Source organism: Lolium rigidum, chromosome 4, assembly GCF_022539505.1.
Source record: "Lolium rigidum isolate FL_2022 chromosome 4, APGP_CSIRO_Lrig_0.1, whole genome shotgun sequence".
NCBI classification, from domain to species: Eukaryota; Viridiplantae; Streptophyta; class Magnoliopsida; order Poales; family Poaceae; genus Lolium; species Lolium rigidum.
The window spans coordinates 175367828-175424700 of NC_061511.1; the positions used below are offsets into that span (position 1 = coordinate 175367828).

Sequence of the window (56873 nt, forward strand, 5' to 3'; positions counted from 1 at the left end):
CCGTGATCAAGATGGACGGAAGAATATGAGAAGAAATACGTGAGCTGGCCTATACCAAGTTGGGCTTAATTGCCCGTGTATCCGTAACATATTAGATCAGATCTTAGCTTGTAGTTAGACCTTACTCGTGCACGGTTTGGTGCACGCCCACATTAGGAAAGTCCCCCGGACTATAAATATGTAATTAGGTTTATGGAATAAACAACAACCAACGTTTCCAACCACAAACAAATTCCTCGGCGCACGTCAACCCCTTCGTCTCGAGGGTTTCTACCGGTAGACTGATGCCGCCTAGATCGCATCTGCGGATCAGGTGCCAGAATGCCTATCACGTTGTTCATGCGCGTTCGTACCGAAGCCTTTTTGATGGCGAGCAACGTAGTTATCTTAGATGTGTTAGGGGTTAGCATTGTTCTTCGACTACATGCTTTCGCTATGCAACCCTTGCACCTAGCCGGAGCACTATCTTAGGTGAAGTGCAATCGCTTGGATCATAATTTAGTGGATTCGATCCTACGGTTGCCTGCTTCATCAAGGATTAGTTCAACATCCGCAGAATAGTTAGGCCTTTACAAAGGGGCTGAGGATCCAAGCCGCTGTGTAGGGTGGCGTTGCTAGTTCCTTGAAAGGATGTTCCGGGATCAACCTCGTGTTGGTTTTTAGGCCCGTTCTAGGATCGGCTTACGGTCACCGTGCGAGCTGAGCCGAGGCCCAATCGTGAGTAGGATGATCCGACATGCGGTGAAAACCCTTAACTCGTCAGAGATCTAATCGGGCTTTGTCTCTGATCAAGTAGGACCACCATATATTCCTGAATTGCCTGGACCATAAGTGGATCAGCTTTTTGAGCCGATTCACAGATAACCCGAGAGCGATCGAGGCTCAGATTAATGTTTACGCAGGTGCCCGCAGGAAACGGTTATGCATCATCCACACCTTCCGACTGTGCATAGGCCGTGGCACTCTTCCTTGTGATAAACATCGGACGTGCGACTGTGAGGTGTGCTTTGCGTCGTCGCCTGAGGGACTGCCGCCCGGCAGGCCCTTAGTTGTTCCCATTTCTCACCGTGCTGCCCTTGCCTTCTCGCCGAGGCACGCCAGGAGGTTGATTCCTTAAAGGATGAACTCGAGGGGCTGAAGAGGAGGCTGAAGGACGAGGAAACATCCAGGCTTGCTGTCGAAGCTCGGATGATCGACAAGGATGATCTTCTTTGCCAGTCCACTTTGGCCTTGCTCAGTAATTCCCTTCTGGCTTTCTTTTTGATTTTTTGCTTTATTGAATCAGTTTCTAATTAGTGAACTCCTCCTTCTTCGTTCCTTGCAGAGGCTGCCGACATCCCTGCCGAGGTTCTGGACAAACTCCCGAACAATTCTCCGGCAAATGCTTTGTCGCTAACCCTCGAGTCCCACAAGCTTGTTCAGGACCTTCTTCAGAAGGGTAAGGGAGCCATGGCGAGGATGCATTCGATGATCTTTCCCAAGATTGATCAGAACAAGACCTTGGGGCAGCTGGTCGATGCTTTTGCCATCAACACGAAGGAGGTCATCGAGGTATTCAAACGTACTTCGTGCACCTACGGTGCCCTCCTAGCTTTTTAGCTTATGATGGGTCATGGTTTCAAAGCCAATATTGAAGAAATGTCCAAAGAACTGCCGAAAGACCAAGATGGGCGACTTGTTGACTTGGGTGCCTTTAAGATCTCAGCGCTTAAGTGTGCTCGCCAGCTTCTTGAGTTAGTCTCGGAAAAGAAATCGTCCATTGGACCAAGCCTGTCAAACCAAACCCAAGCCCCTTGATTTCATTTTTGTAATCTTGCTCAGTTGAAACAATTTCCTGTCATAAGACTTCTGTGATTGTAACAAATTCCGTACTAGCAATGTTGCCAGTATCCTCTTGTTATAACACTTTTATTTGCATGCTCCCGATGGGAGTAAATTCCAGAGTTGAACCCATATAATCCATCATGCCTTTTAATAACTTTTTGCAGGTTTTTCCCGTGCCTTCGTTTGCAGATGATTCTTCGGGTGCTTGTTCTGAGAATAATCGACTCCAACGCATGAAAGATCAAATTGCTCAAATGGAAAAGGATATGCGCAATACTTATGCCTTGGCTGCTATTATCAGGAAGAAGAACTAACTTGCGGTTGACGCAGAACGCTATGCTCTTGCTGAGTTGCATAGAGCCACCGAAAGTTTGAACTGTAAGCGCCCTTGTCCTTTTGCTCCTTATTCTTCCTAAAAGGTATCTTCTCATCTTTCTTCGTTTCTCTTTCTAGTCATAGCTCTGAACACAGCTGAGGAGAACAAGCATATTCATGAGCGCGTGACTGCATTGGCTCAACTATCATCTTTGGATGAGGTTTTCTGGAAAGATCAATCAAAGGCTTCCACTGTCGCGAAGTTCCAAGATCGAGTCCAGCAGGTCCACCGTTTCTTCGACAAATGCTATAAAGGACTGAGAATAATCTGGAAGATGATGTTTCCTTTGAACGGGATCCCTCCCACATTGTTGACTTTAATGTCAGAATTCAGTAATACCAGGAAGATCCGAAGCTTGGTTCGAGCACAACTTATCGCAGGAGCTAAAGCTGCGTTTGCCCTTGTTCTTGTACATCATCCCTCAGCAGACTTGATGGCAACTACCAATGCTGTAGGCGAATTAGGGCCGCTTTACCCGAAGGTGGAGCTTCCCGCTGCCATCGTTATCGAAAGGCTTGAAGAAGCCTCAACGGCAGCCGAAGAAATAGAGGCTCCACAGGAGTAGTCCAAAAATATGCCCCTATTGTAAGGAGAATGCCCCCGATACTTGCTGCATCCGAATGTTTAGGGCTAAGCTAATTTATCGGCAGGTGTATATATATGTACCTCCTTTGTGGTAATGCCGTTGGCAAATTTTGAAGGAGTAAATCTTAATTACTCGTTTTTCGTATGTTTGTCGGTAGCAAATTATTTGAGTTATCAGCTCATGTTGCGGGTCTTGCTAAACCCGTTGTATGTGCAACTTTGCTTTCAACCGATGTGTGACTTGACAGCAGCTCCCGAATAAATCGGTGGAACTAGATCTGCCGATGACTACGTCGCTCTTTAATACTTCTGTAGTTTAAAGTACCGAACGTGGGTCATTTTCGTGCATGTTTCATGATCCTTGTTATCTGCGGCACTTTTTGAGGCATCTATAGCGAAGGAAAAAGAGCAAGATCCCCATTGATTTTGCATCATAGCACTCGTAATTTCAGAGGCTTTTTTAGAGTGCAATCTCTGGGCGTGTTTCCAATTAAACCGATGTTTGCTATAGTATACGAACAAAGTTCCTGATGATGTAGTTCGGCTGTCCCGAATTACTGCAATATTTCAGAGAAACAAAACTTGAGTCTTCATTAATAAAGTAAGCAAAAAACTAAAGGGCTAAGAAGAGCCCTGCTGAAAAGAGAAAAAACTAAATATAATGCTACCCATCCTTTTAAACAAGAGGAGGGTTCTTCTTATCTTCGAGCTCGTCCGACGTGCCGGTGGCTTTGGAAGCATCACTGGTTTCATCAGGAGTTCTTGCGGCGATTGCCGGAGTTTTGTTTTCTTCAATAATGGTCTTGCCGTCAGCTGCCGAGGTTTTTACTATCGAAGCTTCCACAGCGAGATCGGCTGGTTTCTTCTTCATTTTCTTGACGCGTTCATCTTCCTTACTATCGAGTGCTGGCGATTTTGAAGGGAAGTCGTCGGTTTCCTGTTTTAGCCCGAACTTGGCAGCAATCCTCTGAAACTCGCGATCACAATTATCTGAGCATGAAAAACTTCCATAGACTGTGATGTTTGTTCCATTGTTCCCAGGCATCTTCAGCTTGAGGTACGCGTAATGCGGCACAACCATGAACTTGGCATATGCTGATCTCCCGAGTATAGCGTGGTACTGTGATTCCCAGTTTACTACTTCAAACTCGATCTTTTCCTTCCTGAAGTTGTCGGGTTTTCCAAAGACAACGTTCAAGTAAAATTTGCCAAGAGAGTACGCCGGTAAGGTGGGGAGAATCCCGTGGAAACAAGTATTTGTTTCTTCTAGCATCCTCATCGTAATTCCCATGCTTTTGATTGTGTCGAGGAATATCAGGTTTAATCCGCTTCCACCGTCCATCAAGACTTTGCTCATCTTAAACCATCCAATTTGCGCCTCAACTAGTACGGCAGCGTGCCCTGGCTTTGGAATTGTCATCGGGTGATCTGCTCTGCTGAACATAATGCTCTGAGATGACCAGTCGATATATTCAGGAATATTAGCCATAATGCTTTCTGCCAGGTTGATTTCTTGGGTGAGTTTCTTCATCTCACTTCTCGAAACACCGGTTCTGTGAATCATACTCATTTGTCCACGTGGTGGCGGAAAAGACTCGTTAGAGTTGTGGGGCTGGACCTGCTGAACCTGGTGCTGAGGTGGCGGTGGTGGTGGGATTGGTTGCTGCTGCTGCTGGATGAGCTTCTGCATCTCGATGAAGTGTCGACAGTCTCTGAGCAGGTGGCTTGATTTCTTCTTGTTGTCTTTAGAATCGATGTACGCGTGCAAGTAGCAAGGAGCGTTTATCTGCTCAGCGAAGGGTAACTCGGGGGTCCTCTGAGGTCGTGGTTTGTAGTTGCCGTGGTTCCGAGAATTGTTCCGATTGCCGTCATGTCGATCGTCTTGCCTGTCGTCGTACCGATCATCTCGTCGATCAGAATATCCTGCAGCTACCAAGTTGCTATCGTCGTAATTGCGGTCTTTCCTTTTCTTACGATGATCTCTTCGACCACCCGAATCATGCCTCGGCTGATCGTCGTTTTCGTCGTCACTGCGTGGTCGTGGCCTTCGCACGTTGTCTTCGCCATCGGCCCAGCTGTTGGCAATTTCCATTAGCTTGGTTATGGTCTTCGGCTTTTTGCGTCCAAGCTCCTCTATGTAGGTTTCACGTCGAATGCCATCGCTAAAGGCATCGATTGCTTTGTCGACGGAAACATCTTCGGCAGCGTTCAGGAGTTTAGTGAACCTCCCAATGTATGCACGCATCGATTCCTTCGGCTTCTGCTGACAGTGCCGTAATTCGTCGATCCCGACAGACCTCTTGTATGTTGCTTGGAAGTTTGTGACGAAAGCGTCTACCAGATCATCCCAAGACTTGATGGAACCCTTCGGCATGCCTCTCAACCAGGCGCGGGCCGAATCCTTTAGATAAAGTTGCAAGCACTGCATTGTTGCTATCTGATTTCCTTTGTGTAGGATCACAATCTGCAAGTAATCATCTATCCAGGACCTCGGCTCCTGCTGCCCATCATACTTAGCTGCGTCAGTAGGAGTAGGTTTGAACCTTTTGGGCGGCATTGTCTCACGGATCTTGTAACTTAAACAGTCAGCTCCCCTCATCTCGCCACCGTACTCCTGGCTTTCTTCTGAGGCGTCACTATCGTACTCCTCCCTTGCGGCTCGCCGTCGCCTGGCTTTATCGATTCTACTCTGGGTGATTTCGTCTCGGGCGTCCCTTGAACGGTGCTTCGAGCCGCTGGCTTGGAGCGTGGACTTTTCCTTTCGTGGAACTAGACTGTCTCCCAGGATTGCAAGGCTTTCCAAAGCGCCCCGGTGAGCTTGGGCCATAGAACCTTCGGGTCGTTGGTTGATAAGGTATGTTGCGAGGTTGGCGGTTGCTCCCTCAACTATTTTTGGCCTTAACATACCCGCAGTGTCCATAGTCATGAAGGACTTGGATAAGTTTGACGTTATTTCTCTAGCATCGTCCTCCGAAAGTCGGGATAGCCTTGATCGATGCCTCCCTACACCTTGGCTGCTTCGAGACGCACTTCCTCGTGAGCCCATCCGTCGTTCACTAAATTGATCTGCTGCTAATAGATGTCTTTCGAGGGTGGCCTGCTCGTTCGATAGTCGCTCCCAATTTTTCTCCAAGATAGAGCGATAGGCATTGAGGGTTCCAACCGAAGTTCCAACGGGAAGCGGTGTGTTATTAAGTACTGTTGCCCGGGCTGCTGCCCATTCTTCCTCCGTGATGGTGTAATCGTTGTTGTTGTTACTGGCGCTGTTTTCAAAGTTATATCGTCTACTTGAGCGAGGGGTGTGATCTCCTCCTCCCCCGTTTCCCGCGTTTCCTGCGTTATTGGCAGCATAGACTTGATGACGCGCTGCTTTCCAGGTGGCCTCCTTGACAACGCTATCGACACTGTCCTCTCCCGACGAATACCTGGCACTGCAGATGAACGGTGTGTCACTCGATCCCAACCCGTGCCCGGTGTCGCAGTTCAGGCAGTAGTACGAGGTCATCTCCGATGATACAGGGTTATCGGATCCAACCGACATCTAAGACATCGATCGAGGGGTCGATGGTGGAGACGAATTCGTCGAGTCTGTCAGGCCAGCCGAAAGATCGATTGACGATGACATGATCGATCCTGCGGCCGGTGGGGGCGATTTCCTTGCTGATCTGGGGATGAACGGCTCCAGTAAACGAAGGACTCCCTTCGCATTGACGTTGCAGTGGACGCTCCCGAACGTCATATCCATATTTCCTTGCAGACCCGAGAAAGTCGAACGGGAAGAGTCGCTGTGCGGGGTGAACTCGTAGGAGCCGAATCGGATCCGGCTCCCCAAACTTGGTGATGCTGACGGCATCGACGAAGCCGCCGACGACATGGCTGGATCTGCCGATGACGGATCTTGTGCCAACAGGCTTCCCACAGACGGCGCCAATTGTCGAGGGTACTCCTCGGCAATGGCCTCCGTTTGGGGCTTAGGGTAGACGGAATCCTGTAGGCTGACACGAGACATCGGTTATCAAACAAGCGGGGGAAGCGATTTAACCAGGTTCGGGGCCCTCGATGAGGTAAAACCCTTACGTCCTGCCTATTTGATCTTGACTATGAAAATATCGGATTACAATGGGGCGCCGAAGATCTCGGCTGTGATCTCGTCGAGAGGCTAAGTTCTACGGAGATCTAGCTCTGGACTTATGGTGGCTAAAATTGCTAAGATTGCGTGTGTCCTCGGCAGCCCTTCTTCTGGCCATTATATATGGAGCCAGGTCTCAAAAAGATCTGTCCGGGTACGACTAGGTTACAAAGGGTCCTAGTTCTAGACTTTCCTTGTTTTCTCCGTCTCTTCATCTTGTTCTTCAAGGAATCCTCTTCGGCACCGACGTAGTGGCCCACCTTGCCACCGAGCGCTTTGATGGGACTCCAGTTGGGCCGTATAGGATAGGACAATAACGGTTACCCGAAGGGTAATACCCACGTCAACGTTGCTAATATTCAAAGCGGTGCAACATACACACATTACATATAAAAACTTCGAAAATATAAACAAATTTACATATAAAAATTTAAACTACTTCTTCTTTGATGGCCCCGCCTCGTCGTCCTCACGGCGGCGCTTCCTCTGACGCATCGGAGGAACTTGTGTCCTCGTCGTCGACGGAGCTCACCGGCGCCTTCCGCTTTGCTTTCGCCCGGGCCGCCGCCTCCTCGGCCTCTTCCTCCTCCTCGGCCTCCTCCTCCTCCTCCTCGGCCTCCTCGGCCTCCTCGGCCTCCAATTCCTCGCCGCTGTCCGACGGCGGGGAATCATCGCCGCTGTTGGGCGTCCGGACTCTGTCCCACCAATGGCGCCATCCTGCAGGCTTGCCCTCGCTGGAGGTGTCTGATGGAAGCCCGGAGAGGTCGCTCATCGTGAAGCTTGGATGAATGGCGGCCAGTTGAAGATCCGAAAGCGTCTACATACGGGTCTTATTGAGCGCGGATGAATGGCGACACAGATATCGAAAAGACCGACGGTTGCTCTTCCGCAGAGTTCGCGCTCAATTCCGCAGGTTCGCGCGTAGATCAACGCGGTTGCCAATGCGACGGTTCCACTTCCCGGCAACTGCATCATCCCTAGGTAGGTGGCGGTTGAGCGTCCGTCCGTGAGTCGCTGACGCGTCGGTCCCGTCACACCTCGCCTCGCATTTCGTTGTGTCCGACGTTTCCGGAGCGTCCCCTATGTAGCGGGGACGAGCTCGGGATGCTAAACACCGTATCAAGGGCGCCGGACAAAAAAACGCTTTGTGGGATGCGGCTAGAAATGTTTTTTTATCCAACGTGCCCCAAATCTCTTTAAAGGACGGTTTGGAAAACACGAACGGGGAGATGCTCTAACAAACATGCCCGTATCCAAGGGGAGGAGCGTCGATCGTCGCCGTGGAGACTGAATCATGAATGATGCAAAGTGCCGTCGGGTTAACAAAAGTGAAAGCGTGAAGCGTGTCGCGTCCAGCCATCGAGCACGCGCGCGACGCGACACGACAGCGGCGGACCCGGCCGATCGATGGGGGACGCAAAAGCTTGGCGGCCGGCCTCTATCCGCCTCGGATCCGCGGACGCTTGCTGCCACGGTCGTTCGTCTTCTTCTTCTCCGGAGAGGCGCGGCGAGCTTCGAATCCGATCGTTTTTATGGGCGACAGCAACACTGTTATCGCGCTATATATTCCTCTACCTGTTCCGTGTCACGTCGCGTCAATGTTTTGTCGCTGGGTCCAGTGCGTGGATGATGGCGCGCCCATCGAACCATCGACCGATAGTGTTTTTACAGTGGACCACCACGGTATGGTCTCTCAAGTCAAGAGTGGAGAATGCTGCCTTAAAAACTATAGTGTTTTGGAGAGCTGTGGCTGTACAAGAATTTCAGAACGTTAACCCGACCTCCGTCGACATGTGCGTTGTCCCAAGATATTTACCTGTACAATATATACTTTCACCTGGTGACGTACAAGTGTACTCGACAATCGACAGATGACTTCATTTTTTTCCGTTTTGAGGACTCTGGGCGGGGGACTTCTTTTTCGCGGGAAACTCGGTGGGGGGCTAATGCAACGACGGCCCAATGGGCCGAAAGAGAGATCAGTGCAATATCTCACGTACTTAGTTATATGGCTTGAATGCGCTGACCAAGCCCGTCTATTTGGCTGGGTCGTGCCGGCCAGTAGCCGAAAATCTATTTCCCGCTCATCAGCGGGTGTTACCATGCGCCGCCCGCGCGCGGGTGTTTATTGAGTCGGCCCATTTTGTTCGTTCGTTCCGCCGTCCTTCCTGCACGCTCGCAAGTATTCCGGTTTTGGGGCGGATTTTTCTGGTGCTTTTTCTTAGGTTTTCGCTTTTTCTTGTTTCTTTTATTATTTGAACATTTTTTATTTGAATAATTTTTAAATCTGTGCAGTTTTCAAAGTTGAATATTTTTTTAACCTTGAGCAGATTTCAAATTTGAGCAAATTTAAAATTTATGTACATTTTAATTTAAGAAAATTTTAAACTTCGAGCGAATTTCAATTTTCGAGAAAACTTCAAATTTCGAGCAAATTTCAAATTTCAGCAAATTTCGAATTTTGAGCAAATTTTGGATTTGTATAATTACTTCAAATTTGAACTTTTCAACTTTGAACATTTTTTATAATTTGAAATTTTGTAAATCTATTTTTTTAAAAAAAATCAATAGAAAAAGGCGAAGAAGACCTTTCTTGGACGGCTGGGCCGGCCCAACACGGAGGCGTGCGTGTGGGGGGGACCCTGCGTGCGTGCGCTACTCCCGCAGGCACGCAGGCGGGGTATAGGGAAACCCCTCTTGAGAAAACTGGGCTTCTGCAAATCTGAACTTTAATAATTTAGGGCACACCTTTTGGCAGTGGCAGCAAACTACATGAACAATGGAGCGGTAATCCCTATTTGCTGCCCAGCTGCGAGGCGTATTACGACCGGCACGCTAACGGTGCGATTCGGGCCGCGGCCCATCAACACGCAGGGCTTCGTTTTTTCGCTTTTCTGTTTTTTTAATTTGAGCAATATTCAAATTTGAACAAATTTCCTTTTTATGTTATTTATTTTTCGGTTTTCTTTTTTCTTCAAATTTGAGTAAATTTTGAATTTGAGAAAATTTCCCTTTTCTGTTATTTTATTTTTCGGTTTTTCGGTTTTTTCAAATTTGTGCAATTTTCGAATTTGAGAAAATTCAAATTTGAACAAAATTTCAAATTTGTACTTTATGTAGGTTTTTTCTAATCTAGAAAACTATTCGAAAATAATGAAAAAAAAACTATAGAAAGAAGCGCTTACATGGGCTGGCCCAGCAAGGAGGCTCGCTCCCGCTAACGAGCGGGGAATATGGCGACCCGAATGGAGCCCATATATCTTACCCAACACACTGGGCAGATTGGGCTCGGCTCGTACGTTTATTCCGAATGGGCCAGTCCATTATGATACGTGTTTCTTTTGTACTTGATGGCTCCGGTTTTATTTCGACTTTTCCTATCTTTCAGAGATTTGGAAAATGTTTAAATTTTAATAACTTCAGATTTAAAAATCTTCAAAATTTAAAAAGTTCAGATTTTAAGACATTTAGATTTTAAAAATATTCAAAGTTCAAAATTTCAAATATGAGAAAGTTCAAATTTAGAAAAAGTATGCTTTTGAAAAAGTTCACAAAAAACGGCCGCACCAAAACACCACTTGGAAAAACAAGAACACTAGAATGAGACCAAAGAAACCCAATAAAGAACTAGAAAACTTTCACCAAAGGAACCGGACCACCGTTGAGCACCCGGGTGAGCATGAGGATATATAGTATTTCCCGGGAATGAACCCGCTCGAAAAATTGAGAAAACAGAAAATAATAAAGCTACGGGAATGGACTGTATTACCTCTTTTCTTTCCACATACAACTACACTCATCTTTTCTTATGGCATCATTATGTCTTTTGCCTTATTTTTATCCTTCTTCCGTAGTGTTGTAGCCCCGTCAGGACATCCCTCTTCTCTTAGAACATATGCAGGCTTGTTTGGCAACACTTCACTCTATCAAAATCCGTCGCTCCGCTCCATGCGTGAAGCGCTCTCCAGTCGAACGCCTGGTCGAAGCACCGTTCGACTGGCACCACTCTGTGCGAGCATGGGCTTCCAACCCATTCAAACCAAATAGAGCCCGTTTAGGTGCAAACAAGCTAAAAGATCGAGATGTCACGTAGAGGTGGGAGGGGAATAGGCGTTTTGTAATATCCCAGTATTTGGGGTTACAAAAATAGAGGAAACAGATGTGTGTATTGCATTCATGCATAGAAAATCTGGGGAATTTTCGCGCTTTAAAGTAAAACAGTCACAGTAACTGAAGTTTCACTTCACCTTGATGGAATTGAAGTAGATCATCAAGTCAAGTGCTATAAACCTCAATGTGACCTTTGCTAAAACCTTGTTTTGGGTAGAGATGATTTGATCTAAGGGGTTAGATCAAATGGAACTAAAAACATCACAACAACACTTTAATCAATGATCAATTGCTTGATCTTATAAAATATCATAACATGGTGTTCCATGCCATAACATATGAATATCTATTTAACTACAAATCAAGTAACAATAAAATGAAGAAACTATTCTTGACTTCTTTTTTCCATGTCTTTAACAAATAAATATTCCTACCATGAACCTCATGGTATTTCTTGAACCAAACTTTTGAATTTAACACCAACACAAGCTTATCATTAAACCCTAGAGATGGGAGAGGTTATACCCATCAAAGAGATAAGAAACAAACTCTAAATTATTAACACTTCAAAAGTTGAGCAACTACCTTGAGATATAATTGAATTCACTTCAAAACTTATTACCAAATATGGTAAAACACAAGGACCTAAGTGCATAAAAGCCACACATTCTAATTTTAATCATAACTTATTAAATATGTGGTATATCACAAAACTAAATTCGTTTACATTACGAATTATAGTTCAAACTATTTGAATAAAATAAACTATGAGTATTTTGAAACTCATATGATCATGCCTTGGTGAAATCAAGCATAACCATTCAAAATTGGAGTATAATCCTTGTCTTTAACATTTTTATCCCAATTACAATATAAATACAATCACATATGATATAGTGACTCAACCACAAGCATAAAATCATTCACAAGATATTTAGTAACAAAAGTCACTTGGCTATTCAAAAACAAATCACATGAGAGGATAATACCCATGCCACATAGGATGAAAATATCTACATAGATTGAATCCTAAGTTATGACACCTCATGCTTAAAGGATTGCTATGGATGAGATCATGACAACCAAGCACCTTACTCATCAAATCAAAACAAGAGTCACCCACCTATGTGTCATGATACTAGAGTATGCCCAAGCCTATAAAAGGAACCCTCTACTTCATCCATTTCATCATCTTGCACCATGATGCAAGAAAACCAACACATTGAGCCACTCCATAAAATAGATAGGATCAAGATGAAGCAGCTAGGAGGTGGAGGCATGCCACAAGATGCAGGTTTATCAGAATTCCTGAAGAACAAGCTACAAAAGATAGCAAGGTAGAATTCTTAGGAAGACCACATATTTAGATAATCACATCATCATTACTTGAGTAGAACCCTAGATTATAATCCAAGTCCTTGTGGAGTGAGATGGGTGATTGGTATAAACCTATCCAAATACTTCTAGTGATACTTTGAGAAGCCATGCCATGGATGATCATCACCATTGGGTAATGATCATAAACCCTAAGAAGTTAAGTAATTAAGGAACTACTAACAATAAGTTGATCATAATAATTCCATGGTCATGCTTAGGATAAATAGGAGAATAAGCCATAAGTTTAACCTAGTATAATAAGCATATATTATCAATCACATGAAATCATAGTGAGACTACTAAGTGAGCAACCCTAGATTATTCTCCACATCTTAAGTAGTGAAACACATGAAGTACATCAATACCTTGCCTAGCCAAGCCTTGTGAGAACCTTAACAATACTTTGAGGTAAATATCCTCTTATTAGTGCGGAGACTAAACCTAGCAAATTCAATATGGTGTCAATCCATATCTATAACCTAGGCCTATACCTAAACCCTAGTTTGTGCATCACTTGGGTGATCACAACTAAAACCTAAGCCACATTTAAGTTCCAACCCATGTGTCATTAGGTAAATAGCATTTGAACCCTAAATTTGCACATTAATTAAATCATATTCTTCAATTCTTAAACATAAGAAAAACCTTGTGCTACATTATATAATTAAAACCATATGTGTAGTGATCAACCATTTATCTTTGTAACCAAGATAAACCATGATGGAAGATTCTTTCAAAGATAATGATAAGACTAACCTTAATAAGGGGGTTATCATAAAAATTATAAAACCCTAATACCTTGGTGCTCACATAAAATCATGTGCAAGTGACCAATTCCCCAAATGGACACCAAGTCCTAACACAACCTCTGAAACACTTTAAGTTGAAAGTATCAACTCCAATACTTCCAAACAGATTTGATTCACAAGAAAAATGGAAATTAAAATGAGAGCATAAAATCATGCTTAATTAAAATTGCAATAAAGGTTCATATATATTAAATGCTCATTCAAAAAAATTCAGTAATACAATGATCTTCTTATTAGTCCTCATGAAATTCCAATTGTCAAATACCTGCAAAATAAAAAAGAGTTAAACTATGAATTCAAATCTGAATTCAAAATAGAATTATAAAACAGAAAATAAAAGAGAAATAAAAAAGGACTTACCTGGACCTCACCTGGCCGAGCAGCCCAGCACCACGGCCCACTAGCAGCCATCAGCACCAGCCCAGCACAACCCAACAGGAGGTCCATACCGTTTCGTGCTTTAAAATTCGTGTACGGAGACGTTGTCTCCGTCTTCCTCGCATGGACGCTACGAGACGCCGTGGCCGACTTCGCCGGCCACGTCCTCATTGCCGATAAGCACGAGCTGGACGCAAGTGTCGTCCCAGAACCCTAGCGCATGGCCGTGGAGTCCGCAGCCAGTCGGACCATCAAGATTCGGGCACCGAAAACCCTAGCCGCATCTCCACCGTATCCTGGCCGCTCATAGCCGACGACTCGTCGTCGTTCCAGACCACCTCGAGGCCTATAAAAGCACCAGAATGACCGCAGTGCCATCCTTGTTCACCTCCGCCCAACCAATGTCTCTCAGTCCCTCTCTATTCACCGCACACCATCACGCTCTGTCGCCGGTGTCGGAGAAGAAGCCGACGATAGGAGCTGCCCCAGACTCCGGCAGGTGGTCCTGGAGGTGCGCCTCAACATGTACAACGTCTGGTAGAAGCCCAGCATCAAGGGGAGGTCGGAGCCAGGTCAATTTAGTCGTTCCCTTTCTCAGGTCATCCTCGGTATTCGCGAAATCGAGCTCGCCACCGTCGCCAATCCTCCTCGTCGAGCATCCTATCAACTCCAGGGTGAGTGCGCGCTCAGAGACCTTTTAATTGTGCATTTTCATCAACCGTAGCATGTGATTCGAGATTCCGCCGGAGTTGCTCCGCCGCGGGCTTGCTCTCCGGTGATGCTCCGGTGCTCGTTTTGGAAAACCACCACCACCATCGTATTCACCACGTCGAGGGGGTTCGGAAACAATGAATCGTGCATCCTGGGTGGCCTCAAACCGGCGACACCGCCACTGACTGCCCGCCGGCGTTAAGCCAACGGGGAGAGGTGACGTGGCCGTGGCCTTCTGTGCATTTGACCTGGTCCACGCCTTCGTGGCTGCGGACGTGGATCTTGGGCCCACCAGTCATTGACTATGGGTAAGATCTGTCCGGGTAGGTTTAGTGATTTTAGTTTAATTCAAATTCCGTAAAAATACTGAAACTTTGTAATTAAATCGAAAATTCATTTTAACTCATAAAAATATAAATGAGATATCAAAATTCTTATAAAATAAAAATCTATCCAATAAAAATATAATATGAAAATTTTATTTTCAATAAAAAAATTAGTTATTTAATACTTGTTATTTAAGCCTTTAGTTCTAATTACAAATTCAATTAAAATTCAATAATTAGGAACAACTTATAAATGTAGTAAAAACCATTAAGTAAATAAAGGAAACACTAAAACCAATATTCTTTATTTGTTATCTTATTAAATCCTTATTAGGAGGATTTAAAACTCTAATTAATAACAAAAATAATAAAATGCCAAATATAATATTATTTCAAAGTTACTAATAACTTCAACTATAATGAAGTTATTACCTTAAGAACTATATGGTAGATTAGGAAACCCTAATTCCATTATACATAAAATAGTAGTTCATAATTTTATGTGGATTCCTAAAACCCTAATGCCATTAGGAACCTTAACTCCATTAATTCATATGAACACTAATTTGCCACTAACCTATACCCTAGGTTATAGTATGTGATCATAACATTTTCTGTTCATTCATAGGTTAATATTAAGCAACTCAATGCCTGTTCATATTCACATAGAATATAGGAACCCTGTCACTAATAATTTGGCATCCTATGTATACATAACCATAAAACCAAGATGATCAAATAGGAACACCTAAGCCTAAACCCTAGTTCCTATTCCCAAGACAATCATACCTATTTAGCATCACACCATTGTGATGAACTCCAATACCAACTATGCCAAATATTGTGCATTACCTAACCATACTACACTAAAACCTATTAGTATTAGATACTCATGAACCATAATATCCAGGAGCCAACTAAGCCCTATTTAAGTGGATCCCATAGTAAAACCTAGATCACCTCAATCCTAATTGATATACTTCTTATTACTTAAGAAGTATGTTCTTCAAAAGTTATTCTTTTGAAGAAAATAGGGAGAAGCCATCAACCCTGCCTAATGGAACCTATAAACCCTAGCTAGCTATCACCAATATGATATGCCAACCATAATAGTAACCATGTATAATTAATTACTCAAGATGCTTATGCCTAACTAAAACCAGATAATCTCTAGATATTGATGAATCCAACATAGTTGAGAACCATCTAATACTTACTCAAAAAACTACTTGAAACCATAGTAAACCATAGAATCCCGCAATCCTAATTATCATACTTGTTCTTCATTACAGAACATGTTCTTCAAAAGTTATGCTTTTGAAGTATATGATAATTAATCATTAACCATGCCATCTGGTACCAAAAGCAACAACTGTTCATTACATGTTAAGATATATCAAATCTTATTGTTGTGTGCTATTATAATTATTGTTATGATGTATTGCATTACTTGTTTGTGATACCAAGTAATCAACCTTAATAAGAACCTTGCTTGTGAAGCACTCTAAAAGTGCAACACACTCTAAACAAATAATTTCAACTCACTAATCCTAAATCATCGAGGTTAGGTCACGCTTAGAGTGATTGCATCTCATACTTATGCAGTATTGCATCCTTGCCAATCTTTTAAACATCGTCCTTACCGGGCGATGATGCTATTTCGGAATTTGGAGTTATTGCGTATCGAAGAACTTGTCTACATAATCTTGCAGTCAAGAAAGGCAAGTTCATCGCTTCCTCATGTCATTTGAGTATTTTTACCAAATTACTTGCAAAGTACTCTACTTATCACTCTTGCATAAAAAGCAAAAGTACTATTTTCATAACTATGAATATGACTATATGGTGGGCAATGGAACCATGGTATGTGTTGATATGGTGGAGGTTCCATTTCAATGGGTTTATATCCATCTAGGATTAAACAACAAATGTCGTTCAGTGATTCTTGTGCCGTAAAACACGTGTTAACCATAAGATCTGGAGTGGGACGGAGTAGTCAATTGTATTTCCACCTCTCGTACATCAACGGATGCGCTTACCGTAGACACTTGATCTCGAGGGACAAGCGGTGGGGTGGGGATCCCATTCTAATTCCCCATGGTAATGCGGTCTATGATGGGTTGCATTGGCCGGCGAAGGACCATGGTTGCGACCTGGTAGTTTTCGAGGTCAGAAGATATCCAAGTGATATAGCCCGGCGAGGATCCAAGGTCGGATTTGCAACAAAGGGTGGGTGTGCGAGGTAGCGGAGGAATATGATTGGCTAAGACCTTATACCGGGCCTCACACCAAAGGAAGTGTGGACGAGAACATGACTCGGTTGGCACCAAGGTTAAGATCTCTTATGGGTAAAGCAACACACCTCTCGCAGAGTGTAATGAATCGTGACTCGTCACTCCCTGTTCCGGATATGGAATCGCGAACGCCGCCGGAAAGGAACTCCATGAAGTTCTAGTAAACCTGTGAAGGCCGACTGGACATATTTCTTCTGAAGAAAAGCAACCTTTTGAAGAAATGGTTATGAAAACTTGCATTGGTATTAGACTTTCTGGTCTAATGCTGTAGCTAGTGCATCAAACACATCTTTCCTATAATGAACTTGTTGAGTACGCTCGTACTCATCCCACTCTGAAATCCCCTGCTTAGATATGGAGGCATCGAAGGAGGATCTACCGTGCAACTCGAAGACCGAGGAGTCAACAACTACTTCAAGGAACAGGACCCTGACAGAAGAGTCAAACACTATATCCAACAAGGAGAAAACCTAGATTAGCAATAGAAAGGAACTAGCTTCCTAAACCTAGCTCCTAATTAGCTAGAATATCTTCATAGCCTCTATAACTAGTCTAAACCTCTACAAGTAGAGTTAGTGATAAGACTAGACTACGAGTCGTTCTTCTGGAATTTATTTGCAGTTTTACCTCATTGTAAATTAGGAGGCTGTGTGGATCTTTTGTAAACAGTCAATGTTGTAATTCTATAGACATGCCTTGGACCCGCATATGTTTCTGTTGTACCACTCTGAGCGATGTAATACTAGTGGAACGGTGTTTCATTGGTGTTATGTCAGACTTGCATACTACACCATGCAGTGGTATGCCGGATCACCACACGTTTTTAAAACTATTACGGATTTGGCTTCAAAAAATACGGAAATAAACTATTCTCATGCCAGTTTTTACACCTCGTAGCATCCATGAAATTTGTTGCACGCTGCCTTATGATGTTCCACTGGTGAGACATGACCAACTCGTTGCAGATCATGTGGATAGTGGCGTAGTCACCGAAGTTTTTCCTCTCATTGAATTGATCGTAGATGCGCTTGTAATACTTGCCGGCAGATTGATTGGTGTCGTTGATAGGGCAGAAGCTCACCGCCTTCCATGCATCCATGAGGCACTCGTCCTCCAAGGACTTCCACTTCGGCTCATGGATGCCGCCAGTCTTCTTCTTCTACTGAGAAAATACAAGTTGCCAGGGGCCATGCCATAATCTTCAGGGCAACTTCAAATCTAGTTGCGCTGAGGCACTAAAATCACCACGTTCGGGGCCCTACTTCGTTGGCGTGTATAGACAAAATAGTACCCCTTTGGTTCCATAATTGTTATCTTAGTTTTATTTTTAAAATTTGAACTAGAACCACAACAACATGGAACAGAGCAAGCACTCCCTACATTATATTACTCCTTCCGATCCATATTATTTGATGCTAAGATATATCTATATTAACATCAAATAATATAAACAGAGAAAGTATTATAATTCTGGAAGCGCATGGAGCAAGGAAAAATGGAAGGATAAAATAGGCAGCTTGCTCGCTCGCCCGGCCGTGTCGGTCGCTGGTAGGAGAGATATATGATCCGACCGTGACAAGTGGAGTGAACGCGACAGGTTACCAAAGCATGTCACGCACACCACATCCATGCCCGCATGATCCAACCGATCGATCGATTGAGTTCTCGTGAGATAAATACTCAGTTTTGTTTGCTTAGCCACATCCCGTGTACGACGTCCACGTGAGTGCGCACATGCACGGTCGGCCGGCGCCGCGCGGCGGTGCAAGTTAACGCGTCAGGTCGATCGGTCGATCGAGCTAGCTGCATTTATAGCGAGCTAGCAGAAACAGTAACAGTCGTTCCGTATGTTATCGAATTGCATCGATCGATCGGGCGGGGGCACCGACAGATGGATGATTGGGTGTCAGCAAGGCTGGCAGATCAAGGCAACCGAGCGTCTCCTCTGTGGGATGGATCGAGTACTGCCACTGTCAGTGATCAGTGGCTACTGCTACTGCTAGCTTAAGCTAGCCACCAGGTTAATTACATACATGCTGGATTCCCCTAAATCTACTCCTCTGTAGCGTGGTCACGGGCGGGGGCCAGTATATTCGGCCCCTGCTTCATGCCAAAGACTTTTTTCGTCGACACCACGCAAGAGAGCAGTGCGTGCCAAAACCCGTTTTCCCATCTAACCAGAAAACTACACAAGCTACTTTTGCTGGGTATGTGGCGCCTCACCACCTATATGGCAAACCCTAGCTATACCCTTCGGTTCAGTTTAACAGGCGGCAAGTACAGTAGTTTATTTTTTTATTTAACCAACGAAATATGGATTATACTTCCTCTGTTATAAAATAAGTGTCGCAATATCTAAAAAAACAGGACACTTATTTTAAAATGGAGATAGTATATATCAGAAAAATATCATTAGATTCATACTGATATTGAAAAGAGGTTTTCAATGATACTATCTCCATCCCAAGACTTAAGGCCTATTTTTTTTCCCAGAAAGTTAAACGAAGTAAAGTTTGATTAAAATTTTAGAAGAATATATGAACAAATATGATTTATTGTAGGTACCATATGAAAATATATTTCATTATCTATCTAATGATATTGATTTTGTACTTTTCATGTTAATGATTTTTGATAAAACTTAGTCAAACTTAACATAGTTTGACTTTCTAAAAAAATATAGGCTTTAAGCCTTGGGATGGAGGTAGTATATTTTTTATGATATGAACGTATTTCATATTTTCTTAACCAATGCTTAATTTTTCTTTTCATCTTAAACTAAACATGTTAAAATGAACCGAACAGAGTGCGGACTAGCACCGATTTTGTTGTCTACTCCCTCTGATCTGAAAAAATTGACGCAGAGCCAAGGCACCGCAAGGTTATAACTAGCTAGGTAAGTGCCACGTCGATTAAATACGACTCGAGGTAGTATATGTGTGTAATTAAACTTTATTAACAGCTGACAGCTGAGCTAACGAGTCAGGTATATAATTCCAAAAAACGTTGTACTGGTCGATCGGTTAGTGAGGCAGTCGTCGTGGGTGGTGGTGCACTCACTCACTCACTCACTCGCTCGCTCCACTACCGAGCTGACTGATTAAATGCGATCCGCCAAACCCATCTTGTAATGCGACGCTAACAGCCAGCTAAAGCCTGTATCAAATTGTACCATGCTGTACGACCAGTCAAACTAAGAAAGGCATTCCTACTCGGCTCGGTAGATTGCAGTGTGCGTACGCGCGTTGATCCTCAGCTAGCCAAGCGTACATGAGCCGTGTGCGGGGTCCACTTTGTCAGTTCATAATGAACTTAACCAGAGGGAGTATTTTAATTTGCAATTAGGACACATAAACAGTCAACACTAGTCTTGCTAGATGTAGATGAACCCTAGCGCCGCCGCTAGCCCACCCCGTTAGCTCTCTCTTGCCGCTGCCACTGGCCTAAGCCGCGGTGGCGGCGGGCCTACTACCGAAGGGTGGCGGGATGTTCTTCTATTGGGGGAGGCCACCTCGTGTGGGGCGGTGGAGGCCAAGGGGCGGTAGTTTCTGGGGCGGAGGGTTGGTGGACTGTGAGGCCGGCTGCTGGTGTGCGTGCGTCAGCGGGCGACATCGGCGGCGCTCGTTGCTTCTACCCCCGCATCGCTTCTGCGGTTCCCTCCAAGATCACTCGACCATGTCTCCTCGTAACCTGTCAGTTCCCATGATGGCTTTACGTGTGGGCTTTGTGAGGCCTAGGCGCGCCGTCACAAGGTCATGGTCTGCTCGTATGGCCCAAGGATGGTGCCTCCTGCTTCCTGATCCGCCACGATGTGTGCCTCTCATGCGGATCCATCACCATGCATCACCGACGTTGTAGAAGGTTATGTGCTAGGGTATTTGGTGATTGTCAACCGCAAATTGTCGCCACCTTGGAAACACCGGCACCTCCACGACCCCCGATTCCAAGGTGTTGACGTGAGGATTCAAGGCGGTTGTGCTCGAAGATTGATTATGCCCCGAACGTATTATATCGCACACTTGTTTTGAGTCGAGATCGCCTACTATCGGTGATTGTCCCGGAAAGTACTTGAAATGGATGGTGAGAATACGACGATGTGTTACTCATTGGGTGCATACGGTTGGCGGAATCGTGCATGTGATGAATGTGAGCAAGACGATTGGCAAATTGCAGTAGCTCAGCAAGTGGGGGCGGCGTTTCGTTCTTGGTGGTGCTCTTGGGCTTCGCGACTCAATTTCCGGGTGAAAACCCTAGGTTTGGTATTCATTGGTTGTATCTTGTTGAAGGCATTGCCTGGGGACCAGGCCTCTCCAGGTGAAAACCCATGATCTGATCTTTGCGGTTAAATAGAGTGAAGATTGTGCGTGTGCGTCGTTACCTTTTTGAAGGCTTCGCTTTGAAAACCTTTGCACACGGACTTGGCGGTGGTTCGTTCATGAAACTTCTGGATATTTAATTGTTGCGGAGGCAAGATGTATGTGGTATCTTTTTTAATATTAATTAATATATTTCAAACATGACAGTGTGGAGTATCTTAAATTATTGGCAGGGAGAGGTTAATTTGGTGGGTTTGGGTTGGCCGAGTCGGGGGCGTTTCCAATTAACCCGTGATGAATCCATCCATGGATCGATCTGGCCTCCCACTTGAGTGTAGGGTTTAGTTGCTAACGGAACGAGAAGAAGATGGTGATGGGAGTGGGCGCGCGCCTAACCATCGGGTCTTTAAAACTGCTGTGCCCGGCCTACACAACAGTCAGCAGATATACTGCCTCAATTGCCTGGCCAATCACAAAGAGCTCCTAGAAATTCTTGTTTGTTAAAATCTGGTCGTTTTTTTTATTTGGGATTTTATACCGAGAAAGAAGATCTGATCTACTAATGGAGAAGTAACGTATCTCTTCTTGGCGTGCTGCCGAGCCGACACACATCGCTGCCTACCTATATATCCAATCCATCCATCTCCAAAACCTCTCATCAACCTGCTCTGCTCCTCTGTCGCTTGGCCTATTCGGCTTGGTTCCCGGCTCGGCTCGAAAAAGGTAAGGTTTTGTGTTCCAGTTCATCGTCATCACGTATTCTTGGGTTTTAGTTACGTATCTGGTCCGGAGATTACGCGTTTGTTGCTATAGTTCGTTTCCAATTCTTTCTCCTTAACAAACGAAACCAAATCCAATCTAATCTGCAGGGCAGGGCAGGGCGGAGCAGAGGAGAACGATGAAGTACAGCAAGGAGGACAAGCCCGAGAGGGCGGGCGGCGGCGGCGCCGGGTCGAGGGCCGTGCCGGTGGCGCTCGTGTTCCTCTTCCTCTGCGGCTTCTCCTTCTACCTCGGCGGCATCTACAGCACCGGCCGCACCTTCACCTTGTTCGACCCCGCCGCCACCGCCGCCACCACGCGCACCCTGCGCGTTCCTCTTTCCACGAAACAAGAAGAATCCACCGCCATCGCCATTGCCAACAGCAGCGAGGAGGAAGAGGTGGAGTTCCCGGAGTGCCCCGCCGACTTCCAGGACTACACCCCCTGCACGGACCCCAAGCGGTGGCGGAGGTACGGCAACTACCGGCTCAGCTTCATGGAGCGCCACTGCCCGCCGCCGCCGGACCGCGCCGTCTGCCTCGTGCCGCCGCCGGCGGGCTACAAGCCGCCCATCCGCTGGCCCAAGAGCAAGGACCAGTGCTGGTACCGCAACGTGCCCTACGACTGGATCAACAGCCAGAAGTCCAACCAGCACTGGCTCCGCAAGGAGGGCGACCGCTTCGCCTTCCCGGGCGGCGGCACCATGTTCCCCAACGGCGTCGGCGCCTACGTGGACCTCATGGCCGACCTCGTCCCCGGCATGAAGGACGGCACCGTGCGCACCGCGCTCGACACTGGCTGCGGCGTCGCCAGCTGGGGCGGCGACCTGCTGGCGCGGGGCATCCTGACGGTGTCGCTGGCGCCCAGGGACAACCACGAGGCGCAGGTGCAGTTCGCGCTGGAGCGCGGCATCCCGGCCATCCTCGGCATCATCTCCACGCAGCGCCTGCCCATCCCGTCCGGCTCCATGGACATGGCGCACTGCTCCCGGTGCCTCATCCCGTGGACCGAGTTCGGCGGGCTCTACCTCATGGAGATCCAGCGGGTGCTCCGCCCCGGCGGCTTCTGGGTGCTCTCCGGCCCGCCCATCAACTACGAGAACCGCTGGCACGGATGGAACACCACCGTCGAGGCGCAGAAGGGCGACTTCGACAGGCTCAAGAAGATGCTCGCCGGCATGTGCTTCAGGCTCTACGCCAAGAAGGGCGACATCGCCGTCTGGCAGAAGCCCCTGGATGGCGCATCCTGCTACGACAAGCTCACGCCGGTCACCTCGCCGGCGAAGTGCGACGACAGCGTTGACCCGGATGCCGCGTGGTACGTGCCCATGCGCTCCTGCGTCACCGCGCCCAGCGCTAAGTCCCGCGCCGCCGCCAAGCAGCTGCCCAAGTGGCCGCAGAGGCTTGGGTACATCGCGCAGGACCGCGTCTCCGCCGTCCCCGGCGGCAGCGGCAGCGCCATGAAGCACGACGACGCCAAGTGGAAGGCCGCCGCCAAGCACTACAAGGCGGTGCTGCCGGCGCTGGGCAGCGACAAGGTGAGGAACATCATGGACATGAACACAGTCTACGGAGGCTTCGCCGCCAGCCTCGTCAAGGACCCCGTCTGGGTCATGAACGTCGTCTCCTCATACGGACCCAACTCCCTCGGCGTCGTCTACGACAGAGGACTCATCGGCACCAACCACGACTGGTACGTTTCTCTGTTTCTTCCACTACATCAAAATTGGAACTACTATATGATCTGCTAAAACTGAGCATGCCGATTTAACTGAATTCCATTTCTAGGTGCGAGGCCTTCTCTACTTACCCTCGGACGTACGATCTGATGCATGCTGATGGCCTGTTCACAGCAGAATCGCACAGGTATGTACTGCAAAAATCTCTCTTGAGGGCAAACAATTCAACTTCAGATCTCCCAGTTCGAACTTACTGATGATTGGCATTATCACAGATGCGAGATGAAGTTCGTGCTCCTTGAGATGGACCGTGTCCTTCGTCCAACAGGCTATGCCATCATCCGGGACAATCCCTACTTCCTCGACAAGGTGGCCACCATCGCCAAGGGGATGAGATGGACCTGCGACAGGCACGACACCGAGAACAAGGAGAACGAGAAGGAGAAGCTCCTCATCTGCCACAAGAAGCTATGGTCAGCAAAGAGCACACAGTGAGTTAATCATGATCCCAATGGAAGGCAAATGGCGTTTCATCATGATCAAAGCAAGACATAGAACGTGGTCGACATTTTGATACAACAAGGGGGTTCATAGTCATCAAATCAAAATAAATTAAATGAGCGATATATATAGCCAATAGTTAGCTGTTAATCATACATTAATTCTTTTTCTTTGGGGAGGTAAAGTTTGGTGAGGCAACTGTAAGTTATCCAAACACTATATATGCATGTCTGCGATTGTAATCAAGCTGGATAGCTACATAGTATATTATTTGTTCAAAACATTTATGGAGTACCAAATGATAGTGATGTATTCATTCCTTTCCCCAGAACAGCAATGAGTTTGTTGTGTGTTGCTGTCAGTCTGGTGTGGTGCAATCAATCAGCCCACAATCTCCCTATTTCCGATTTGTCCACCTTGTACACTGATGCTACTATGTTCCAGGGCAAATTTACATGCACAGCTCTGCAATATGCACAGCACACTCGATTTGGTTACAGTACAGATGCCAGTTGATGGAGCAAGATGCCTTTTACACATAATTCACCCTTTACCAGAGGACTAACCGACGACCACGAGTAGCCTTCTCCATGCTTGCCTCCATGGCTACCATCTCCTTCGGCCCGCCTTCCTGAGTTCTTCCACTGCTTCCAGTCCCATTTGGTTCATATATTCATACAGGAGGATCCAACATGCACAGCACGCTCGATGCCAGTTGGTGGAGCAAGAAGCCTTACATGATTCACCCTTTACAAGAGGACTACTGATTACCACCAATAGCCTTCTCGGTGTTTGGCTACCATCTTCTTCGCTCGCCTTCCTAGACTTCCTCTACTGCTTCCGCTCCCATTTGCCTTCTCGTCTACCGTCTCGCTCTCTCCGCTCTACAACAGGCCTTGATGACCTGCTGCTGCCAGATCGTGTCCCATGCCTCATGCCTGACCCTGGCCCATCAAATTCTGGATCTCCCATGCTGCTAGTATCACCACCGGAATCTCTACTTCCCTCTGCATTGTCCTCGTAGCCATCGCTTCCACGGTCGCGAGATTGCAGTATTGTAGGAAACGATGGTCTTGATGCGCCCACCACGACTGTCGGTTGACCCTCATGGCCTTGGCTGCGGCTTCCATCATGCTGTGGACTTCTAACGTTGTCCCTTTCACGGTATCTTTCCCTGGTCCGACTGCACAATGTTGCAATCAGCAAGCATATACCAATCACACAAATGTGTTCTCAAAAAAAAATCCACAAATGTTTCAAGAGATAATAAGAACGGTACAAGCGATACTAAAAAATCAACCTGTTGGGGTTGGCCGAGAACTCCCGTCTTGATGAACGCCCTAGCTCAACTTGCTCCAACTCTCGTTGAAGCTCTCTCTGCAAAAGTCAATCAGCGTTTCATGCAACAGGAAAAACCCGCATAAGTCCATGTGAATTGGTTTTTCTTTTTCATGCTATAATTATTCTTTTTGGCTTGATGGATCATGGATTGGTGGCAAATATCTGTTACAGCACCGATAAGAAATCAAAGTTTCAAAGAGTAAACTTGCCACGTATACCTGAGTTTGTTTCTCTCTTTCCATCTCGAGGTTATATTGGAGTTCTCTAGACTTAGCACGCTCAAGATCCAGCTGTCGCTGCCTTTCAATGTCACGCTCCATCTCAATAGTTCTTTCCCTGCAAAGATAATACGACAAGAAAATAGGAGCAGTCACTTGTATCGTTTTTTACATATCAAACAAAGAGGTAACAGCTCCAAACCTATCAAGCGCTTGCATAAGCTCCATTTCCCTAGAGCTTGTCTCTTCCAAGTACTTTTCACGAGTTCGTCTGATAAGTAGCTTCTTCTGCCGGCGTGCTATAATTTCGTCTCTGAGCCTGGATCGTTCCCTGTAACAGTAAATACGTATTGGATGAATATAAGTAATTCTAACAGTACATTCAACGCTTCTTAATTGAAAATAAACTGCTGCAAGAAAATGATACTAGCAAAGGCTTCTATGAAGCTTCATGTTCAAATAGGATCTAGAACTTTAATACTCCTTGTTAAGTGACCCTTCATGCCTCCACTGAAAACAATAACTGGTGTCATTTAGCTCCTAATGATCCATATATTGTTAGGAAGACACATAAGAACATAACACCACTGTTTTTACCATGATGAGTCTAATCTTCATGTGGAAAAATGAAAGGTGGCATTATAAGGGAAAAAAAACTACACCAGCACCCACACACTAGGTGATAAGTATTTCGTGACCAGAGGAAGTAACTGCCAAGAGCTTGAGGAATGGAGTACATTTGGAAGGACCAGGTGTAAAATGGGATATGTTAACTTACAGGGACTGTATATCTGCACGGATCTGCTGAAGCCGTTTATTAACTTCACTACCATCCTTATAATCTGTAAATGTAATCTCATTACTGCATATCAAAGGAACAATATTAATGATAATAGTCCTTAATAGTCATTGAACTTACAGGATGATACATCAGGAACCACAATATCCTGGGGATATCCAACAAATTTTGGAACTGATTTCTCCTTTTCAATAAGCTCCAACTCAATCTCAGCTTCTTCAAGTTCCTTGGGGTTGTAATCAATTAAGTGTCAGAATAAGATATTGAAAACATGGTGGCCAGAAATCCTTGTATCTCTAACCTGATATTCCTGATCAGAGCTGATTGAGAAGAACTCAAAGTATGACTCAACAGAACTCAAAGAGGACAAAACCTATCAGAAAGGATTCACAAAAGCGGGTTACCAGCACTGACAGGAGCACAAAATTAACACCATATGGCTACAGAAACTTTTTTTGTAAAAAGAGAGGAACATAGATATAAGCATGCCAGTGCTGCATTATTGCATTCTTGCTTGCAGGCACTTTGGTTTGCTTGAATATGAACAGGAATTCCAGAACATTGAAAATTAATAGTAATTGTTGTTAGTGCATAGTATTACAAAGATTCAACAACCAAGAATTCTAAAGGGAAACGTAATTTGCTCAAACCACAACTAGATTTTTGCTAACTATTACTTGCTTATGTTGTTAAGTACAAATGTGCAAGCACACTCATCATAAATGTGAACTTGATTCGATTTTAGAACTGAAAGAGTGATTGATAGCATATGCTTAAGCAAGAAAGAAGAAACATAATAAAGATGCAAAATAAGCATTTGAAAATGAATCGTATGAAGATTGTAACCTGAAGAATTGATTCACGGATGCCCTTATAATCAGTATTGACTGGTTTTGTAGTAGATCCTACGAGAAGTTCTTTTACAACCTAAAGGAGGATACACAGAGTCACGACCCAGTATTCAAAACATGCACAAAATTATATAAGAAGTTCGTTAGCGATGTCCCTAGGGTGGCAAAAACCTCCATTCCAAGTACATATTTCTTAGCTGACAGAGGGGGAGGGGAGGGGAGGGAGAGACCATTTTAGCATCAGATTCATTTCTTAGCTGACATAGAGCTTGGCAGAGATCTTTCTCGACGTCACCAAAACCTCCTAGTAAGACAACAGAAGATAGTAAATACAGTGCGTGAATACTCAGCTGTTAAGGTTGAAGCCCCCATAAGTGCATAAGTACAGCATAAATGCAGGTAATTGAGAAGCATGAATTTACCAGTTACTGCTGCTTGCATGTTTTCCAATTTCCTCCAAACACAATCAGGTATTAAAGCGATATCTTCAGAAGAAGAATAAACACATGCCTTCGAAAGCAACAGCAAGGACATTCGTGTCAAATAACCCTCTTCTATTACATAGGAAAGCTGCCCCACACCATTCAGGATGCTGTTACTTGATGCAAAAAATGACCGCAGATGATCTCTATCAACAAATGGAACATATTCAGTAAGCAAAGCCATCGCATGCTTCCTTAAAATCATTGAAGAGTCATAGAGAGCCAATGCTGTTATCCTATTCCATGTATGAGTAACCAGATGGGATGTCACTGTTGAACCAGATGCAAGCATATGTTGATCAAAAGAAGGATATTGCAAAGTGACTTCAGCAGTACTCGCCAAGTTAGTAATCCTCCCAAGTTGCTGCAATGCAATAGAGCGTTGTTCTGGTTCAGCGTGACTCAACATTGTACAGAAGAGATTAATCAATGAGGTTTCACTATTCTTGAGGTCTTCAATTCCATCCGAAACCAATAGAGATAACCACTTCTCTGTCTGTAGTCTCCAAGATATCCTAGGTGCATGAGAGCAAAGGTGCTCGATTGCAGAACATGTGGCACTAAGAACAGTACCCCAAGCAAGAACATTAGGCAATTTAATCATATAGTCAAGCATAGTGGATGCCACCTGCCAGCACTGCTTTTCCTGATTTTCTAAAATGATTTCTGCAAGACCTTCAAGAGCACTCTCCCAGTGTTTTTGTGCAATCTCCACCTCTTGTCTGGTGCTACTAGAAATTGCATTTCCTTGAGTAACAGATCTTAGGCATTTCGCATAGAGCAAACATTTTGCAAGCGATAAAGACAGCCTACAGGCCAACTGGTGGTGACATTTCCAACTACCTTCGATGGATGGGATAAGGTGTGAAATGAGTTTCTCCAGGGCATCACAAAAGTCTATGATGCAACCAGCAGGTGGAGCATCAACACCCTTAGAGTTTTCTGCATCGTCTGCAGACGTCACTAGCACCTGCTCTGCACTATCTTGCACATTCTTCTCAAGTTGCATCATGGCATCCCCACTTAAGGAGTGTGCAGAACCTCCAGACTTGTTTCTCATAGAAAGGATGCTGATACCAAGTAACTCAATATTCTGAACTAGTATAGTTACACAACCATCAATAAGTGTATGGAAGCCTTGAAGATAACTACACAAAAGTGATGGCGGGTCTGAGCTGATACAGTCTACCAATTCTAACAAGGAGCCCAATATCTCAATCCTCCTCTTAAAGGACAGATCAGGAATCAGAGACCCCAGAATAAAGATCAGCAACGGAACCTGAATCTTATCACCAGCTGCATCCTCTGAATGTTTACAACACCGGATAATTTCAAACAGTTCTTCAAAACAAATCAACTCAAAATCACTGCAGTCAGTTATCTGGCCCATCACCTTTTCATCACCAGTTCCCTTCCTTAAGAAGTAATATATGAGTGGCTTCATCAGACACAGCACAGAGTCAAGGAAGGCTACATCAGTATAAGAAGCTCTACAAAGTGAAACAAGAATGTGCACTACCCTTGGCATTTCAGGAACAATAGCCTCCAAGTGCTCAGCAACAACTGACTCAAGTAGATAGAAAACAACAGCCTTAACATTAGCAGCAATATTTCCTCTCAAACAACTAACTTCGTTAGCAAGTATGAGATGCTCCTTAATGCTTTCAAGGTAAGGCCACAAGCACATCTCAGAAAACCAACAAAGAATATCTTGTACTGCGCTTTTGGGGAGACATTTTAACTGCAGCCCTACAGCTTCCAAAATGCTCTCTCCAAATGTGTGGAATAACCTGCTCATGCTTGGAAAGAAGAAATGCAGTTCAGGAAGTAAGATCTGAAACAGTTTGTTCGCGCTTGGTTGATCTGAAAATGAAGTTTCCTGCTTAAGAAGCAAGTATTTGTTGCAATCAGATTGCTCAATGTTAGCAGACTTGACCTTCTGAGTTGCAACTCCATCCATCAAACAAAGCTCATCAGTGAAAATTGACAGCAAAGATGTAAGCTGTGAGAAATCAGAAGCAAGAAACAGTTTTCCATTTAAATATTCCTTGGCATAACGTGACACTGCCATCCATCCAAGAAACCGAGCAAGTGGGCTAGACAACTTGGAGAATTCTGATATCTTATGCATCCATGCTGATGGAGGAACCAAGCTTCTAAAACGAAAACCATCTTTTCTAATGCTGACGAGTTCTCTAGTATTATCACTACCAGATGAAGCCAGAACCAGCTTCTGGAGAAGTGCCCAACGTCTCTGTAGACCATGCAATTTTACCTTATCCAATTTTTTATCCCCTGCATTAACAGAACTGTAAAGACACGTAAGCTGTCTGTTGAGGTTTTCAGCAGATTTCAATATGATATCAATCACATTATCTGGTGGACAAAATAGATCAGTTGCTGAGTGCAACAAGAACAACAAGCTATCAAGAAGAATTTCATTAGATGAGTGCCCCTTCCTTTGAAATTGCTTCATAATAAAGTGACAAAGCAGAGCTTGGTTCTTCCTGACCAAAGTTACAGCATCAACAATGTATGTAGCTTCTGGTGAAATTTCTATAGCATGGTTGTCATCTTCAGCATCATTTGGATAAATTTCCCCATCGGGTATCTTTTTCTGGTATTCAGAGTCAAATCTTGCAGCTTGCAGGAGTAGATCTAGGACGGCTCTATCCCGTTTGTTCTCCAAACTGTTGGCTGCTACTATATCTAAATCTTTCACACGCAAACCTTTCAAGTCAAAGGAAGCATTCCCTTGTCTCAACTCTGAATGAGCAAGTTCAATTCGATCCAGAGGCTCTGAATTAAGCCTTAAATCAAGGAGAAAGAATGGATTAACATAGCATTCTGCAGCTAATATCAAAGCATCAATTCCGGCATTATGCCCCTCAATTGTTGGTTCTTGTTGCATGCACAGATTCTGTGCTAAGCGGCGAAATTCTAGAGCTCTTAATTCACACTCCTTGTGGTTCAACAGTTGTAGATAATCAGCCTGGACATCATTGTAATCAGAAGCAACAGTATTATCCAGCTGCAAAAGGCAAGGAGGTAATTTTGTATTGTTTTTTCTGCCCTCAGGAATGTTCTGGTCCAAAATTGTAGTTACTTTATTATGGCCTTGTCGCAAAGTATTTCTCAACTCAGATTGCTTCAGTTCTTCCGGAGCAAATAAGGAATTGCACTGCTCAAAACATTCTACCCTCACGGTGTCAGATGCATCTCGCCCTTCAACATCTTCAGGGTTGCAGGAATGTGTTGCTGGAGAATTTGACACAGTCAAAGCTGCTTGATCAACCTCAGACATTGAACTTTTGCAGAGGTCAACGTCCGGTGGGAGTGGCATATGAGGATCCAAGATAGAAAGAAGTACACTGCGAGTGGAAGTTTTGATTCAGTGTATTTATTAGCATACATAGCAACCATAAATAGGCCTAGTGATGAATTTTACTCTATACATTTTCACGCCCAGTCAAATCTTTGAAAAGGTAGTGTCAATGCACAAGTTTGTCCTCAACTTCTACCATGGCTCATTTTGGCCCCTCAATTCTTGGAAAGGGCCAATTAGTCAATTTACTTCCAGAAATGGTTCGACTGACACTACAACGCGAGTTGGTAAGACATGTGTACTCTAAGTTGGCCAACTTGGGTGTCAACTCAGTTCATTGCCTCTTTTAAACCACATCAAGAGTTTAAAATGCAATTTGGCATCAGTTCATTTAAACCGACACAAATTCCATATAAAAGCCAAATTTATGCATTAGCCAAATAGATATTGTTGCTAAAAAATAGGAACATGAATGTGTGACAGTGAGTTGTGACTAGAGGGAGTAACTATTACTCCCTTACTCCCGCCATTCACTATTATAAGATGTTTAAGGTTCACTCATTTCTGTCAGTATATAGTCCACATTGAAATATCTAAAACATCTTATAATAGTGAACGGAGGGAGTATAATATAGATAATAAAAAGAGCATTTGGTACTCATCAATGAGCATAGGTTATTACTCATTGTAGTCGTAAACTTATGCTAGACCTGCAAGTACATATTGCTTACTGACCTTGGGGCAACATCACCTCGCCGCCATTCAAGTTCCAAAGATGGGAGTACAGCAGGACTCTTTGCAGCTGTACGAATAATGTTTAAGGCAATATTGCAAGATTTTTCCTGTTTATCCAGGTAGGCAGCAGAGACACCACCAAATGATAGTGTGTCTTTCATGACACTCATAGCATGATCAATATAAGGATCTATCATCTCCAGAATGAAAAGTAATTTATGCTTAAATTCCTGAAATATGGAAGTTTACAGGATGCATGTTCAGGAAGCAGTAAAACAATCACTGTAAAAAAATCAGGAAAGGAAAGATGAGTTTACTCTGTATTCTGTGAGAACATCATCCATATTCCCAGATAATGCCAATACAACATACTTCAGGGCTGCACGAGAACGGGCAAGAGATTGCCCAACTCCCTGACAAACATCATACAGAAATCAAATCGTTTGATTGCCACATGGATATGGTTAACAACAACAACATCAAAGCCTTTTTCCCAAGTAAGTTGGGGTAGGCTAATGGATATGGTTAACAGTAAGAAATTTAACAAAACCAATCATTGATGTTGATTCAGGATGGTGCAAATTAAAATATTATAGCCATGACGAGGCTGTAACACTATCAACTCTGCTTGAATAACTGGGTGTTTCATCTTAAAACTTAAATACAGGAAAGCAAGTCACGCTAGCTCCAGATAATAGTGCAACCTTCAAGGGTAGAAACCCAAAATGAGATAAACTTAAACTGAAGCATTACTTTGTTTATTTGTTATGTATCGGTGCAAAATTGTAGGTCCTATAGATAGGATACAAAATATGCCAGATTACATACATTAAAGGATATGTTAGTTTCCCACCACTGCTCTTGTGGAGCAAGTTTCCAACACACACATACCTGGATAACATCTAAGAGATCTTCCAGAAGTTCAACTGCAAGATCTACCTGTTTCATGAGTACATAAAGTCATAAAAGAGTAACAAATAATAGAAAATCATAACTGTGGACAAAATCATAGAGACCTTTGTTGTGATCATGGGCACCCAAGGTGATAATGGTCCCCTGCACAAATCAAGCAAAACACATGCTGCTTTTGCCTAGCAGTGAAAATAAGAGAAGTGTCAACAAATTTCTGAATAAAATAAGTACTTCTACGTAAGAGAGTTCAGAGTTGCAGAACAAACATGTGATGACATGCATGATGAAAGATAACCAGCACAGCCTCTGAGAAGAGGATGAAAAGCTGATGTTGATACTGACATTGTCACAATCTGCAACCACAAAGTCATTGAGAAATGGTAAGTGATGCCTGCCACTAATGCATGAAGAAGATAATAAACTGTAACAATTGAAGGTACCAGGGAAAGAGCACTATGAACATCTGGATGGTTCCATTGGCTAAAACAATCATCAATATGTTCGGTAGGGCCATAACTGAATGGAGGACGAAGAGCTACAGAAAATACACAGAAGAACAAAATCATATTATCAGATTCCACAATGGCGTGCATGTCATATACTGATGCCCTGGCAGGTAGACCTGTCCCAATGTTTTCTTCTATCTTAGAAGGAGTGATGTTCGTAACCAAGAGGTCACATGATGAAATCCAGGAATACGCAGACAGACTAACGTTTTATTGGACTGAGGACTGAACAGATAGTATCTAGCCACAAGACACGGGTATCACACTGATTTTACTAGCAACTGGCCATGTAGGACTCACATCTTTTAGTCTGGAATAACATGTGATTGTGGTGGGAAGGTGTGGGTTATTCGGTAGAAAAAGTTCTTCTTCATTTATATTTCTGCTCATTTTCATTTAAGATTAGCAAAAGAAGCTAAGAAAGCATCATCATATAAGGCCACCCATTCCATACCTGGAAGAAGAGCTTGAACAAGTGGCAAGACGGACCACATGTCTGAAGTAACTTCAGCAAGCTTGCAACCTAGCTGAGGCTACAAGTACAATCAAGAAAATAAAAAACCATCCTTTTAGAATAAAACAGAAACTACATACATGGAACTTGAAAGATCTAAGGCTAAGAAAATATGACAAAGATAACCTGTGATGCGGCTGCATAAAGTAAGTGAAGAATGCCTTCTTCAACAGCAGAAATATCCAAAATATTCAGAAAAGAGACATCGAAGTGGTCTTCTGATAAAGAAAATTCTTCTCCAAACAAACTTGCGTAGTTTGTACAAAATAATAGGCTAGAAGCATCACTTTTAGGAATTTCATCATTGACTTGACTTGAAAGTATGCTACCATTAGGTATCGGCTCATCAATGAACGGTTCAGGCTCCAAAAGTTTTTGCAGCACCCTTGATGCCTTGGTTCAAGAAGCAAATACTCAGAAAATCTCCCAACAGGAAAAACTACATTACCAAAAGAAACAAAAGATCTGGCCAAAGAACATACTCGGTGGCAAACAATTCCAAGGGTTTTGTCTTTGTGTGCTTTCCTTAAGAGCAGTATAGCAGTTTCAGATCGAAATGCCAGCATACATGAAGCAGACTGAACAGAAGATGGACTCCGTGATCTCCTAGGTTGTGCCTGTACGAAAATAAAGAATTCAAAACATTAAAATCAAGACGAATCAATAATTTGTTTCTATGCTCCCCGAGAAAAATACATCCTGACACAAAATGTGGTTAGAAATCATTTACTAGTGATTAACCACCTCAATTTCCCTTGTTGGTTTTAGTGGAGATTTCCTTTGAATGACACAGAGATGCACTCCATGGAATAAAACAAAGAGATGAATATCATACATGATAACTGACAAACATTTTTGTTAAATACAACTTATAAGTTTCAATTCCAGGGAAAACTAATATAAGTTACTATTTTAAAATATTCAGGCTATCAAACTCCATAACAATCGAAGCAGAGGAATCAGAATTCTATTATGGTATTTTAGTTGGATGGTTTACCAGAAGAGATATCCTTGTGTTAAAGCCGAGTGACCGAGCAGACAGTAGGACCACAGATACATAGATCCTGATGTGAAATGGTACCTTGCCACTTTGCCAGCACTAAACAGGACCACATTTTCCAAACTACAACATTCGAACATATCTTACATTTTAAATATTTTAAACCATCAAGAAACCAGATACAATCAGAAACTATTCAGTTATTTTTTCTAAACATAAAATGGCCACATATGGAATAAAATAGGCTGTCTGTTTAGCAGTTCTGGTCATAAACCAGTCACACAGCGAGAAATATTCCTGTTCTTGTGCTGTTACAAGCAACCAACAAACTGATTGGATGCCAGTACTCGGCGTTTTGTGACCCTGGCATGACCAATGAGAAGTTTGTGTAATGTCACATCAAAAATTAATGGAAGATCCCGGATAATAGTGACCTAACTAACTTCTGTGAATTGAACTAGTCAAGCTGCCTACAGGACATTTGTATCTCATGTGTGCTTTTAGCAGTTGCCAGAATGCAACCATAAAAACCATCTACCTCAACTACGTCAAAGATACAAGAAAATAAACATTGCAAGTATTTCTTAGTTCCTATTGGTCAAGGTTAGCTCCAATCTACAGTGGACATTGGATATGCCTTATGTGGTCTTTTCAGAACTCGGAGAGGGGCTAGGTGGGTGTACAGTTAGTCAGTAATAAGCACTATGGATACTTGAACTTCATTCAAAAACAGATGCGCAGACGTTGTATGATTTATTGCTATAAACATTTTACAAAACTGAGAAGCTATGTATTACTGAGTGCAATTGCAGCACCATTTCAGCATATATCATAGTTCTTGCTCTAGCAAAACTATGATAGCACATCGCAACATCTAGAGAAAAAGATGGACAGAAGTGTGCGGAAAGAAAATTTACATGCCTCGAAGTTTGAGGAAATGGCTGGAGTAGAAGCCAGGCTAGTCTTTAGGATATCTGAATCACCTGAGCTAATCAATGTTTTTGTAGCATCCCTGTAAATTCAGAGCAATGTGTCAATCAGATGAAGCTGCTCGCACATAGGTGGGTGCGTGCACAGCAGAGCCCATGCACATATTGTATGCAAACTATAGGTGAAGACAGGCAAGTAAGCATGTATAAGAAATGGGCCACACCTTTCATTTATAAGTTGAAGGATTGGGTAAAATGGGCCAGCAAGCAGAGCCAAAAAACGAACACTGCTCTCTGGGGTGTCTGCGAAGCTATTAAGGTCAGCCTGCGGTGCGAAGAGCAGCCAGGGAGCCGGTTAACAGGGACAATATGCACCCATAGGGGAAATCGCATAATACTAGCTAGCCAAGGAGCAGGACAGATTTTACCTCAATCTGGGGAAGAAAGGGCGGCAGCCTGCTTGCAATGTCTTTGAGTAACTAGATTCGATTTGCATCAGAAATAACTAATTAGTGTGGACACAAGTTAGCAATACAAAAAAAACAGGAAGTAAAGCAGGAGAACACACATACTGCATAGTACCTGGAGATGCATATTGTGGGAAGTATGAGATTGTTTCTGAGACGAAGAGATTAGTGGTGACAGGTAGTTGACAAGAGGTTGGAATTCAGGTTCCAGGCCAGGCACGGGGATTCCGGTGAGCTGGATGAAGTAGATGGCAATGGGGCTGCCGCGCAGGCAAGAGATGCGGACGTAGCGGCAAGGGGTGTGGTTGGCCGGGTAGACCATGTCGCGCTTGGGAGCTTCGCCGCGCGGGCGGACCTTGACGAAGGCCTCGGGCTTGAAGCGCAGCCCGGCGGTGACCTCCCATTCGAGGACGGACTTGTTGTAGACGCGGATGTGGGAGACGAGGCACGGCTCGTTGAGCTCGAGGAGGATCCACTCCTTGGTGTTGGTGGCGGTGGACCAGTGGGAGCGGAGGTCGGCCTCCAGCACGCTAGCCGCCTTCTGCCCCGCCGACTCGCGGGAGCACGCCTTCACCCGGAAGCCCAGAGGCACGCCGCCGTCGCTCCACTCGTCCCCCCTCCCGTCCCTCTCCCTCTCCCTCTCCGGCGCCGCCTCCATACCTCCCCTTCGCCGCGACCGCGATTGGCTTACTGCTACTCTCTCTGTCGCAGCAGCACACAAGGGGAGGGGGAGGTTGAAGACGACGGAATGGGGTATTCGATGGGCTGAGAGCACAAGAATACTCATACCATTTCGGCCCATTAACCACTACAGATTTTTCTGACAGTTTTTTATTTTGCAATCATTAGCGGGCCTGCTATTTGGTGGTCCCTCGTGCCAGTGGTCACTTTTCTGACAAGCCCCCTTGTCGTTTTGTTGTCACAAGGAGGAGGAGGCCGTCGTATAGGAGGAAGAAGTAGACGATGCCACACCTCTTCTCTAGATCTGTCGTCGGTTCATGCTGCCTCGTTGCTCCACCCTCCTTGAATCACCTCATATCTCAACCCGTCATTGCCCTAGGTCATCCTTATAAGGATCATGCGCCCATTCTTCTCTAGCCTGCCCCCTCCCCCAAACCCTAAGTATAAGAGGAAGGAGGTGGCGCTAGGTGATAAAAAAATTGTGCGTTAAAAAGGAGAGAGGGAAACGCAAGGACCATTTAGCTAAAGGCTTGCTAGGTCTTGCAACACCCCCTATCGGACCATGTAAGGGAAAACATATGTAGCCCACGAATAATGTTGGTATGGAAAGAGTTGGAAGCCACACTCGTTGCCTCTAGATATGTTCACATTCTAGCATGGCCACGGTGGTAGTTGGAACAGACCTAGCTAATCTAGGATTGGTAAAGGACAAGTAGGTGAAGTTTAGGTTGGGGATATGTCTTGGCACGGGCTTAGACGGACTATATATATGTAGTTCATAAAGGGAGATGAAAACGACCATGACGACAATCGAGTATAAGACTAGAGGCATCAAGCTTCATTGCACTGGGGAAACCCTAATGGTGTTTGCACCCATGGATGTTTACATGTTGGAGGAGCTTTTACCTTCAACCATGAACATCCACTAGTGTGACGTTGATAAGAACCATGATCATCAGAAGACTCCACTCGCTAGTCTCCTACGAATTGATCGTTTGTCCACACATAAATTCGAAGAGATGCCCATTTGATTGCCCATAGGAAAATGTAGGTTTCTTTGCTAGGGCTTGGAGTGGATGAAATTTGCCTACGAAATTTAGTACATAAGAATTTTAAGAAAAAAAACCTATGGTTTAGAATACTATGAAACAATAAAATAAGTAGAGAAGTTGATGTACAGCTCAGCCACTCAGGTTCATGTCTTCATATAACCAAATATATGGTTCTTATTATTTTGTTAAAAAATCGTTGTCGGGACTTCCCCTTCCGTATTTCTTTCAAATAAATACTGAGAATTAGAATTAGAATTAGAATCCTTCCAAAATAATTTAAAATCCATAAAATCAAAGAGGCCCTTAAGTCCGGATTTGAAATAGGGGTCAACTATTCGTCGCTCCAGAAATTCCGGAAAAAAAATGATTTTAGTTCTACGACGTATCATTATATGTGCTAATTTTTGTCTGTTTAGTTTGTTCGCGAATGGGTGCACCTGCACGCCTAGTACGGCGATACCGCATGTCCCGGGGGCCCTATTTTGGCCAGATGGCAATTGAACGAAGTCAAAAAATCCCACGGAGCCGCGTGGCGTCATTTTATATGTCATAGTAACTTTCCGTTTGTCAAAATTGGGATACGGCAATTATTTTGAAATACCCTTCACGAAAAGGGCTATCACATCCGGAATTCTATGGATTTCAGGGGAAATGAGGTGGGAAATGGTCTCGGCATGATATAGTTTGCGGTAACGAGGTCATATTTGGCACGTGTGTGGGCCCTAGTATGGGAAGCAAGATCCCGGACGCGGATTTCTAATCCAACCCACGGGGGACCATTTTTTCATTTTTGGCGTGTGTGAAAGCCATGAAACCTCGAACATTATAGCTTATTTCTAAGAAGGTTTGTTTAGGTATTTGAAATATTCCATTTTTGATATTTTTCTATGATAGATCTTGTTTTTCTACAAAATTTGATATATTATACTTATTTTTCTCAATTAGAATGATTTAGTTATGATTTTTTGAAGATTATCGTGGAGAAATAGAAAAAAAGCTATGCCGATGGTGTAACCGTCGGCACAGGTCTGTAGTGAAAAAAAAAAAGAAAAAATGTTGTGCCGATGGCCAGACTGGTCCTGTGCCAACAACCAGAATTGTGTTGACGGTGGTCGTCGGCACCTCCGGCCTGTACCGACGGCCAGTTTAACGCCGACGGCCATCCTTGTCGCCGCACTTCAGAGGCTCCTGTGCCGACGACCCCGATATTTGACCGTCGGCACATACGGCGGCCATCAGCACATATGTGCTCTCCCGTAGTGTGAACACTATGATGTGTTTATAACTTTTGTGTATTTCAGGGATTCTTTATTGTTCGTTTTTATTTACATATTTGGACCATGGTGTTATCTTTACTTGATGAGTATTATCAAATTGTTGGTATCATTTTTTCTTTTGTGATTTTCTCTTATCAGTCACTAAGATGGGGCCACTAGCTCATACCTTCCATACCGTAGTATTGACAACAAACTGCACCCGGACGCCTTTGTGTTAGCCATGAATATGATCTCTCAAACAGAATACCAGAGCACACCTTCCTTAATCTTCAAGAATCAATTGAACACGTATTCACTCCCGTTCATTTGTCGTGGAAACATAATAATTACATAATTGGGCATTACAATATGAACACCTAAAACACACGCAAAAGAAGCGACCATCAATTCCTGTAATCACGTATGCACACCAGAAGAATTGAAGAAACCAAGTTATACAGAAAAAGAATTGAAGAAGCCAAGTTATATGCATCCGGTATTACCACAACACCCACCAGCAAGAACGGATCGAGAATATACAGAGGAAGCACAGTCGGAATGTAGTGCAGCCAGGCTCATATGTAGGTCTGCTTGGAGAGCTTGAAACCCGAGATGAGGGCAGAGAGCGCGAGGCAGACGAAGGCGAAGAAGGCCATGCTGATGGAGGCGGCGGAGGAGTCGGTGAAGACGTTGTCCGCGCCCTCGCGCATGCGGTTCGTGATCGGGACGGCGGCAGACAGCGCGGACATCAGAAGGTACGCCGTCACCTGCACGACGGAGGCAGGGTTAAGAATTCTTCAGATTGTGTGTGGTATTCACTTCGAGAGGAAGATAATTGCGTAGGAAATTAGGAGCTCCACGATGCCGATCTATCGACATGTGTGTCTGTCACCCTACCATTGGTCCGATCTGCTTACAATGTAACGAACGCTGATCACATCAAACATGACAGTATCATCTTCAGAAGGATGACGTTTTGTGTGCTCAGGATTGTCGCAAAATTCAATCGACGAACGGAGGCATGGAAGTATAGACAGAAATAGCTAGAGTACTTAATTACTTCAAACAAGATCCAACAAGGCAACAAATGCGTGTTGACTTGAGCTAGTAGTATTTCTTCTGATTAGGTAAGGTATGAAGTGGAAGTGCCGTGTGGAGGTACTGTATTTAGGTCTTGTGCGAGTACAATCAATTAGCTACAGAAATGGATTAAAACTCCAGCACATAACAGCTTGCGCGATAATGCAAATAGGGATTCCAGCACATGGAAGCTGTAATAGTTTCCTGACGACGAGCTACGCACCACAGATCTTTTCTCATTCACAAAAATCAACACTTCATTAACCCTCGGCGAGGAATATACTCTGATAAGGATGCAGAATTCTCTAGTAGAAACCAAAATTCTTGCAAGTATCTTTTGCTTGCTTTCCCTATCGTGCACGTAATCGTGATTATCCTGTAATCTCATTGGAGGCAACCGGGCAATCTTAATGATGACACTTGTCATTTTGTCAAGACAAATGCCAGTGCGGCAACAGCAAGATAAGCCAGAAGTACGCTAAGGTTGCTTTTCTGACCTGATCTCCGGCGAAGTCGACGAGCAGGCCGACCTTGCCCTGTAGGTCCTGGCCGCCGTTGAGCCGGACGCCGTGCCGCACCAGCTGCAGCGTGGTGTAGACGAACGCCAGCAGCCCGACGGCGACGATGTACCTGATGATCGAGCCAGGCACCGACGCGTACGCACCAAACGTTAGTTGATTATAATTAACACAACGCTCGCACGCCACGCAACCACCGCAAAGCGTCGATCAGGCAAAGCATTTCGCTCGCGGCGCGGGAAATGGACCGGCGGGGAGGCGCACCGTACCTGTACTCCTCGTAGCGGTCGAACTGCTTCCAGTCGCCGTGCTCGTTGCAGACCATGATGAGGAAGGCGAGCAGGGAGAACGCCCACGCCGCCGCGCGCAGCGCCGACCCGGACTTGTCCAGGAGGTCCTGCCGCCGCCAGCGCCCGACGATGGCGCCCACCGCGCCTCCTCCGCCTGAGGCGCCGGCGTCACCTCCACCCGACACGCCGGCCTTCTCCACGTCCGCGGCGGCGGGGGCGTCCGCGGTGGCGCCGCTCATGGCGTACGTGCTGTGCTGGTCGGAACGTCGAACGTAGGCGAGCGAGGTTTCTTGGGATTTGGAGTGGAGATATGGGATGGAATTGGTTCAGTTGAGTTCAGTTGGATTGGTTAATCGATCGGTTTGGTGCCTACTGCCAAGGTGTTATACAGCGAGGCGAGGCGAGGCAACTAGGCGAGCAGTGCGCGCCATTTTGGGCCGGCAAAGGATCTTCTGCACCACCGTGTGAGCCAGGTTATGTTAAGAAAATGCAACTGGATCTGACTAACAGCACCAGCTTACCTTGAGGTATAAATTTCTCATCTAAACGACAGCCATACGCATATAAAATGTTGCCGTGTCCGAAGAGATAAAGAAGTCATACTGTGTTGGCTACAGCTTCATCTAAAAAAAGATCTTTTGCTGATTTCATCTAAAAAAACATCACTCTGAAATTTCTGATTCATATTATTTTGTTCAGTCTGTCTGTCATATCTTTTGTTTAGTTTTGAGTCTCCAATGCCTGTATCGCATGCTACATTTTTTTTTTGAAACCAGGCAAAAGCTTTGCCTTTCATTGATATAGGAGAAAAGAGATGGCCCGTTTATGAGGAAAACTGGCCGAAAAACCGTTACAACACGACACCACACGCCAGCCCTGAGGCTGCGCTCCACACGGGTCGACGACCAACCAGGTCGATACCACACCTCAACGCAACAAGCGGAGGCGAAAAGACCGGAGCCACCGCTCCAACTACCACACCGACCCCGAGGCCGCGTCCCACCTGGCCGAAGACGAACCCGCCTCCACCGAAACCGCCAAAACACTCCACAAACCCCTCTGACCAGCGGACATCCAAAGCGAGGCCCCAAGAGGCAAAGCGACACAAGAGCGCCGCCCTCGCCTGATCCCGTGAGGGATCTAGGGTTTCCCCCGGAGAGCCCGGGCGGAGATCAAGAGACACCCGCTTCGACGACGCCTTCAAGAAGGAAGCGGCGCCCACGGGCGTCACCGTCGTCGGTCCTGGTCGGCCGTCAAGACAAAGCTTTCGCCCAGCAAAGCGTCCCAAGAAAACTCGCGCATGTCCAAAAGAGGACCGGCACAGACCAGCAACTGCAACCGCCGGGTCGCGAACCCCGGAGCAACGCGCCTGTAGCCAACGTAGCATCGCCGAAGAACACCGTGGGCACCGCCGGAACGCCACATAGAGGGGACGCCGACCAACACCAACATGGGGCCCGAAGACGAACGCCGAAGCCCGCAGACAAGAACTCCCAGGTCCAACCGCCACGCCACCCACGCGGCCACCGCAGTCGCCACACTGCCGAGGAAACCGAGGCCAACGTCCCGTCGCGCCCCTCATCGAGCTCCTCCTCCCAGGGACATGCCGCGCCCGCCCTGGCCTCCACACGCCGGCGACGGCACTCCAACCACCGCGCCGCACGGCCCCAACACGCAACCACGCCGCCAACGCAGACCTCCCGCAGCAACCTCGTGGCCAACACCGAAGCCGCCGCCGCGCAGCCCTCCCGGCCCAGGGCCCTCGCCGTGGCCGCCGCCGCTGCCCGGGGGATGCGACCACCCAGCTGCTGCAGCAAGCCGCAGCACCACCACGACCAGGGGGGCCTGCGCCGGCCAACCGCCACGCCGCCACGGCCAGCCCGACCTAGATCTGGCCCGGCCGCCCACGACCGCCGGAGCTCCACGCGCCGCCAGCGGCTAGAAGAGCCACCGCGCCCGCCTAGCAGCCACGCCCGCAGCACACCGGCGAGCTCCACCGCACGCCGCTGCGCCCGCCGCCCTGAGCCGCGCCCGAGCGAGCTCCTTCTCGCCAGGGACGCGGGAGGGGGAAGAAGCGCCCCGCCACCACCTTCCTCGGGGAGCGCGCGGCTTTGCCGGCCCCCCTCCGGCGGCGGCGAGGCAAGGAAGGGAGGAGGTGGGGGGCTAAGCGGCGGCAGCTAGGGTTTGCCCCTCGGCCGCCAGACGAGGGCGACACGAGGGGTCGGGGGGGGGGGAGGATCCTTTTCAGTTGATCCGCATGCTACATTTCCATCATGCATCCCTATAGATGTCAAGATTGAAGAGGGTGCGAGTTATTGTGGTGCTAGAAATGTTGGTGGGTCAACCTTGTTGGTCAAAATCTTTGCTGGTATATTGTTCAGTCTCAACCAGAGATACATAATCTCAAGATATAAACTAGAACTAGCTAGATTGATGTGCTTGATCGCCTCCAAGATTTGTTTGGCCGCAAAAGATCGTCCTCTCAAGGTCATGCCCCCACACCGATCCAACGTCCAACAACGGCCCATCGCCAGCTAAAACACAAATTAACGCCCTGCCGTTTCAGGAAATCTGCTACGTAATCATTATCAGACGTCCCATCATGTGCTTCCAAGGCTTCCAGCTCTACGCCGATGTTGATTACTAGTGCATTACCAGTCCTACAAGCAAGAACAGCACAAGAAGCACCATTACTATGCTGGGTCTTATTCGGGGTCCAAAACCCAGCCGCGCAAGACAACTCTTTGCTTAGTCGCTTCTCCTCCAATCAAAGACAGAACCCTCCAACACACCAGTTACCTTTCATTACCCACGCATGGTGTCAAAGACTCAATTTCGGTTAGGTACTCACTCCTTTCATAATTTTTTATCGTGATTTTAGTTTAAATTAGAATTAAAAGTACGACAAAAGTTACACAGTGAAGGAGTAATAATTAGGAGCACACACAATGCCCTTTGAGTTGTCTACATGTAACGGTAAATATCATAACCGTTTTCTGACTCGGATATGCGTAAGACATTTGTTTTGTTGTTGTCGGTGGCTGACGCAAGAATACATTTGAGGTGTGGCGGAGTCGATAAATGAGAAAATGCAAGACCTTGTTAAATACCTCAGCAAATGAAAATTATGTGAAGTGCAATTTCAGTCGACAATAACAAGATCTGTTTCAAATCCAAAGTGCAATTTCAATTCCAAAATTTCTTTCACTATAATTGCCTTTCTCTTCGATGCCATCTTTGTACTCACCCTAGTTGCCTCGACGGTCGCGGTATTGCCTTGCCAGGCCGGAGGCCTCGGATCTCAGCTCATTGGCGGTTGTGGTGCCTAGCAGTCTCTCCTCGAAGCACCATCTCAAGAGCACGATCAAGAGGTTTCCGGGATTTCAGAATTTGGCAGTTGCTAGCCGGCCAGATCATATATATATTACGCGTATTTGTGCCTATGCGCGGAGACTGAAGTCTAAATTGTCACGCACAACCGAGGCGATTCATTTGCTAGTCTCCTTCGTTCGTCGAGTTGTCGCTTCATCTTTGCTAATTCTCGTTTCTGGCGATGGAGCAAGTACTGGTACGCCAGAAGCTCTTCTCGGTTTGTTGCCGCTGTCATGGGGACACCCTGCTCATGGCTTGCCTCGCCTTGTCCAAACCAGCTCCCGAGATCCGAACTTGCACTTGGTTTCGACCACGTGCATCGCCGGTCCCGTTGCGGTTAGCGTCGCCTTCGTCTTCCTGATCATCTTCTCGTTCCTGATTGCCTCTGGGTGCGGCCCGGCTCTTGCTACCTTGGGTGAGGTTGAGGTTTACGAAGGGTTGCCGGTGGAGTTGAATTCCTCTGAATCTTCCCTAGATGCACCCTCGATGATCGCATATACTTGATGACGTGCTAGGTGCAAGATATTAGTAGAAACATCCGACGACGTGGGCTTAGCCCAGTGGTTTGGGTCGCAGTGGCGCACCCTAACGACCGGAGTTCGATTCCTGTCAGGGACGAATTTCGGAATTGTCGCGCCAAGTCCCGCTTCTCTATATCAAAAAAGTGTCTAGTTCCTCCTAGACACGGTTTCATTATTAGTAGAAACATCCAGGTGCAAGTTGACTTCCCTGATCTCGGATTCCATGTTGCCGTATAGTTCATGGTTGACGATGTCTCTAGAGTCCACATCTTGGAGTGCTAGATCCGATGACGATTCGCTTTCATCGTCAAAGGAGACACCGTCGAGTAGATAGGCGAGACCCCCCCAACTTGTAGCAGAGTTATGGTTGTCCGTGATGTTGGTCGGCGAGTTTACCTCGCTTGATGAGCCGACAGAGGATGTCGATGTTGTATTGTTGTTGTTGGTGCTGAACTTGCAGCCGAGGACCCGGACAAATCGGATCCTATATGCGAGTTGTGCCCCTCGACCGAACGCGGAAGTTGAAACTTCTGATCATCAGATCCATCCCCTAGTCAAGATTGTCGAAGACCGGGAGAAGGATGAGTGCGTGTGGAAGAAAGTCAATGGAGCCGAACCAGATCTAGCCATCGATGATTGTCAAGTTATTGCTTGGTGAAGCCGAAAAAGCATCTGAATCCATGAATCCAATACCCAGATTTCCCATAGATGGCGCCAATTGACCGGAGTTAACCTCAGCGATGTTCGTCCATATGGAATTAGGGTTTCGGGGAAAGAGGTGCATTGGTGGTTTCATGGGCTGGTCAGACAAACAAGGTAGTCCAACAATGCATTGACTGTAAGGCAAAGTCATCGTAATACTAGAACAAATTTAGGGTTACAACAATTGCTTCGATATCTCCCCCGTTGACTCCTCCTAGCCTTTATATAGGAGGCTAGGTATCATAGTTTAGTTCGGGTCGATTTACAAGTAATCATACAAGGCTATGTTTTGGTCGGCTCCTAGATGGGCCTTTTCTTATTCGACACACTTAGTTCCCGGGATTCGAATGCTTCCAGTCTTCTAGCTTCATGGGCTTCTTCCCATGGTATACCCATGTCAACCGTGGTTTCAAGACTTTGGTCATGCTTTTGCATGGTTGTTACAAACATACTTTGTTGGGGTTTCGTTGATTACATCAATGGAACCAGGGATGGCAGATCCCGGTTGATCTACAAAATGACATGGCTAGACCCGACCACCCTCGAACTTTGGGATTTGATATTGATCAACTGAATGGTTCAATTGGAGCGAAGGTAAAGGACTTACATGGTACTTCTTTAGCGGCAAAGTAACAACAAAATTGATTATGTAATCCATGCAGATATGACTGAAGCGATAGCTCCGCGGCAAGCTCTTTTACTTGCCATGGCACTGTGATGTGGTTAGTTCTAACAACATGGAGGTCATTGACGCGATGAAGGCGGGATGACACTCGCTAAGCCCTTCTGCTTCTCTCGTGTCATCTTCGAGCACTCTGACCTCGGGAAGCAAACAAGGTTGCACATCAATTAGCTAGCTAGGCACGTAGAGCACCTACGAGTGGTTGGTTTGATACCCCTCCTCAATGTTTAGTTCAAATCCTTTTAGATGATATAACTCTCATTGCTAGCTGATAAAACTCGCTTGAAGTTTAAAGTAAAATAAAATAACACTAGCAGAATATACGCCGCCTCTTCCCTCCAAAACCTAGTAGCTGCAGCAAGTAGTGCAAAACAGAGGAGAACCACTGGATAGGTTTTATGTGGTAGATTGACTAAGTTGGATTCTGATATTGCAAAATCTAAGTTAAGAGGAGCCGACTCTATTGTACATGTGTGCCACTGCTTTATCTTTTGCTAGATTGCATGCATTGAAGGTCTAAACCTTTCTACCGAGATTGTTAGGGGAAGAGTTATAAGTGAGATTTTGAAACCGATACTCAAACCTAAGGCTGAAGTATACTCTGAATTCTTTTTATACTAAGTACCGCCAGCTAGCACCTAGCAGCAATGCATACAGACTACAGAGCAGGTCAACAACACAAGCATGCAAGCAGTTTGATCGTAAGCAGTGCTCACCATTTATTGAATTGTACACGCATTCAACAATTGAGCTCACCAGCAAATCATGAGTAATTCTGTTCAAGTATCTGGTGCAATAATTAACCACCAGCAAATCAGACCTGCAACTTGAAATTTAGATATTTCTGAATATTGCATTCATCGAGACATGTCTGCTATCTGGTCGCAGCTATGGTTAGCTGATGTATTGTGATCGTCGCCCATCACATGGTACCATCGCACTGGCATTTTTTCTGAAGCTCCGCCACTGCCCAGCTATGTTACGTTGTTTTGTGTGATATAGGTAAAACTTGGATGTAACAACTTTGGGTATGTCAGAAAACTATGAATCAGGTAAACATTGACATAAATCGACATCCATACGGTCAAAGCTCGAACTAACTCTAAAATACAATGAAATTAAATGATATTCAGCTTCTTCCTAAGCGTGCTGATGGGGCAGCCCAGACTAACCTGATTTTTCAGGTCAGTATCTTAATTCTACATAATCCAATCCGAAAATTCTATGTTGGCAAACATCTGAATTATCAAGAAACTAAAACAAATTGATCTTAGACATTCGATAAGTCGGCAAGAGAACCTAATAGATATCTAATATGCAGTCTAATCTCTCCTTGATTCCAATAGGCACATTATGTCTCAGAGTTCACTTGAACAGGACTTATGTTTTGAAGTTGCTGCTACCTTTTTCAGAATTAAGCGCAAAAACAAAAATTATCACCAAGATACCTTACATAGTTGCATGGTTCCTAGCTAACATAAATGTTTGGCCTTCAGGTAGTCGATAATGTAGACGTACCGAATCAGCTAAAGAGAGCGAAAGGAACATAATTCGATTCAAACCCTAGTATATTTTCACCACGGCATGGTGCACATGATTCAAGCGTCAAACTTCTGGTGTTGAGAGCAAGCACAAACGCTTCTGGATCGAACAAGCTCATCTTGGCGAGGATGTAAACGGTATGGTCATCATTCAGGCTCAGGGTGGGGCCACCGCTCATAAGTTTCTCCAATTTGAGCTTATTGTCCTCATTCACCATCTCAGGCAGCAGATGCCGGAAACTCGGGTCGGTGACCACAATGTCGGACGTATCAAACGTGAGGCCCTCATTCCAAACATCTGAAGAGATGGATCTGGTCCATATGGTAGCCATCCAACCTTCATCGTCTCGTCGCTTCACGTTGAAGACGGGACCTCTGTGATACTTGAGCTCGATGAACTTGATCACACCATTGTATATAGTCATATGTCGAAACGGCCGGATGTTGATTTCTGCTATATAGTCCAAGTAGAACTTGTTGAGTGGCACCGGGACGAAACGGATAGTAGGATTCATATCCAGCACATTGCATAGAACAGCCCCCGTCCAGAGATTAATCCAGCCTATCAGCCCAGATCCTGCATATACCACGCTTGTGGCATCATATGTTGCTACCAACTTATTCCTGGTGTCCTCCGTTTCTTCCTCGGCAATGCAGGCCACCTGAGCGGACCACGCTCTCGTGTCGGAGCGGTATATGTGCAGAGTGTAGTGGTTTTGATCCTGGAGCATGAAGTGATCTATGTCGGGAAACACCACGGCAAAGTCGTCGCTGCCGTCGCAGACGGGCAAGACGGCAACCATGTTCAGCTGATAATCAGTTGGGTAAGGCCTGGGCAGAAGGTGGAGGGATGGAGGACCTCCGCCTGTCCTATAAACGAAATAGTCATTGCACATAGAGAAGGGGATATCCAGAAGTGCTAAACCTCCCGACGCAGCGACAATAAAAGGCTCTTCTGCCCAAGGACTATCGTGGCCCCGGACGAAGCAGTGCGAGAGGGCTGGCGGGTCGCTGATTTGGAAGGACACCTCGAAGGAGAGGCCCTGGCTACTCTCGGTTCTAGCAGAATTTTGGTTTTGATGACAGTCACCGATACAAGTCGGATGCAAGAGGATCTCGGGACTGCGGACACGCAGGGGCACGGTGGAATAGCGGGAGGGCGGTGACGAAGAAGACATGGATGTGAAGGGGGCAGGCGCCGAGGAAGAAGACGGATCGGGAGGCGGCGGTGGGCGGAAGAGATTGGGAATTAGGGGTTCGGCCAGATGATGGCTTTCGAGTCGATCTTGTTACGGCCAAAGGAGGGTTATGTTCGGTTTTTGTTTTGTTTGCGGAAGTGCTGCGCGAAGGACGTTGTGTGTCCGAGCGATGTACGGCAGAGCATCCTACGGCCGCGCCCGACGATGGCGCCCACCGCGCCTCCTCCGCCTGAGGCGCCGGCGTCACCTCCACCCGACACGCCGGCCTTCTCCACGTCGGCGGCGGCGGGGGCGTCCGCGGTGGCGCCGCTCATGGCGTCGTGCTGTGCTGGCCGGAAGTCGGAACGTACGTACGCGAGCGAGGTTTCTTGGGATTTGGAGTGGAGATACGGGATGGAATTGGTTCAGAGCATCTCCAGTCGCGTCCCCCAAACCGTCCCCCAAAGGGATTTGGGGCGCGCCGGACAAAAAAAAACGTTCCAGCCGCGTCCCCCAAAGCCCTTTTTTGTCCGGCGCGCCCCGATACGGTGTCCGGCGCCCCGAGCCCGTTCCCGTCCCACAGGGGACGCACCGGGGACGCCGGACACAACGAAAGCGAGGCCAACCGACGCGGGCCCGACCCGTCGGCGGCACGAGGAAAAGTTCGTCTCACACTCCGCCAAATCCCGCCGCTCCCGCCAAATCGCGCCTATACCGCCGCGCACGGGCCTCCCAAAACATATCCTGCCGCCGATTCATTTCTCCTATCCCGCCGATTTCTTTCTCCCTCCCGCCGTGCACCGCCGCCGCCGCTACCCTCTCCCCATTCCATGGCGCCGCCGACAGCCCCCAAAAAGATGGCGAAGAAAGCGGCCAAGAAGCCGCCGGGCAATGCGACGATAGGGGCGAAAGCGCCGTTCGCGAAGCCGCGGAAGGCGCCGGCTGCGAAGAAGAAGCCTGAAGGCATGACCGAAGATGAATGGCAGCAAGATTGCTGCGCCGGAAGCTATCGACGGCGGAGCGGAAAGGACGGAGGGCGGCGGAGCCGGAGAAGAAGGCTGCGGCGGCGCGCCGGCACCGCCGCATAATCGCCGGGTGTATCGCCGCCACCAACGCGAGCCCATATAGTACGAACGTGCCGGTGTACGTTCCGGGAGTCTTCTCTCCGTCGCAAGCCGCCTTCTACAACGACGGCCCCTCCGCCACTCCCGGGTGCGTGACGCCTAACTTGTCGCCGCACTACCGAGGATGCGCTGCCGCACGGCGGCTTCAACCCCAACAACCTCTACTCCCGGCGTACGAGCAACGCGAGCCGGGACCCGGTCCGGACGGCGGCCCTTTCACCGGCCGCAGGGGTCCGCTCGAATACGACGGCGCCGGTGCTGAGGAGGACGACGGGGTTGAGGAGGAGGACGACGAGGAAGAGGACGGGGTGGAGGACGACGAGGAGGACGACGTTGAGGACGAAGAGGGCGGCGAGGAAGAGGGCGGCGAGGAAGAGGACGACGAGGGTGCCGGTGACGATGATCTCGTGGAGGTAGACGCGGACGGCGTGAGGACGAAGAAGAAGAAGAAGAAGGCGTCGGGCACACGAGGCCCGAAGTGGACGGTTCCGGAAGATCTTTGTCCGTGCGAGTCGTGGGCGACGGTGAGCCATGACTCCATCATCGGCGCCAACCAAAAAGGCGGGAAGTATTGGGCGAGGATCAAGGCCGAGTTCGATGAGCGCAAGCTGATCAACAGCGACTACCGGAAAGTGCCAATGAAGAGGAGCCGAGAAGGCAATGTCGACGCGATGGGCCATCATCCAGGCGTCGGTGAACTCCTTCCATGGGTACCATCACGACTTAGAGACCAGAGGCGACAGCGGCGCCGACGTCGGCCAACTGGTACGACTGTTTCTTCCATAATCCGTAGCGCCCACATTGTGTTCGATGAAATGACTCTGCTTTCTTTGGTTAGTTTGATCGGGCTATGGAATTGTACGCCAAGTACTCGGATGGTCACAAGCCGTTCGCGCTGACGCATTGCTATGGCAAGCTCAAAGTGAATGAGAAATGGAAGTTGACGCGCCTGTCGTTGTCCAAGGGGAAGGACGCCATTGATCTGGACGCGTCGCTGGCAACGTCGGCAGGGCGTCCTCGCGGCAACAAGGCTGCCAAGGCCGCCTTGGCCGACGCTGCGTCGTCTGAGAAGACGCAGGCGTCGATCACGAAATGCCTCGCCGACGTCTCCTCGACCTTTATCTCCCGCGACAAGAAGGCCGACCAAAGGTGGGCCGAGCTGCTCAAGAGGCAAGAGGAGAAGCTGGAGCTCAAGAAACGCAGGGACGACATGTCCCTGCCGAGAACGTCGACGAGAGGGAATGTCTCCCCGGACGCGAGCGGCGCACAACTTCTTCAAAGGCCAGATCCTCGACGACATCGAAGCCAAAATGGCGGCGGCGGACGCGGCGGCCCTGGCAGCGGCATCGGCATCGGCGGCAGCGGCAGCGCAGCAAGAGCAGGCTGACGCGTCTTCTCATCGCTACACCTGCGTCGGCCTCCGCGTCGGCGACGGAGCGGACGCACCATGCACAGGAACAGGCAGATCGCGACGAGGTCGTCGTGCTCGACGGGCCTGCGTCGACTCAGGACACGACGCCGTCGACCAACCCCTTCTTCTAATTTGCATGCACCACCGGTCTGTAATATGATCGCGCGCCCAGTACTTTGATCGATCGCCGCTACTCTGATCGCGACGAACCGGCGGGAACGATCTCTTTTGAATGCATCTATTTGAATTTCTGATTGGGGGCGGCGTTTGGGGGACGCGGCTGGGGAGCGACGTCCCCAAACGCGGCACGAACAAAACACGTCCCCCAAACGCTCGATCCGGCGCGGTTTGGGGGACGGTTTGGGGGACGCGACTGGAGATGCTCTCAGTTCAGTTGGATTGGTTAATCGATCGGTTTGGTGCCCGCTGCCAAGGTGTTATACAGCGAGGCGAGGCAACTAGGCGAGCAGTGCGCGCCATTTTGGGCCGGCAAAGGATCTTCTGCACCACCGTATGAGCCAGGTTATGTTAAGAAAATGCAACTGGATCTGACTAACAGCACCAGCTTACCTTGAGGTATAAATTTCTCATCTAAACGACAGCCATACGCATATAAAATGTTGCCGTGTCCGAAGAGATAAAGAAGTCATCTACAGCTTCGCCGCTTACACGTCTTGCAATTGCAAAGATCTTTTGCTGATTTCATCTAAAAAAAGATCACTCTGAAATTTCTGATTCATATTATTTTGTTCAGACAGACTAAGGCATAGCCTAGTGGTGGGGAGGGGCTGATGCCTTCCCACCCACCCGAGTTCAAGTCCTCATGCTTGCAATTTCGGTGATGTTGTATCCCTGCTATCAAAATACCACGTGGCCCCTCCCACGTTGGAAATCATATTATTTTGTTCAGTCTGTCTGTCATATCTTTTGTTTAGTTTTGAGTCTCCAATGCCTGTATCGCATGCTACATTTCCATCATGCATCCCTATAGATGACAAGATTGAAGAGGGTGCGAGTTGTTGTGGTGCTAGAAATGGTGGTGGGTCAATTTTTGGTCAAAATCTTTGCTGCTATATTGTTCAGTCTCAACTAGAGATACATAATCTCAGAGATATAAACTAGAACTAGCTAGATTGATGTGCTTGATCGCCTCCAAGATTTGTTTGGCCGCAAAAGATCATCCTCTCAAGGTCATGCCCCCACACCGATCCAACGTCCAACAACGGCCCATCGCTAGCTAAAACACAAATTAACGCCCTGCCGTTTCAGGAAATCTGCTACGTAATCATTATCAGACATCCCATCATGTGCTTCCAAAGCTTCCAGCTCTACGCTGATGCTGATTACTAGTGCATTACCAGTCCTACAAGCAAGAACAACACAAGAAGCACCATTACTATGCTGGGTCTTATTCGGGGTCCAAAACCCAGCCGCGCAAGACAACTCTTTGCTTAGTCGCTTCTCCTCCAATCAAAGACAGAACCCTCCAACACACCAGTTACCTTTCATTACCCACCCATGGTGTCAAAGACTCAATTTCGGTTAGGTACTCACTCCTTTCATAATTTTTATCGTGATTTTAGTTTAAATTAGAATTAAAAGTACGACAAAAGTTACACAGTGAAGGAGTAATAATTAGGAGCACACACAATGCCCTTTGAGTTGTCTACATGTAACGCCGTGGCCACTATGGGAGGAGAAGACACGTGACGCTTGAACGTAGATGAAGATGCCAACCCTCCGAAGATCCCTCGCACTTACAAAGTTTCGGGGTCGCACACTTACAAAGTTTCGGGGCCGCCGCCCCGGCATCCAGCTGCTTCGCCACACCCAACGAACCGCCACCACCACCTTTTCGGACCACCGTCCCGACATACCACTGCTCGCGCTCGAGCCATGATGCCGCACGACTCAGCCACCCGCAACCCAAGCTGCTCAGAGTAAACCGCTCGCAGACCACGGCCACTGTATCAACATCTGGGGCCGCCGCCCTGACCTAAAAGTCAAACCGCCTCCTGTGAGGCGCGCCGACCGGACCGACAAACTCGCCGCACTAGCGGCACAAGACTGTCACCTAAGCCATGCGAGCAACCCTTCCGCCCCATGGAGCTTCTGCTAGCCATGGATCCCGAGGCCGCCGTCTCGACGCACGACCACCATCCGGGACCGCTGCCCCCGACGTCCACTGACCCCGACGCAAGAGAAGCCACAAACAACCACCAAGGCTGACTCACCAAGCCGACGCCCACAAGAGGGAGCTGATGTTGACGTCGTCGTCGCCATCTCCGGCTAACCGGAAGACAAACTCAACGGAAGAGAAAGTCCATGCGATTCCTCCAAGGAGTCACGCCTTTCTCCTACTGGTCGATTAAACCTTGGTTTCTTACTGAGGAAAAACTTGTTGTTATGCTCATCATACCTTCCTCTTGGGGTTCCCCAACAGTGTGAAGTGGCGTTACGACGAGCACCATCATGCATAATCAACTTATGCTAAGCGAGACAAGCAACTAAGTGATAACGAAATATATAACTTCAAGAACGAATGTTATCACAGAGTAAAGTTCATGTAAAGTTAGCCCGGACCGCTTCATCCCACCATCCCGCAAGATGCAAAGTACACATAACAAGAGACAACAAAAGTATCAACGCCCATAAAACCATTGTGTTCGACTCGTACAATCAATCTATGCATAGACGCTCTGATACCACTGTAGGGATTCATATCATAGAAATAAATAAAAAATCTACAGCAAGAACGAATAACAAGCCAGGATCTAATCTAGTAGATGGTAGCAACGAGGTGAAGATCATCATACCCTTGAAGATCGCTAAGCGTTAACGAGATAGATCTCATGGTTGATGTAGTTGATCACTTGCCGCTTGCAAAAGCGCGTAGAAGATCTTGACGGTGCCACAATCGGGCAGCACCTCCGCACTCGGTCACACGTTCGGTGTTGATGACGATGTCCTTCTCCCCATTCCAGCGGGCAGCGGATGTAGTAGATCCTCCTCGGAATCCCGCCAGCACGACGGCGTGGTGACAGTGGTGGTGGAGATCTTTGGCAGCGCTTCGCCTAAGTACCGCGGGAGAATATGGAGGAAGGGAGTGGCTAGGGTTTGGGGAGAAGGGGCACTTGGGCGCCGACCTTGGGTGCCCTTGGTGGTGCGGCTCAATTGGTGTGGTTGGCCCCCTCCCCTCTCCCTCTCTTTATATAGGTGGAACCTCCTAGGGTTGCCCCAAAACAATGTTGAAGTCCAACTCCAAAAACTGCCTTTTGGGTGAAACCTAGGCGAAGTGGGATTCCTCCCTTTCCTTCTCCCTTGGCCGGCCAAGGTGGTGGAGTCCACCATGGAGTCCACCTTCCCTCTTGGTTGGTTGGTTAGGGTTGGTGGAGTCCTTCCGGGACTCCACCTTCCATGGTGATTTCTTCCAGAAGGTTCTAGAATATTCTAGTGCCTTCTATAAATGCACCGGATCATTTCCAAACTTGCAAAGTGGCTTCCTATATATGAATCTTATTCTCCGGACCATTCCAGAACTCCTCGTGATTTCCTAGATCCCATCTGAGACTCCGAAAAACATTCAAACTCCATTCCATATTCCATATCTACTTAAAACGATATCAAACCTTAAGTGTGTCACCCTACGGTTCGAGAACTATGCGGACATGATCGAGACTCCTCTCCGATCAATAACTATTAGCGGGACCTTGAGATCCATAATAGATCCAACATATTCAACGATGACTTCGTGATCGAAAGAACCATTCACATAAAATAACAATTCCCTTTGTCTCGCGATATTTTACTTATCCGATGTTTGATCGTCGGTATCTCCATACCTAGTTCGACCTCGTTACCGATAAGTACCCTTTACTCGTACCGTGATATGATATCCCTTGTGAATAAGTCACATGCTTGCAAGCTAATTGGATGTCATTTCACCGAGAGGGCCCAGAGTATATCTATCCGTTATTAGGATGGACAAATCCCACTATTGATACAAGTGCCTCAACCCTATACTTTTCGAACACTTAATGCCACCTTTATAACAACCCATTTACGCAGTATTGTTTGGTGTCATTAAAGCATCCATCCGGTGTAGGTGATTAACAAGATCTCATGGTCGAAGGATTAGGTTACTATGCATATTAAAGCTTGAAGCACAAAGAACTAAATGACTTGATCATATTCTACGCTTACTATGGGTGTATGTCCATCATATCATACACCTAATGATATGACATTGTTATTAATAACATACAATATTCATGATCATGAAACTATCATCATCTATTAATCAACAAGCTAGTTTAATAATAGGCTTACTAGGGACTATTTTATGTTTACATAGCACACATGTATTAATGTTTCCAGTTAATACAATTATAGCATGAGATGCAAACTATTATCATAAACACAAAGATATAATAATAACCACTTTATTATTGCCTCTTGGGTATATCTCTAACATTTCTGTTGTACCACTCTGAGGGATGTAATACGAGTGGAACGGTGTTTCACTTGTGTTATGTCAACGACTTGCGTACTACACCATGCAGTGGTATGCTGGGTCACTGATACGTCCATTTTGCATCACTATTTTATATCATAATTTGCTGTTATTCATTGATATATTTCATATTTGGAGATGATACTTATGTTATTTCATCTATTTTGCATGTTTCATGATTATTGGAGGATCGCGCACCGGAGTCAGGATTCTGCTGGAAAAAGCGCCGTCAGAATGCAATATTTCGGAAGATCAACAATTGAAGGAAATTATATGAAAAATCCTATTTTTCCAGAAGACGAAGGGAGCCAGAAGGGGGAGCCGAGGAGGGTCGCCATGGGCCCACCTCATAGGCCGGCGCGGGCCAAGGCCTGGGCGCGCTGATGTCTACGGGAGCTTCTATTCTTGTAGACAGTGTTGGGCCTCCAAGAGCAGAGGTTTGTAGAACAGCAGCAAGTTTCTCTTAAGTGAATCACCCAAGGTTTATCGAACTCAGGGAGGAAGAGGTCAAAGATATCCCTCTCAAGCAACCCTGCAACCACAAAGCAAGAAGTCTCTTGTGTCCCCAACACACCTAATACACTTGTCAGATGTATAGGTGCACTAGTTCGGCGAAGAGATAGTGAAATACAAGTAGTATGGATGTATATGAGTGGTAATAGCAATGTGAATAAAATATGGCAGCGAGTAAACATGCAAC

At 46.4% G+C, this 56873-nt stretch overlaps 3 protein-coding genes across 3 annotated transcripts; 1 reads left to right on the top strand and 2 right to left on the bottom strand.

Moving 5' to 3' along the window:
* The first annotated feature begins 21692 nt into the window (after nt 1-21692).
* On the top strand, nt 21693-24489 carry LOC124706385 (probable methyltransferase PMT21). The gene is made up of 4 exons (XM_047238056.1): nt 21693-21958; nt 22105-23686; nt 23782-23859; nt 23948-24489. The coding sequence occupies exons 2-4, from the start codon at nt 22134-22136 to the stop codon at nt 24165-24167; spliced, it is 1851 nt and encodes a 616-aa protein (XP_047094012.1). The 5' UTR covers nt 21693-21958; nt 22105-22133; the 3' UTR covers nt 24168-24489.
* On the bottom strand, nt 24379-36868 carry LOC124647827 (the record flags this gene model as incomplete). The annotated part of the gene is made up of 23 exons (XM_047187695.1): nt 24379-25356; nt 25474-25550; nt 25733-25850; nt 25935-26063; nt 26511-26574; nt 26652-26757; nt 26833-26904; nt 27378-27458; nt 27613-27686; nt 27805-31235; nt 31925-32154; nt 32242-32337; nt 32816-32863; nt 32941-33015; nt 33103-33189; nt 33277-33371; nt 33797-33875; nt 33983-34249; nt 34339-34473; nt 35778-35868; nt 36010-36110; nt 36214-36264; nt 36368-36868. Coding segments are annotated over 23 exons (6360 nt in total), but the record flags the coding sequence as incomplete, so codon positions are not given.
* Nucleotides 36869-39531: 2663 nt separating this feature from the next.
* LOC124647828 (CASP-like protein 4B4) lies at nt 39532-41368 on the bottom strand. Its single transcript, XM_047187696.1, has 3 exons — nt 41109-41368; nt 40819-40951; nt 39532-40008 (listed from the first exon to the last, which is right to left on the bottom strand). The coding sequence occupies exons 1-3, from the start codon at nt 41366-41368 to the stop codon at nt 39817-39819; spliced, it is 585 nt and encodes a 194-aa protein (XP_047043652.1). The 3' UTR covers nt 39532-39816.
* Between the last annotated feature and the right edge of the window lie 15505 nt (nt 41369-56873).

Excerpts from the sequence above, each read along its gene's own strand:
- LOC124647828 (XM_047187696.1), bottom strand. The coding sequence starts at position 41,368 with ATGAGCGGCGCCACCGCGGACGCCCCCGCCGCCGCGGACGTGGAGAAG. Across the intron at positions 40,952-41,108 it reads GACCGCTACGAGGAGTACAG|GTACATCGTCGCCGTCGGGC; the intron begins GTACGGTGCGCC and ends CTCGATCATCAG. Across the intron at positions 40,009-40,818 it reads TCGACTTCGCCGGAGATCAG|GTGACGGCGTACCTTCTGAT; the intron begins GTCAGAAAAGCA and ends TCCGTCGTGCAG.
- LOC124706385 (XM_047238056.1), top strand. The coding sequence starts at position 22,134 with ATGAAGTACAGCAAGGAGGACAAGCCCGAGAGGGCGGGCGGCGGCGGC. Across the intron at positions 23,687-23,781 it reads ATCGGCACCAACCACGACTG|GTGCGAGGCCTTCTCTACTT; the intron begins GTACGTTTCTCT and ends TTCCATTTCTAG. Across the intron at positions 23,860-23,947 it reads TTCACAGCAGAATCGCACAG|ATGCGAGATGAAGTTCGTGC; the intron begins GTATGTACTGCA and ends GCATTATCACAG.